General features: G+C 40.7%; 1 protein-coding gene across 1 annotated transcript; it reads right to left on the bottom strand.

The window, feature by feature from the left end:
* Positions 1 to 2,806: 2,806 nt before the first annotated feature.
* Positions 2,807 to 24,905, bottom strand: ZPLD1 (zona pellucida like domain containing 1). The gene is made up of 10 exons (XM_037377603.1): positions 24,800 to 24,905; positions 19,274 to 19,494; positions 16,020 to 16,201; positions 15,002 to 15,074; positions 11,656 to 11,753; positions 11,035 to 11,115; positions 10,027 to 10,198; positions 8,517 to 8,625; positions 5,427 to 5,456; positions 2,807 to 3,732 (listed from the first exon to the last, which is right to left on the bottom strand). Exons 1-10 carry the CDS (start codon positions 24,903 to 24,905, stop codon positions 3,557 to 3,559), a joined length of 1,248 nt encoding a protein of 415 aa, XP_037233500.1. The 3' UTR covers positions 2,807 to 3,556.
* Positions 24,906 to 72,089: the final 47,184 nt, after the last annotated feature.

A 72,089-nucleotide genomic window follows, 5' to 3' on the forward strand; every position in this document is an offset into this window, starting at 1 on the left:
GAGACCTAGAGCCGAAGCATGAGCCAGTTCAGGGCGCAAACAGAGGATGCGACGCCTGCTCAGGCCGGGATACTGTGTGTCTGTAACCACCCAGCCAGCCCAAAGCACCGGAGGTTTCCCCTTTTAGCAGGGGATTGCAAGCGAACTCGCAAAAATACTTGAGCTCTTGCAGAACGGCATTTCTTAGTTACAAGGGCTGGCGTGCATCCTGCTTGGGCACAAAGCACCACTCACGCTGCACACAAAGCCCAGGAGCAGAGGCCGCAGAGGCAGCAGCCGCCTGCGCAGCCTGGCTGGCCGGCACCCAGCCACCACCAGCAGCATCAGTTTGCCTTCTTCACAATGTAACTCACCTGGACAACTTTTCCACCTTATATTTTCGATTTCACTGTCTCAGGGATGGGCTTCCTAATTGTACAAACATTCTTTGAAAGACTAGGGAAGAGTTAATTAACTAGTGAATAACAGAAAAGTTACCAAAACTTTTCAAAAGAGACATTATGGCAAAAGAGCCGTGATACAACCCTGAAACCACCAGCGCACCAAACACGCAGTCCAGCCACCAACAGCTCTGCAGAGCTACTCTCCACTGCCTCTTCCACCTCCACCTCACCCCCTTCTTCCCAAAAAGCATGGGAAAGGTCAAAGAGGTACTGAAATAAAACCCAGGAGTAACCTGAGGAAGGACCAATTTCCCACACTTGGAACGTGTCCTAGTTTTATCATGACACTCCTGACTATATCTCCTCCAGATGAAGAGATGCCGAGCTTAACAGGGCATGGCTGCTTCTTCTGGCATAGTTGTGGAGTCTACGAGATATCAGAGTAAGAAATACTTCCTGCCAAATGAAGTAGAAAGTGTGATTTACGCCCAGGTTCCCATGCCAAGGCCTGTCTCCCAGATATCAGCTGAATTCATCCCAAGCACTGGTGTACATAGCTCCCGTTATGTGCCATTTATTTCTTCCAAATATGGGAACCCAGGAAGCATTTTCACCGCTGTATAGATTTATTAAGTTCTATTGGATTTAGACCTAAGGTTAAACTCTCACCCAGTTTCGTTCTTGCCTGCCCCCTAATGCAGGTCACAGACCTGAGACCGTTCCACCGCACTGTGCTCACCTGCGGAGCCCTGACCCCCGTTCACAACCGGCATTTAGGCTCATGTAACGGGCACCCCTAAGGGAAACTATTTTACTTGCAGAGCCGCTATCGGTTTAGTAATTCAGTTTCACTTAACACCTGTGAGACCCCCACTACATACTCAGCCAGAGTTCCTTCGCCTAAAGTACCGAGCGTCTTAGTAATTCCCTGCTCCATTCAAAACTCGGAATCTCGAGTGCCAGCAGTCCCTGCCCACTGAATGTAATCCCTGTTTTCAGTCCGTTACCCCTTCCCTCTCACCTAACATCACGCCCCTCAAAAAGCAGGATGTAGCCTTCCTGCGCATCCACCCAGCTTCTACCTAGCCTGGTTCCAGAAGACCAAGGTCACACGTTATGGCCTCCACGTGCTCTTAAATGGCTGCATAATTCTTTCGGACAAAGCGGGATGGGGATGGTTTTTTACAAAAACAGTCAGCCTTCTCCCTGCTAGAAATATGTGGGCAGCCTGACTCAAGTTTTAACGTCCCCCAAAAGCCTTTCATAGAGAGCATTCCCATGTCAGATCTGCAGACGAAGCAGCCAGGGTTTAGATGTCATCTTCCACCTGTGACCGTCCATATTCCTTGACCAAGGAGGAACAGGTATTTCCCTATGGAATGAATGACGCAGACAAAGCCACCCAGTCCACAGCAAGCTCAGCAATGACTCCTACAGACAACTGTGGGAACTCTGTTCACTAACCTAGCTGGTATAGGATCACCCTTCAGTACCTAGTAACTTTCACATGAGGAAAAGCTACACAAAGAACATCATCTTATCTGCCTCCTCACAAAAACAAACCGCTCCAGAAACTTCAACTAACATAAGGAAAACATTTTGCGTGTTACATTACTGGGTAACAGCTCCATTTTTGTAATAGGCTACCCAAGCCTTAAAAAGTTTGGTCAACCAAGTCTGTTTTAATTACTGTAAATTACTTTTCTCTATATAAGCAGCAAACTGTCTTCCCAGAAATACACAAAAACTGAAATAGGACAAGTATGATACCAGCAACTTTTGGTTTTCTTTTTTTAATTATTTGTTTCTGCAACACTATTCACTATTTCTTTTTCCTGTGGTCTTAAGCAAACTATGTGAGATTTGGGTTAGAAAGTGTGTGTCTCAGTCTAGCAGACAAAGGCACAACAGTCTCTAGCAGCTGGCAAGTTAAGCTGGGCACATTCATATTAGAAACTCTTTTAAAAAGTACTGAAGACAGTAACTGACTGTTGGAACAACTTACTGAAGATGGTAATGGCTTTCTCCATCACTGGAAACTTTCAGCTAAAGCTGCTGGTTATGAAGCAGTAATTACATTAATGGAATTTCTGTGGTTGCCTGTATGAGTAAGTTAAAATAGATTATCTGTATTTATCCCCAGACTGGGATATAAATCTCCAGAGTTTATCACCCTCCTGTAAAGGCCAGTAAAGCTATACTTATATTAATTTATCCTATATATTGAAAGCTTTCACCAAACCGGCTTAAAATAGAATGTCCAGTTTTCATCTTTGTAGAACAAGGTCGTGAAAACACATACAAAACTGTAACGATTTGACAAGGGGAGGAAAACAGTTCAGACAAAGCATCCGCTCTGAAATGTTTCAAATAATTTTATTAAACAATCATGTTTTACATGTCATCAGACCTAACCCCTGAAGTGCAAAAATGTTTCTGAGGTATTAAGACTGGAGGAAAACAGGCACAATATTGGTTGTTAGGGATACCACACTACAGCACAGTGGACTTTGCGAACAACAGGCCTTTATACAGCATTTGCAGGATCAGAGAAAACTGAGAACAAGTCTCTATTTGTCTTTAGGCTTGAGCGCCAAAAAGGCCTGATCGTTAGCCAGTTGCATCACATCAATGAAAGCACAGACATGGTTAACACAGGATGATGATAAATATCAATGAGGTGTTATTTTTAACCAAGATGGACAGATGAAAACCAGTTCCTCCTGAGACATGACTTTTTTTTTCAAATTTGTCAAAAATACCATGACAAAACAGAAGCGATCCTTATCTTAGTAGGCATTTATGAACTTATGTTTCTGAATGTGTCAGGTTTTGTGTAAGAATGGCATACTCGGAAAGGTCCTCACCTTCAGCATCTTCAGCTTTAAGACCCTGCTGGGAAGCTGGAGACACGAGCTGTACTGTCGGCACACCCACGGGCATAATGTCATACAGGCTGATCACAAGCACAACTGAGATTCTCCTAATTTTCTAGGATTGTTACCTGTATCACTGCTGCTTACCTACACGTCATCTAGCAAATCTACAAATACAGAATAGCTGGCATAGAAGCTGGATACAGCTGGAGCGTTGCCGTAATATTTTTTAATGGAATCATATTTCACGGACCAGAAAGGCAACCCCAAAGAAAAAGTGCAAGTAAATCATCACTTTCAGTTGAAAACTGGGTTTCGAATGCCACTCAAGACCGAACTGCTGGGCCACTTTCTGCGCAGAAGAGTTAGGGAACATACAAAAAAGAAAATGCTTGTGATTCCTAGGACAACAATGCCCGAAATCAGTGCACCGGTGACTGAGTTCAGCTGGAAAGGAGGTCCATTTGGATGAGCTGCAAAGAGAACAAAAATGTGCAGGTAAGATCTGGTTACAGGCTCTCAGCAGTGCCAGCCACTGCTGTCTTTCCATTACAACACCCTAGATACAAAATAATTACAATGAATGGACTGAAACTGTACTTCAGAACGAGCACCTGTCCACGTGGATAAAGCTTATCTAAGTGCAGTTTGAAAACAGTTATTAGTTCTTTCAATATCCATCAGCTAGGGGATAAAGACAGTAAGGATACTTCTAAGGCGTAATCCCTCATGTGCTAGTGACAACCTTGACCTGTGTTATTTAAGGCAAGACTATCCTTATCCAAAAACTGTTAGAGCAGAAGTATAAAGATTTGTGGCCTAATCAAGTTAATGAAAGGATTTCTTCCCTGATATCATTATCCACATCTCAATTCAAAGGGTATATAAATCCTTAGCAGACATATCTGGCACCAGGTATCTGAGCTACTCTAAGCTCATCCGTACACCTTCACAGAAGGCTTCTTAAAGCGTTTATCAATTCTCAGGTAGAAAAGGTAACATATTTACTATTTAGTGTAGCTCAACAGGCTGTCTGTGGACCAGTTCCTCGATACTGGAACACACACAACCAGCCCATACCATCTTTCCCAGCAAGAGGGGAAAAAAAACCCACAACGAAACCCCACACATTTGAGTGGTAGGTGCGACCCAAAGCACCAATGTGCGTTTTCCCAAAAGCCACATTTGCCACTACCAGAGCTGGAGGGTGAGGTGGAACGACACCACAGCTCCTGTGTGGGAAACCAGACTGCTGCTCCCAGAAGCAGCCACCTGCCCTCAACATCATCAACCCCCCCGCTCCTCACCAAAGCTGGGGGGGGATAAAAAAACCAGCTCTGTTGATGAGGTTGCCCTCCCTTTCCCAACTCTGTGCTGCCTTCTGACCTTGCTTGTCTGCTCCCCACTACAGCAGTGATCCCACCTTGCTCTTCCTCTACACTCTCCACTGGGACAGCAACAGGCACAGGAAAGGCACCGCCACTCCTTACTACCGGCAGAGCGACCGGCTGACACCAGCCCTGCGAGTGCCCGGAGCAAAGCACCCCACAGCTCAGAGGCTTGCTGTCCCCCACAGCCCGTCTCCTCCGCTGCCCTAGCAGACCACCAGCTCCAGCCAAGCTTCTCCGTAGGCTCCCTGCGCGGTTAAACGCCAGGAGAGCAGGAACTGAAGCACAGCTCTGCTGACTTTTGTAGCACAGCTCTGCTGACTTTTGTAGCACAGCTCTGCTGACTTTGAGCTATGAACTGAAATAGATTGGAGCATAACAACCATTTTGCTGCTCTATTCCTGCGTGGTGTGAACAAATTTTACCATTTAGGTCTGATTTTGCATCTGGCAGTTGCAATGTTCCTTCACCCTCACATGTCCCAGCAGCAGATTTTCATGTCAATTCCATCACAGGAATGAGAACTTGCTATGTTGGTGGGGCTGAGTACACAAATTAAACTGAGCATTCCAGATTTACCAATTGCTTTCTTTACACCATGTCAGCATTAACTCATTCAAATGACAAAAAAAAAAACCAAAAACCAAAAAACAAAAAACAGCCAAAAAGGAAAAACATTCCAGCTTAGTGCACAGACCTCAATCAAAATGGTTCATGTCCTCAGTTATGTTTCACTCATAAACCCTCTTTTATGTTTCTTGGAATTCTGATTAACTTACCAAGTTGTGAATTGTTGGTTGGCGTCTCATCTGTAGAAAATAAAAATGGGATGCATTACATTTTACAAATACCTCTGCCCATCTCCTCCCCTCCTTACAACGCAAAAGCCAACAGTCCTAGCTTTATTTTCAAAACACATCAGCTACACTTGCAACACTGACTAGCAGCTTTTAGCATCTCTAATAGGATAAGGACAACAACATTAATTACATGATGCTACTTCATTTTTTAATGTGAGCACACAAATATGAAGTTACTCAGTACTCTGGGGAGAGGAAAAAAACCAAACCAACAACCACCAAACAACTTAATGCAGGAACCTTTTACCTGAAAAGGTGGCCAAGTTCTATTCTGTCCCTCAATAAAAGTACAACTATAAGCCCAATATTATACACAAGTCCCTTCACTGTTAATCATAGTATAAAAAGATCTGTGTAGGAAAAAGATTAACCTGAGTTTTTCAAGGCAAAATACATCAGTGACCATAAATGATTACAAAAATGCCTTTTCCCCACGCTCATTTTTCTCTTGACAGTTCCACAGTGGCATTATATTCAGGGAAACATTTGTATTTTGTCTTCAGTTTTTACTTACTTACCATTGTCCATCTCAGAATTACATTTCTTGTCACTATTTTTGCTTTTTTGTGCAACTTGTAAGCACAGCTCATGTATACATTTGTTTTGAGCAGCCGTCTTCTAAGTTTAAGTGAAACATCCATCAAAAACTACACAATTTCACCCTCACAAGTAGGTACCTGCTTTGTTTCTATATACAGATACTAAAACATTTTTTTCTGTGTATGTCTACTGTATTGACTTATTTTAGATTAACAAACAAAAATAAAGTTTCCCTGAAAAGAACAAAATGTTAGAAATAAGAGTTCAGAATTATACAGGAGAAGGACCATTGCTCATTTGCAGTAGCACTATTCAGTATCTTTATATACTGGTACATTATGTCAAGGTAACGGCATAAACAGCCCTAGTGCCCAGTTGTTCCCGTATTGGAGTAACAGGGAGACCTGGCCACCTCGAGGTGCCTCTGCAGACACTGATGTGCACAAGAGTGGCCCAGGACACAAGCAGCACCAGCCCAAATGAGGGGAGTGGGGGTGGCACATCCATGTGACCACAGAACTCGCACTGGCGTATGCACCACGGCGAGTCAGGAGCAGCAGGTTGGATGGGCTCTGCGCAAATGATCCAGCTGCATTGAGCGGGACCAGAGTTGGTCTCGAAAATAATGTAAGTACCTCCGCGCAGCACCGCAGCAAGGTAAGCCAGCGCTGCACGACGGCACTCCTCAGCCAAAACCAGACAGCTCTGTTCAAGTTCTGTCATGACCTTCCCCTCTTATTCTTTCCTCGACTGTAGTATTCATGAACCTCACATTCTCAGTGCACTTATTTTCACGATGGGTAGGGACAGCGGGAGGGAATGCTGGTCCTCTGTTTCTGCTCCAGGAGAAACAGGGAAGTGCGAGGCAGATCAAGGGACCCACCCAGTGCCACGCAGGAAATTCATGGCAGAGTTCAGAACCAAATCCCATTTTTTCCTGAGTACTTCCCATCAAACCATCCTTCTGTCAGCAGGAGTGGGATGCTCCAGAAGCATACTATGGCGATGCAGAAATATCTAATAATGTAATCTTATCTAACATCTAAAAAGCTACATAGCTCAAGTAGAAGACACCTAAAGAAATATTTTCCTTTCCAGCCTTATTCATGTTTTCATTTTAAAAACCTCAACAATCATAATGAAATTATAAAACTGTTTATCATTTCATCAGGGTCATTTAATACCCATGGACAGATCTTTGCTTGCTTGAAATTATGCAGTATTTAAATGTAATTGATGCATATCTTTTTTTTTTTAATTGTAAAAAAAGCATTCACAGCATTTGAACCATAAGCTATATTACCTAAAAACTTGGTTTATGACCAACACCTATATCTAGATCCCATTCCTTGCCTAAGGCAGCATTTCTCCAGCATACATGTTTGTCTGAGCAAAGCTGTCATTCCTTTCCCATGAAGTACTCATGCATGCAGCTTTAAAGTGAGTTCTTTTCACTTTTTCTTGACTAATCAGATAGCAGTGACTCAGTTGGGACTACACATAATGCACAATAAAATACTCATTTTCATTACAGAAACGTTGCTTATAACAGGGGCTATTTGTTCTAAAAATGGTCTCTTGCTAGATGGTTCCCTATTCTGGAGGGTCAGTTGTTGCCTTTGGATATGTGGGCACAACTGCTTTGCATGTAAAGAAGGATTTGATTAAGTGTTTTGATTATTTTTCCTAGACAGGATTCAGTCCTGCTCTCAGCTTCCTAACTCTAATGACTGCTGAAATCAGTTGCTTAACTGCAACTACTTATAAATATCAGTAAATAGAATTTTCTAAAATTTTTCAAATATTATATTTGCAGTCACACAAATTCTTTTCAGAGACTGCAGGTTGCATTTAGAGCTGCCTTCCCGCCCCCCCCCCCCTTTTTTTTTTTTTACTTTGGCAATAAAAATGGAAATTATGGCATTTCACCCTGGATTTAAAAATTTAAAATAGTCGATTTTGGTCCACTGTTTAGAATTTACAATGTGTTTGTCCTATTTCTTTCTTATAGCTGAAGGCTAAGCATAGCATGTATTAATTTTATGCAACACTTAAATAAAAACCAAGAGGTGAAGCTGGAAGGAATGGCGACTAGAAAGTGACAGTGAATATTCATTAGCTGCCTAAATTAGATGGCAACACTGAACACAGTACCTTAAATTCCATTATTTTCAGTGAAATCTGACAAAAAGAAAGAAGTCAGCCCACTGAATTTGGGCTTCTATAATACCCTTATATGCATAACAGTATCCCACAGTGATTCTACTGGGGTAGGGAGGAAGCATGAGTGCTGAACTGAAACGTTAGCTCAAAATTTCTACCGAACACTCCAAGAGCAGGGAAAAAAATACCCAACAAACTCATGGAGAATCCACCCGTTCTCAAAGTCACTGCAAAATTAAACTGCAAAACATTTCCCCAGGTTTCTGAAATTCCTGCAGCCCATAGAAAAAGTTTGCTCATTCCTACCACTCCTGGTAATGATGGGGCCAGCAGAGATTACAGCATTGCCAGAGGTGCTCTGAGGGCTCCAAGTTGTCCTCCCACCAGCGTCTCTTCTTTCTCTGTTACTGCAAATCTGAGTGGTTAATCAAAACAATCACCGTTTCAGAGTGGAATGGAATTGTTGCCCTTCCTGTGCTTCCTGCTTTAATGTAAACTCTTTTATAAGCAATACTACAACTTTGATTTTATTTCTTAGTATGTATTAAATTACTTTGCAATAAAAGCACCTGCGATATTCACTAGAAGTGTATCTTATAAATGCCTGGTTTCTCATTGTATTTTGCCTCACTTCGTTTACAGAACTACATTGCTGTTGTGTACAAGATCCATCTTATAGCATATTAAATTTTCAGTAGTTAATTTCCCAAAGCTTTGTTTACAGACATTTTTCCCCAACAAATGTGCTTCACTCGACTAGGGATAGAAAACAGGCTACAATCCCTATTCTAGGAAGCTTCTTGAGTTAAAAGTTTGCACGTTTTCCATGGAGTTCTAAACAGCAATGACCCACATTAAAAGAGCCCTCAACACTCTGTCACCTGGAATCCACCTTTAACATCTCTAATTTATAATCCACCTTAATCTTGGGTATCAAGTATCCTTCGACCAAGAGCATTTCCTTAATTTCAACTTCTTGTGAAAGGACTTTGAAAACCTCAGAACTTAAATTCAATAGAAACAATTAATTCAGTGTGACATAAAAGCATAAAATAATGCACAAAATGTCAGACATATACTGAACTGATAGCATTTTAAAATTCTAAATGCAAAGTCTTTCAGTAGGGGACAATACTGCATTCTGAAGACATCACAGGATGTTCTCTGTTTATACATTTATTTAAATAAGTTTCAAAAATATATTTGTTGAACCTGACATTCCTCAAATTGGATATTTTTTGAATTGACACAACTTCATGAACTTCAACAAAACAGCAGTTTCCAGACTGTAAGGGAGGTGGTAATAAACTATAGGGGAGGTAGTAGTTTGGGGTTTTTTCCTCTACTATCAGAAACTCTTTCAAATTTTCTGAGTCAGTAGAACGGCACTTACTATAGCTTTAAGTTTTCCCATAAACTCTATTCTAAGATACTTCCATTCATCAACTGTGACTGTGGATACCTTTTTTCTTAGATGCTATAGTAAGAATATGAGCTCTGGAGCCATCTCAGAAGCTGTAACTTTTAAAAAAGAATTAAAGGGCTAAAAGGCAAAGAGGTCATTTCTCACATGTTCAACCACCTGTGTTTTGCAGGTCTGGTATTATTCTAACTCTGGATGACAACGTTCATTGCCCTGTTCTTCATCAGTTGTTTTACATTCCTTCAGACACAAAAAACATTCTTACTTCAGACTCTACTAGTCATCTTAATTCTGCACCTTCCAAACTTCCATAGAATTTGCATGCAGAATAACTCCAGTGTACCTATTTTGTATCCAGATAATTAACAGCAGCTTCCATCCACTGAAACTTACTGGCACAAGAAAGGGACAGTCATCTGCTCTGCACAGCTTTGTCACGCAGTGAAGGAAGACCGTAGACATCTTCTGGTTCTTATGCTTCACAAAGCGAAACACCTCAAAGGAAAACCGTCCCATTTGGCTCTTGCCATTTTCAATTATAGTTGTCTGCGGGTCCTTGTCACAGCTAGTTTTTGTAGAGAAGATTAAAACTAGGATGAGCAGCTGTATTAGCATTGTGAGGCTCTTAGCTGAGAATAAGAGAACTTAGGTAGTAAGTTCAGTGCTCTAGCTCCTTGGAAAAGAGCGCAGTGCCCTCATGTGCAACACAGGAAGCCACAACCTGCCCGTTGGGCTGCACAGTCCTTTGCCAAAATGCATTCCTACAAAACCATCATGTTCTGTTTTGCAGCATCACAGCTATAACCAAGGTACCATTTCATTCCAGTGCCCAAAGAAACTTGAGACCTGAAGCAAAAAGTAATCAAGTATGCTAACCGGCACAGACAGGTAACTCCAAATGAAGACAGTGTCTCTCCAGCAACCATCACTGCTGAGATTTAATCTGAGATACTGCCAAGATGTTTTTCAAAGTTCCAATTCAAATAAATGTTTTTACTGGGAGTAGAAGCAGGAGCATCTATTTATCTATAATTATTTGCTTAACTGCTTTCCTGAACTGGAGTCTATGATGTTTTATATCACTGTCATTCACTACAAGGGTACCTTTGGCAAAATAAAGGCCAGCTTAGCCATTCAGTTTGGGTGTTTATGGTATCTCTAGTAGAGCCATTTTGGATATATGCTTCTTTGCCTTCATAATTCTTACAGCTTTGCACTTGCTTCTATGTTTATGTTCACAGACAAGAAAAGTCCTGCATGTTATCTGCAAGCCCAGCCCCTGGTCCTCCCTGCTAATATTGCTTAGACTTTCCAGGCAGTTTAGAACACCACTATCGGAGAGATTTATAACTGTTTTTTAAAGGGAGGACTCACAAAACAGTGGGTTTGCACAGGACCTACCTGAAAAAAAGATCATATCGAAGATCATCGCTAGGATTACCAGATGGCGTGGTGTAACAGTAGTCCATCAAAACATTCCACCTGCACAGGGAGCAAAATGATAGATGAGGGAAACTGGCAACATTAAGAGTAGGGGTGGAGAGAGTGAGATAAGATTAAAATATAGTACAGGCAAGCATGCAAACTGATAAGGCAGGCTGCTACATTGAAACCCAGTAACTATATTTAACAGGTCACATACAAGTCATCCTGCATTCTCAATATATCACCTGTTTCTTCCCACTACTTACAAAGCTAAACAGCACAGCATAGCAGCAGAATTGTATAAATCAAAGAATTTTGGTTTGTGCAAGTCAATCACCACACCAACACACACTGTATACCTCCTCTCAGAAGTCACGGCCACATAGGACTAGAAATCTAAGCCATCCCACTTTTAAAAGCCCTGGAGATTCTCACTTGACCTTTCTTAAATAACAGCAATATAGGATTTAAAGTGTAATTCAGGAAAACTTTCATACAAAAGGCTAGGAGGAACAACAGTTTCTTCTAAATCAGAAAAATTTGCAATACCAAGAGTTGAATAGCAAGCGAGACAAGAAATAACATCCTTTACGGTACCTGCCATCAAGGTTGGTTGCTCTTACAGCTGCATATATTTTGGTTTTCAAAGGTAAACCTGTACTTGGAATAAGGAGCTGCTGGCTGTAGGTTGAATCCTGAAAAATAAACGTTGCCTCAGTGTACCAGAAACCCCACTGTAACCACCCATCTGTCTCCAGACTGAACTCCCATCTACATTTTCTAACCTTTCTATGTAGGACAGACATTTACTTTGTCCTCTGTAAGGGAAGAAGCAAAAAGCAGTGCCGGAGCATTTGCCTATAGGCTCGTCTAGAAAGATTGACAGTAGTTGACTGGCCGTATCGGCCTTATCCCATGCAACTATTTTGGGGAATCTATTTATGATTTTATGAAGTGGTTGGGTTGGTGATGAAAGAAAAGGCATCATTCACTAACATCTCAGTAAGTCTCCCAGCACCTACTGTAGCAGCTACTGTGGTTTTCGGAAGGAGGAGCTGAACTGGGCTTTCCCAGGAAAGCTTGGTATTTGATTCAGTGGAGACAGCAATGTCACCAGGTTTTATATATCTTAAGATGTAGTCTGGGAGAACAGACACATTCTGTTATGCAAAATGTAGTTTCTGTGGAAGCTGGCTTGTTGAAGACTATGAGTAGCAAACATTTTCATTTAAATTTAGGGTTTTTTTAAAAAAGCTGTTTTAAGCAAGCTGTACGTAACATAAAAGTTGGGAATTCTCCATATACTGCTGCATAGATATAGATGTTTTAATGGTTTCTTCTTCAAAGGCTGAACCACTAGCGTCACTTTAGCAACAAAACCACGAAACAGATCTGAGTGGCCGATGTTAATTCAGCATATCAAAGTGCACTTACTGGTAAGGCCACCTACATCTAATAGGTTGCTAACCCAGAAAGCACAGGGATTAGCATGTTGAGACCTCTTGTGAGAGATCAAAATGCTCAATACATAAGAAAAATTCTGTTAAACAGAACTTTGACCAGGTTCAGTGTGGCAGGGAAGACCAAGAGCAGCAGCTGACAGCAACAAGAAGGATTAAGCACAAAAACTGAGTACTTCTTCAAAGAGAACAATGCCAAAATTGACAGCATGCCCACCGTTGGGTCTGCAGCGCCGGAGGCCCCGGGAGGCACCACGCGTACACGCAGCAGCTTGGTGGCACACACAGCAACTCCTCCAGGATCCATTCAAGTAACATCAGGTAAGTTTGCCTGCTTTAAAATTAATTCTACATTTCTCCAGTATGTAGCTCTGTCACATCTTGCAACTGATTACAAAGTCTACAGCAAGTCCCTCACTATTACATGCCATAATTGAACTTTTTTTCTTAAAGAGCAGTTTTTATTAATTTAGGCAGACATTTACAGGAAGGCCTAAAAGCACATAGCCACTTGGGCTCTGTGAAAGCCCGTTAAACATTTTGCTATTAAACTCTGAGTAGATCATAGTCACTGCTCTCATCTTTCCTAATGATTACATGTGCTAACGCCACAAAGTAAATGTTTACATCGCCCGGTGAAGGAAGATGGAGGCGAGCTGCAAAGACGATGAGTCAGTGTTAGGAAATACTACAGCTGAAGTTTGAAAGTATGGCTGCTCGGTCAGGAGTCATGTCTGTGCACAATCCCCCAGCAGCACTGAGGGTGGACAGGAGCCTCGAGGCCGCTCCCAGCGCCAGGACTTTCCAAGGGGACCCAGTGAGCCCACAGAGCCCAAGCCCACCAGCCCACGGGTGCCCCAGAGGTGCTCCCAACCACAGCCTGAGCCCACCAGCCCACGGGTGCCCCAGAGGTGCTCCCAACCACAGCCTGAGCCCACCAGCCCACGGGTGCCCCAGAGGTGCTCCCAGCCAGAGCGCAGCCGCGCACCAGCCGGCTCCCTACCCCCAGCCCCAGGGCGTGACAGAAGGACATATCCACCCCTCAGCCTGCCAGCCTGAGTGGCATCACTCATGCCAGTGCTGCTCCCTGGAGTAATGCAGCTGGAATCAAAGGATGAGACCTTCCCGTTCATGGTCAGCTTGGAAACTCACGGGGGGAGGGAGGATGAAAGCCCACCTTGGCATGTGGTATTTGAGAAAAGTGTGCTGAGTGCAAGCATCAACAGCATTTGTACCTGACCGTTTGCAGAACTGAGCCCTGAAAGGCAGCAAACGTGGTGGTCAGCGCTTGTCCTGAGACTTCTGGCTACACCTCCACCCTGCCCCTTTTTGGTCACAGGTTTATTTAAAAATGAGAGAAGTATAATCTTCATTTTAACAGATTATAGTTTGTTATTTAGAGCTCTGCTCTGTCAAACAAACATGATTTTTCTTTTTTTTTAGGCATGCTGTTGGAAAATGTCCTGTTACAATATTTATAGCTCATTATGTTCAAAGCATAAAGCACTGACTTTTAAATCAGTTGCATGAATTATAACTCAGCATCATGATGGCATGAATAATAATGCAAAAAATCAGATTCATAATTTACCAAAATGATGCTTGATAGATTGAAAAATTGATATTTAAATCAGGTATTTAAAATGTATGAATAAAAATTTTAATCAACACGGAAGTATCATTTCAGGGATTAATGTTAAGTAGAGGTCCGTGCATTTTTAATGTTTTGCTGTCACCATCCATATTTACGTAGTAAAAGCTTTTACAACAATGCACATTCAAGTTAAATTATCTAAAACATATGGAAGTGTTAGCTGAAAGCTGCTAAAATTATTAACCCTTAAAATCTTGAAAGTCCACACAAGGAGGCATCAAGTGCAGTGGGCTATAGATTTGTAACAAATCCCACATCCCTCACTACAATTAACAGATGATCAAAGCACTCTGATGAGGCTTGAACATAAAAATACCCCTGCAAAAGCACTGCAGTTTATTGCTAAGGGAATAGGTCTGAAATATTTTATATCTGGAATATTCTATAGAGTACTCTCTGTATCAGCACAATGTACCTATACACATATACACACACAAATAGCAGTAAGTACACACACATGCACATAAACATAGTCAGTGATAACACAGCGTGTACTCCTGAGTATGATTGTTATTACACCTGATTAGTGACGTGGCACTACAACCTGACGGCCAGAGCTGTGCTTTCAGGAACAGCATACATACAGGACAAAGACTGTGTGTCCTCAAAGACCAGCCACACACATACGAGACAACAGGTGGATGTAAACAAGGACAAGGGAACTCAGGGATGGAAGGTGCCCAGATGGACGGCCTGGCTCACGGGAGGAGTGGGAAAGGAACAGCAAATAATGAAAACGAGTCTACACTTTGCTCTGCTAATCCAGCTTGTACCCGCATAGTGCAGAGATCAGTTTAGTCCAGGTCATACTACTGTGTTTTATACTCACATTGTAAAGCAACAAATTCAAAGTGCTGATAAATGTACCATTGTTCTCTCTTACAGAAATAGCAGCTGATGACCTACAACAGAACCAGAAATCAAAAACCATCATGAAGAAGGATATCTTATTTTTGTGTTTACATACTTCAGGTTTTTATCATTAAAAACTCAATGAGGCATGTCAGAAGGAGTTAATTTATGCATTTGGGTTATAAACTTCAGAAATTGGAATTTATAGTAGAAACACTGACAGAACCTCAACTATGCAGAAAGTAATGGATATTGTTGAAAACATCAATCAGAAAAATAATTAGCAGAGAGGCGAAGTGACAAAAAGGGAACTACTTCTCATGATGTACAAGGTTTACTCGTGGAAATAATTTTCTCTTGCACTCTATACTCAGAGAATCACAGAATGGTTTGGGTTTGAAGGGATCTTAAAGATCATCTTGTTCCAACGCCCCTCCCATGGGCAGGGACCCCTTCCAGTAGCCCAGACTGGCAGTGGTGTTGATACAGCAGTGTGCTGTTAGCAGTTCTTGGTGAGCCCATTACATACCACGCCGCACTGGAGCACTGCAGTGGACTGAACTGTGCAGCCTTCTTGGCACAGAAGCACCAGTATCTAACCCAAGCAGTGTTTATCTTGTCAAATTAGAAACTGAATAGCTGCCAGCGAGGACAGCAAAGGCAAATGAAGAATTTCTTTTTTCTTTTTTTTTTTCCTGCTATCATTTTGTCATCAGAACACCTGAATTTTAAGGGAAGCTTTTTTTACATTATCTAGGGCTCTCTTCATAAACTATGTTATCTCATACAATGATGCTGCAGAATTTTCTTTTCCTTTGCATCCCTTCTTCTTTCAGTGCTTTTTCCATCTCCCCATACTTTCTTGCACAGCTGAAAATTACTGTTGACAGTACTGCTAGGATATGCATATATTTAGGTGTGCATGCATATACACACATACATAATGGGCTTACACAAACATGGGAATGAAACACAGAAATGAAAAGCACACTTACGAAGCAAGCTGGGTGTTGTTAACCAAGTACTCCAGCGGATAGCTACAGCTAAATTTGTACAAAAGCCCAGGCAAATAGCTGATAATCGTTGGTGGGTCTGGCGTATCAATATAGCCTGACACGTTACCTATCTGTACCACTGAGGTATTTCCATAGGCATTGACACCTCGAGCTGAGGATACCTATTGAGGGAGACAGAAAAGGACTATTACCAGAAAGTTAACTATAGAAGAAAAAAAAAATGCTTAAGGACATAATTTACCCAGAAATATCTTCAGAAAACCCTTTAAAAATTAATTTCATTTAATACCATGTTCCCTGTGTTCTGTTTTTCATCTCCCCAGAATCATGCATCTAGAGTTCACAAGCAATATCCCTGTTCTCAAAATACAGACTTGAACAACATCTAATAAAAAATGATGAATCCTGGATGCTTTTTTTTTTTTTTTTTTTTTTTTGGTAGGTACTTTTTTTCTAAGCATTCTCGATGAATTCACATGACTTACTGGGAAAAGCTGAAGGAACTTTTCTATTACAGCTAAAAAAATACTAGCTTAAAATGAGCTTCCATATGCAATAATAAAGCCAATACACAGGCAATTTCATTAACAGAAACAATATTCTATCACTCTTGAGCTTTGTTTTTTGACACATCAAAACCGATGTATTTTATAAGCAGATACAAGCCAAATAGCTGAGTTCTGTGTCTGTGGTTTTGTTCACATTACACATCTTTAAACCTGAATTATAAATTATGTGGAAAGAAACACTGTCAGAAACACAAAAGCTGAAAAGTAATACAATCTTAATGCCAATGCAACCTTAATTCAGTCCCTGGACACATGCTATCCTGTGCTGCTCAGGCTCACAGAGTGTGCAGAGGCAGCAATAACAAGCAGCTTTCCAGAAAACCGAAGGACACTCTTTCCTCCTGGTAGTATCCCAGCCCCACTCCATCTGTAGCTACTGATCTGATTAAGGGGGTGGTTTGAAAACAGCAGATAAATGTCACAAATGACTGTCTCAGTAGGCACACACAGAGTAAGGCAAATTAACACGGCACTGGACTTCCACTGACGCATTTCTTTCCTATAACTGTATTAGCAAAACAGATGGTTTCAATAGCTTTAGAATATACAGCTTCTTAAAAAGGCTTTTCATTACAGAAGAATCATCCTGAGGTGCACATGAGTTGTAACATTTTGCATTAAGTAGCACGGAATAGACAGCAGGTATTTTGATTTCTTCGGCTACAGAAAAACAGCTAGAAGACAAATGCAGCCATGCCCTTTGCCAGTACTATAGCTAATCACTTGCTAAAGAGCAGGAAAATTATGAAAATCAAATTTTCTAGGATCTACTGCTTGCCTAAAAAACTTAGGCTAGAGCACTAAGGTGTAATAGCCAGCTACAGTTCTGTTCAGCTTCCTCACCACCCCACCACCAAAAAATAAAAAGTGGCATCAGTCGCCTTACGGACAGAACTGGGTTTCACCAGAGCTCTGCCGGAACGGTTGCCTTTCCTTTTATTGAAAATGAGTTTGAATGTCTTTGTTGTGAAACACAGCCAAGAAATGCACGGGATTGTACTACTCCAGTGTGGGGAACACAAGAAATGCTCTCTGCTACTTTATCCTCTTTGTTGGTGGCACAGCATGTGTAAACCAAGAGGGGGTGAGGGCAATTTTGGGTTATATTTTTAGCAGATGCTACTTTGTCTTTGTATCCTGTGCAGCCTTGTAGGGGGCTTCATGGGGAGCTCAAATTATTTGGACTTACCAGGCTGGTTTGGGGGTTTTTTTTATTAAAAAACATCAAGCTTTTACAGTTACAATCAAATAGCAAGGTCAGGGAGTTTACAATGTGACCGACTCCACAGGAACAGGAAAAAGTTGCTTCCTGGCAAATTCTACTGCAAGTCACTGAGGTGCTACGGCTTTTCATGGAAAATAGGAAAAGAGAATCTTGAACTTGGACTTTTTTGTTGAAATTTTAAAAGAAAGCTCAGCCTGAGGCAAATAGGTCAGAGAGCATATCAAATATTTCAGCCCAGTTTTGCAAAATTATTAGCAACAAAACAATGTGTTTGTTATAAAAACTGACAGGTATCATGAAGCGCAAGTACAAATTGCAGATAGAATATAAGCCTCAAAAATAAAAAAAACCCCAAGTGTAAAAACGTATTAAGTTATTTGTAGATAAGTCATCGATCGCTGTTTGTACAACGTAACATACACACAACCTGTACCATTCTTCTTCCTTGGTTTAGGAGGTTTGAGACCTGACTTCCCTCTCTCCCCATTCAGACTGGGATAGCTTCATTGACAAAAATGAAATTATACTGGCACAAATCAGCTGCTGGATCAGATTCTGGTTCCAAAAACTCACCCACAGCTAAGGATTAGAATTAGTCACTAGCCGTACAAAAACATGCACTACACATGCCTGAAACAGCAACATAAAATGTAGACACTAAAGTCACACCATCAGGCAAAACTGCAAAAAAATTGCAGAGTGGCCGTGCAGTAAGTGATCAGAGATGAACATGCCAATCTGAACTCCAGTCCCACAACTTGACTTTTTCACCAAGAATTGAGTGCATAGGTTAAACAGCCATTCTTTCCTTTTTTTGGGTCTCTCAAACATTCAAAATTTGCTTGAAAACTTCAGTTTGTTGCCAGGCAGTCCCATACGGAGCAGAGATCTTCCAAGAAGGTGCAACAGCTCACAGCAGAGCTCGCAGAGGTGTTTACTGTGGCTTGGGCCCTGTGACATCCAGCCTGAAGACACTGCCTTATCACAGAACATGTAGGATCGGTCAGCAAGCCCCTCTCATGAAAGCACAGAAGTAGGTACCCAGACTAACTCTCCCGCTATCTAACCCACTCTTAAAAATATTTTACTTTCATTTTCCAAGTGGGTATTTGAAAAGTTTCAGCAAAATTTAAGGCATGTTCAGCAAAAGTTTTGAAAATGGTCTGGAATAAAATCCCTCATTTTTCTACTGAAAAAAATTAAAGTTAAAAATATACATTCTAATCAGAGGACAAATGTGTGTCCCACCACGTTTTCTCATTAGTAATCAAGATTATAAATTACCAGCCTTCCCTGGTTTTCTTTGAAATATGTAATGTATTGCTAACTGGGGAAGACAAAGCAAACATTATTTGTAAAAGACATAATGCTGTCAAGGCCATTCACTTCATCCCATGCATAAAAAGCCACGCTCCAATTTCACTTTGACTTCGTCTTACCACTAAAGTGTTTCCACAGGATTCCAAAGTACTCAGATTGATGATGAAAATGACCACTGCTGGAAAGGTGTTGTTATTGATGAAACCCCTGCAGTGGGCATCCCCATGTTTCCCATTCAATGCCAGATCTGTCTCAGAATAACCAGAGAAAAGAACTGTGCAAAAATTTATCTTCATAGTAATTGTCTGTACGCCACAGAAAACATTGATATCTCGTTCAGCTGCAAGAAAAATATAGGGCAAGACATAGTAAGAAGATGTATTTTAACTAATCACCATATAATTACTGTACCAGTTAGACTAGTGTTGTAACTTCTGATCAAATCAATTTTTAGACCCTAGTCACTGCAAAATATTGGAATACAAAGGTCAGAATTGCATTGTACTTGAAGAACAGGCTTGACTCCACAACTTCAGTGAGGAAAAAACGAGAATTAATATAGTAATGTAGTCTACCATGCAGCAAAACCACTGTTCTAAAATTCCCCATTTAGTAGCACATTCATAAACCAAAGCATTGCAACCAATTGGAAACCAGCAAAGGGTTAAGTGTTTGGAGCCTGACTAAAGAACCCCCTTACGGAACAGAAATTTCCAGCAATTTTGAGAAACTCAGGAGGCGAGCTGTGCCTTCCAGCCACTCCGGCCTGGAAGTCAGGTGCATTTCTCTGAGGATGTCCGAGTCCAGTTGGTATGAGACCACAGCCTCAGCCTGTGCGGACTTTGAAGTACAATCAACAGCCAAGAAAAGCAATTTATTATGGTATTTTTAAAGCTGGGTTGGTTGGGGGTTTTTTGTTGGCTTTTTTTTTTTTCCCCTCCAAAACCCATCAACTTTAGCTTTAATGAAAAATCAGTTGGCTCTTGAAAGACAATGATCAATACTACAAAGTGTCTTGCAATCTTTCATTCTGTACATTATGACAATACAAAAGACCCAGAAAACAGCAAATTGTTACAACTGATCAATTTTTGCACACCAAAAAAAACCTTCTTGGATGAATTTGACCTTTTATTCGAGAGTTCTGAAGATTTTTATGTACTTGAATGGAAAAGCATCGGGTTAGGATATAGGCACAAGCAACAGCTTGTTTCGCTTTGGAGCGATAATATAGCTTTTCTATAAGCTCTTCTCTGCCTGTAGATGACTGGGGGGATATTTTGGCCTTTTTCCCCCCTAGTACTTTACAAAAAGACATACTGCATCGTGTTAAACATAGACATTACTCCTTTATATAACAACTCATTTGTTACATCTACTTAAAGATTAAGTACTATTAAAAATTGCAGAACAACTTCAGTCAATACTATACCATTAAGCCTGCTGAAATGAATTGTTTCACTGCATTGTCACAACAGAGAGGAAATGAAATCTCCATTACAATGAACTAGCTCTTCCCCGGTGGTACAGGAGCACAAGCAGTTTAATTTAGACAGCTTTAATGGTGGCTTTAAAGCCAAAACAATCAAGTGCAGGAAATAACAGGCTAAACTCAGTCCTGAGATAATGCAGTGATAAGTGCTACTCACCGGGTGTAAATTTGGGCAGAAAGGTACTGGAGGCAAGACCAGAGTTTAAGTGATTTGGCATGAAATTCTCCCGGTTTGTACATACACATAATTCCACTACTATAATGTACAGAGATCGAGAAGAAGCATGCCTTGTTTTTCCCTACTTGAGGACTGTTATGATCCATTTAATGGCTATACTAAGGTAGAGGGAACAGTACAAAAAGGCAAATGGCAGAGTGTGCCTTTACATTTACTTGGACCAATGCACAAACAGTTAGATTGTAACAAATTGCAGGATGTAATATAAAGTAGCTCAGTTAATTTTATAACTCACTTCAAGCCTTTTAAAACGCAGGATATTACTTTACCTGTTAAGGTACCATTACCGCTTGCAAAATTCTCATTTGACACTAAGGAAAATGAGGCCATACAGTACAAAAACAACCTTTGTGCTATGCAGGAAGGTAAACAACCTTTCCAGAGCGAACCTCTTCTGCCCACTACTTTACAAGGAAGTATTGGTGCCAAATTAGTCTATTCTGGAATTAAAACAACATTATTTGTTCAGAAATTAAGCTGAAACCACATGCAAACAGATCTAATGCCCCTTTAGACACTAAACATCTAGCTCATTTCTTGTCAATTTAAAAAGGTAAACATTATTCCTATATAAGTTTAAACAAAAAAAAAAAAAAACAAAAAAAACCACAACAACAACACAAAAAAGATATTTGCATTCCTGCAGTAAAAGCTTCTGGTTTTCTGCGTAAGAGAGGAGCAATGGTTTGAAGGTTACGTCACCCACTGATGGGGCATTAAATACAATGCGCTCTGCCACAGAGCTCCTATCCAGGCAAGCCACGTGGCTTCTGACTCAGGTCACACAAGCGACCCACAGTCAGCAGTACTCACAGGGGGTCACACCCCAGAGTACAGCTCAACAAGTACAGAGGTACTACAGTAACAGAGACTGTCCTGAATCAAGGACAGACTCCTGGCAACTAGAGCCAAACGCCGACAGCTCCACTGCCCAGTTCTGCTCCGGTACCTTCCACAGCTGCCCAGACCCACCCAGGGCAGGCAGTGAAAAGCCGGCCGAGGACCAGGGTTTGCCACCAGGCACTGTTCACAAAAGTCATTCCACCAGAAGAGGCGTGCAAAGACACTTACGGTTCAAAACCAGGTTCTCTGCAATGAGCCTCCTCTTTGATCAAATCGCTGCTTTGATAGTGAATTAAAATGCATAGTGTCTGTGAAAAAGCTGCGATATTTTCTTAGCTTTCAAGCTCCCAGTATGCACTTACAGCAAGAGCCCCCTGAATCAACACCGTGTTTCCCATCTGTAGAGAGCCAGACTGCTATGGCTCCCTCCCCCAAAAGCCTTCTAAAAGCTGTGCTTTACTGCAATGCAGAACCAAAGCTTTTCCTCCTCCAGGTAACTGAAGGATGGCAGGATCTAGCCTTATTACATGCTCTCTTGAATATGTCTAGCTTTCGGTATAAAGAGTCACAGAATTTTCAATCTACCAAATATGGTTCTTTTTTTCCTTCATCGTTGCTGACTATTGCAATCCTACGCTCTAAAACAAACCTGCAAACTGCAGGAAAAATAAAGTCCTCCCTGATTATTTATCACCCTATTTATGCAGCACCATCCCTATGCAAGAAGGCACCTAAGCAATGAATGATAAGAGCACAAACAAATGAAAAATGGATGAACTCCAAGGTTCCTTTAGGAAGGCTTAATTTCTTGTCTTTGCTGAAGATGACTTCTGCTCTCCACAACGTTTAAAGAAAAAAAGCAGACAATTTCAAAACCCAACAGCTTCTCTGACATGCACTCCACAGACCTCCACAACAAAGTCCATTCTTGCCCCATGTTTGGAATTTCAGCTGACAACAACGAAGATCTCTTCTGTGGAATGAATAAGGAACAAGAAGAAAGCGTGTCCATAACCAGGCTCTGTGAGCAGGATCTCAGCCTGGAGAGAGACTTGGTTTGAAACGTTCTCCTTTTTTTTTGACCTCCCACCACTCTCTTTATGCTTGAACTCTGAAGACAGTGAAGCCAGCACCCTCAAAACCACAGCCTGAGCCAAGTGCTGGGGAAGCAAGTGTGCCGAGAGCGAGCCCCTTCTCCAGGCAGAGGCTCTTCACCCCCTTCTTCTGGGGCTCTTGAACCCAGCAAACTGAGCCCCATCAGCCCCCCTCGGCCCCACCGCCCCCCCTTGGCCCCAGCCCGTTACACAGTGCTCTCTTCTGCATTACTGAAAATAGCGCATGTCAAATTTGGGGACAAAAGGGTTTTCTGGTTTTTACCTCCATCTCAAATGCACAACTAACAAGCAGAATCATTTTTCTTTCCCAGCTCTCAAACTCAGCACTAAAACTGTTGATTAAATTCCAACCTTTGAATCTTTACTGCCCAAGATCACAAACAAGAAAGAGCAGGACTCTACTCTCAGCTCCTACAGGCAGTGAGGAGTGATTAGCGTCTACTTTTGAAAAAAAAAAATAAATCTGTTTACTTGTAATCTAAACAGATTTTCTCCTGAGTCCCTGAGTTTTGGCAGACATAGAATCTGAGATGACCCTTTTTTTATGAGGCAGAACTGCAAGAGGCCCCTAAATACCCACAGTAAGAACTGGATTCAATTCACAGGTATTGCATTGCAAATATAAAACCTTGGCAAAGGGCTGGTGCAAAAAATGACCACAGAAAAATTTAAAAAGCACAGGAATAGGAATCTAAACTTCCCTGCAGCTGTTGCAATCTTGCCAAGAAGCCTGAAACAGAAAACAATTACATGAAAAACTACAAAAGGTAGATCTGAGGCAGGTGGGCACAACTCACCCACACTAGACAAGGCTGTAAAACTTTTACCTAAGAAGGGGAAAATCAAGTACTTTGTGAAATACTCGGTTATACGGTGATTTTTTCAGGGATGGAGACAACGAGTTTGTTTATCTTTGCAGGTCTTATTTCTCTGCTCTTCATATTCACATTGCTTAAGTGGACAAGGATCAACCCCACTGTTGGTTTTTATGTCAAGAAAGTGCCTAGCAGCGTGGTGGTAACACAGGAAACTACACAGGCTGTAGCCTTTCTGCTGACTTAAGTTTAATAAAAGAGTTGATCCTTCCTGAAAAAAATCAAAACTATTTTTATTCAGAAAGCAACAACACTGAAAGATATTACAGCATAATAGCATACCAAGAGTTCATCACAATACCGCTAAATTCAATTGCTACCTCAGAAACAGATGTGAGCAAGCCAGTATTCACAGCATTTTTTATTATTATTCTAAGAAACAACTGAGGCAGGAAGGATAACCAATGTAACAGAGACTAAAAGCATTCTTTAGCCGAGTACACCCTGATACACATGACACTAAGACTGAAGTTTCGTTTCTATTTCTCATTGTATTAACAGCTCCAGACATCTGATTGTCCCCAAAACAACAACTCCCATTTCCTCAGAGGCACAAATGTACATCATACATACATACAAGCCATTGCTTCACCTGTCCCTAACCAAGCACTTAATGTTGAAGTGAGGCACTAAATTTTGCCATCAACGTCATCTTGCTCAGAAATAGATATATATTTATTTCACTAAAAGGACATAATTATAAATCTCTTATCCAGATAAAACATGAAAGAAAACCCAGTCAGAAGTTTCAGACTCTCAAATCTGTGGAGAACATTTACAACATGACCACTGGTGAATTCCTTGGACAGGATAGAGCTCTGGCAAAAGCAGGTCAAACCCCACTGATGCTAGGGGAGCTGTGTTCATTACTACGCTGAATTTGACCCATTGTGCAATTAAAAAGAAAGTAAAGTGCAACATTAGAGGAGTTTCATTGTCACCGAGATTGTTAACACTCACTTAATGTGGAGTCCTACCCCCAGGCTTTAAGCAGATTTAAAGCTCTGTATTTAAAAATAAGCACTGCTTTGATCCAAGACAATAAAGAAGCCATTAGAAAAAAAAGTCTATTAAATACTTACCAGGAAACCTGCTATGGAGGTTAGCATCACAGTTGTATCCATTGAACTGAGCAGTCACTGAGAGCACTTTAATCGTCAGCAGGAGCAGTAACCATACCTGTTCCATTGCAAAACCTAGCAAAACATTAGGTAGTTATTACACACATCTGTTCATGGCATTAAAGATGCTTACTGCAGACATTTAACTGCTCAGGAGGTGACAGTCTCCAGCAAAGGAACTGGGGATAAAGCTCACAAGCTTATGGGAAAGAGGCCACAGGCAGCAGGGCCCGTTTCTCTGCTTCTGAGTAATGTGTAATTTCTACTAACTTCTACAGTTTTTAATCATAACTTGTGGCAAAAAAGGTACTCAAGAATGAATAAAAAAAAAGAAAAAAAAATCCCTAAATATACCAATAGATTAGGATTGCTTTAGATATTTTAACCCCAACACCTTTTTTGACATTTCAGTGTAAAAATTCTTTGAGACAGGCATCTTTGAACTATGGTTTTGTTTTAGCCAAGTCCTTGAAAACCATACAGGAAAATGACTGGCTAAGCAATTCTAGGGCTCAAGGTCCTAGAACAAATATCAGTTCATATCTATTTACCAAAAATACGTTCTTTGAAGCATGCATGCAGTTGCATTGAGCTTACGTACAGATCTGGCACAGATGCTTGCATCTACTTGAATTGTATCTGCCAACCAGACCAAGAGATCAGAGCACATGCATTTCTAGTGCCTTGAGTGATTATTCCTCCTGGGAGAAAAGCAAAAAAAAAAAAAACAAACCATCTTATTCATGTTTTTGTCAAAAGTATCCCAAAATAATGATATCTTTGTTCATGAATCCATGTGTTACTGATACTTTTTATTTATAGGATTTTGTAATCTTATATCTCTGCTGATGTGGACCTTAAATGGGGCAATGCTTTCCATTTGCCTAGACAGAAACAGAGCAATTCTAAGAATTAGGAGGCTTGCTTTGTCCAAGACTATAGAAATGCTGACCATCACCTTTCTCCAAATGGACATCAAAGAACATTTGTAAACTCCACAGAGGCAGCACACCTAAATGCAGCCACATCTGGCATGGCAAGTGGCCGTCACGCATTGCTGAGAAGAGCTGGCAATAGCACCTGACAAGAACATTTGAGACAAAGCCTCACTCAGCTGGGTCCTCCGCGGCTCCACAGGGTCTGAGCCAAAGTCTGCTCAAACTAATAGAAAGGCTTCCACTAGTTTTCAAACCAGGCTCACCACAAACTGGGATTTAAAGCCTTGTGTTGAAAGACAGGCCCACAGAGGAGACTCCCAAGTGCTCTTTGTCAGCAAAGAACCCAACTACAAGAAAACAGTGAGCTAGACCCTACCAAAGTCAAAGGCATGTCCAAATGTCTGGCCATTCACTCCTGTGTAATTCTGCTTGGAAGTAGATGGAACAAAAATGGAGAATTAGGAAACACCATTTTCCCGCTCAGCAGGCATGTTTTGTAAGTCAGGTATAACTTTTGCTGTCACACCCAAAAGCAGTTTTGCTAGCAAGTTCTGCACAACTTCCTCCAAGTCTGACCTGTAACAACGATGCAACCTCCTTTTAGTTTCAGGTGGATACAAAACTCTAAATGAAAGCACTGTTTGACCCTCCACTTCTTTTCCATTAGATCCCTGTGGAGGCTGACAGTGCTCGCAGCTATCACTGATGAAGAACTGTAAAAACATAGGAAAGAAAACAAAATTTCTGACTGGGTTGCTATGAAACCTCTGTATTTTTGTGATCTCCTCACCCTCTCCATTACTCTCAGATGGAGAAGTAAGGTGGTGCTTTGTTTGTTTGTTTACTATGAAAACTCACACTTTAAAATATTTTTTTTCCTTTGGGAAATTGGCATTTCTCCAGCATACTGGAGCCTTACCTCTGCTTGTACAACAGTTACATCAATAAAGTGGCTATTACTGTTCTGTTGTGTATGAGCTGGTTTCTGATGTCCGTTACAATGGTATAAATCAAGGGCAATTTACCAAGATCTAAATCTGACTTCAATTTTCTAACTGCCACAGTATTTTTTGCTACCAAAAAAAAAGTTTGAAGAGAATTTAATGAAAGATGACACTGACAAAGCTGTAGCTATTATTTTAGATGAAAAGCAGTACTTACAATAAATTCTAAAATTTTAATTATTAAACTTAACTTCTGCTGCTGTGTTTCAGAGAAAGGAGAGATGATTGCCAGGGAACGAAGCTGAATTAAGACATTAGGTATTTATAGCATTAGTTCTCTATCTGTATTCAGAACAAGTCAGATAATGTCCTACTTGCTTTCTGGCTATTGACTTAACTGCATATGGATCAACATGCAGATCCACATTACCAGCTGAGCTGACTACTGCTGATTTCAGTTAAATAAGTTAGGAACATGCATTATTTTTCGTTTCTTAAGAAAATTACAGTGCTAAGAAGCACCCTGAGAGGGCACTCTCACCTATCTGCCCACCCCAGCAAGAATCAAGCAGACATTCCTGCTTTTCCAGCCTTTTCTTAAAAGCCTCTGGCAATTTATTTGTCAACAGAAATTCCTAAAACTTCAGTCCCCCAACTGTATAAGGCATCCTAACCAAAAGATTTACCTAAACTGATATTGCTGAACACTGCATCCAATTAAAGAAGCATAAAACTTTTATCAAAATAGTAACAAAAACATCATAATCTTATTCACTGTACATGAATATGAAGTGAAAATTCCATGTACAAAAAAGGAAGGTAGCATGCAAGTGTCAGGAGTAGGGTGATTTATAATCCAGGAACTAACAAATTCATGTGGAAGATATCTATTTTTTTCTTCAACTTAGTATGCAATCCTTTAAGCCCTTTCAAGGAATACAGCATTCTGTGCTTTCCAAAAAAAGTGCTTTGTTGGTCTAGCAGCAAACATACATGGCTTTCCTGATTCCAAAGATGCCAACACATACTGCAAGGGAAACGTGATCCCTTCTATCCATGAAAGTCTTAACTGACAAACTCATACCAGGTTTCACTGATGTTCTGAGAGTTTTATGTTCTTCAGACATCTGCAGTTTTCTCGGCTGAGCATCTTCAAGGCTCTTAATGTTTGTATCATTTACCATGTTTTGTTGCTGGCATTCAGTGTAGTGCTTAGTCTCACTGAAATGCCCAAATCGCCTCAAAAAATTCCTGTCGTAGTCACTTAAATAGTTTTAATTCCAAACGTTCCTGCCTCCACCTGGCCACCTAAGGATCTCTCCCAAACAAGGTCTGGTATCTTCTATTTAGCAAGGAAATTGTTCTTTCCCTTGACTTGGGGGTGAAGGTAAAAATCCGTGTGCAGGACTTCCATTAACACAAGAAGTTCACGTGACAACTCTGAAGCATTACTGGAACGAAAAGGCTTTAAAGGCCAGGTACAGTCAAAGAGATGGCCAGGGATTTAAAGACCTACCAAACATGGTTAGTTACATCATTGCAAACCCATGGTTCACCTAGATTTCTAAAACCATCAGTCCAAAGGAAAAACAGCCCAACATATCCAGGTTTCAATGTGAAAAACAGAGTAAACTTCCAGAATGCTGAAATAGTCAGGGTATGAATCCCTGCTGAACCAGAGCTGTCTACGTATTCAGCACCGAGCCACAACTGCAGGTCCTGCTGCTCCATGCTGCCTGTCACCGAGCGTACAAAGCGGTAAGGGCTGCGACATGCCGCCCTCGACTTGTTACCATTTTACAAAGTCCTTATCCCTGCTTTAATAAACCTCACCATGTCAGAAAACCCACACAAAATTTCAAGGTAAAGATGTTTTTATGGTGTAACGATTTAAAGAAAAGCCATTTTGCAGTCAGTTTAGGAATTTAGTTTCATGAAGAAGCAGTGGTTTGGACCCATCTAGATTCCCTCTTCTTTCTTCTTACCACCTGACATTCATTTCTCTTCTTCACCCATCCTCTCCAAAAAAGATCTTCAATTTGCCATTGTGAACAGCATTCACTGATTCAGTCCTACATTTTTATTGAAAGTAATTTGTGAGACATTTCTGACTTCTAAGTCTATTACTTATTTCAAATATTCGTTCTGCATTTTATGAGAAAATCTATAATCTACTGCTTGTTCTCTATTTTTCATTCACAGGGTGTGGCAGTTCTGCAAAATATGGTGATTGTTATGCCTTCTGACCGGATAATTCTTTCAGAAAACCAGTTAATAGTAAATGAAACCTTCTGAAAGAAAATTATAGATGTGATAAGCACATAATACAGCTGGTGGAACATTTTTAAGTGTTTCCATACATACCTAGTAACTGCCTAAATGCTCTCTAGCACTTGTACATTAGCTCTCTACAAGTAATGGAACAGAAACATTACCACATTTACTCATAGAAATATTTTCAAATTATCATTTCATAGTTCAACGAGTACTTCTCAGTCATCTCATGACAAAGTAGTTCCTCTTTTTGGTTTACATCCATTTTACTGCCACACTTGCTTCCACATCTGCACTCAAGTTGTGAATCGTTGGGAGGTATGTATGTTAACTGTGCCGCTGCCAGCTCTTCCAGAGCTGCTGTGCTTCTAGATGTGCACTACATGATTTGCCATCACTTCAAAGTAAACCAGTGAACAAAAGCAGAAGGATATGTCTCTACATCAAGTTCTTCAGTGGAATTTTCCCTTTTAACTTGTACATCCCATTGTAAGGAATTATCCAGATCACATTTTCACTACTGTCTTCCACTTTACCTCCTTAGCTCTTCTGATGCAGATAAAAATAGGACATGAATCTTTACAGTATCTGCCTACCAGTGTTAATTGCCTTTTTTTCAAAAAGATTACTACAAAAAAAAGGGCATCTGAGACGCAAAGAATGTCAAGACACATTTCAACTACAAAATTTCCCTCTGCTTGTGGATAATCTTTGGAGCTGAAACTTTGAAACACAGTATTACTCTTCTTACAGGTTTCTCTGATTTCAGAATCCATAGTACCATCTCATTTCTGACACCAAGCAAAATCTGCAAAGCTGACTATATATATATATATATATGGAGACATGCATACACATATGTATAGACAACAAATACGTACACAGAGGCACACATATGTATCTTGAAGGTCAGCAGCTTCCTAAATAGAGAAGTAAAGCTGATGACAGAGCTAAACCTGTGAACAGGCTGTATGTTCCCAAAATCATAGTATTTGAGGGCACACAGCAGAGAAATACAACAAATGAAATAACATATGAGGAAATAATAAAACTAAGAACATCAGAGATCAGTGCACCCTAGAAGATGCAAAACCAGCTATTTTTTTCCCCATAAAATGGGAAAATAATTTTGTTTTGAAAAGGCAACATAATCTCTCTCATAGCTATTCAGAACACAAAGATCAGTTGCAGACTACACAAGAAACACCACGCAATAAACATTTACATAGGCAGGCACAGAGTTGCCTTCAGCATCAATTATTTGGTCCTAGACTGACCTGTGTTTATTTGCTAGTCATACATTTCCACTCAGTTCTTGAGATTTAAAAACAAGAGTCCTGAATTAGTTCCATACTACATTCAGCTTTGTAATTAAATGTTGGGTCAAAGCTTGGAGCCCCTCCTTAATCAAACTTCCACCAGAACCAAACAGGAGCTTTACCTGATGAAGACTAATTCATAGCTAAAGTCTCAAATGCCAGGATGTTTTGTACTCAAGCAGGTGCCTGCAATGTCCAAGGAAAACAAGACTGGGGAACAAATTTTTGCACAGTATTTAAAAACAATATATAAAGATTTTGCTTTGGTTCTACATTTGAAAAAAAAAAAACTTTTTCTAGTCCTTTTTCAATATCATCTTTCACAGGATAAAGAAGCCAAAGGGACTGAGAAAGAGACATTAATTTTCCACAAAAGAAAGCCACACCAAAATCACTAGACTTGAAAGACTTCAAATTTTGACCAACACACTACATGGAAAACAGAAATTCAAGACCATAAAAAATATTTATATGGAAGCAATACATAACTTACTTATGAACTGAAACGAAATAACTATTCTAAATCTTGCTGAACACCAAAAGGCTAAAAACCTGTATCTGGTTCCCAAAGACACAGCGTTTTGTGAGTTTATTACTGGTAGTGAGAATTAAATGTGCATGTTGAGTAAAAAATAGCAGCCTTACAGCCATGCAGTGCTCTTCAACCTATAAAATCAGCAAAAGGTGTGCTTAAGGAGTTACACACTAGCATAGGTCCATCTGGAGCTTCATCTCGTAGCCTTGGACAGGCAAAATTCCAGATGAGACTGGCTTTTTTGCCTTCTTAAAGACTAGGGAAATTTAATCAGCGTACCATACTGCCAAGAAGCTGTAAAAAAAAGATATCTGCATTTTAACACTTAAAAACATTCATAATAACCTTTTAAACACTGTACATTAGTATATGTCTGTTCATTGTTACAACAAATCCTTGGATGCACTGATTTTTTCAGTCTGGTCTGAAAAGAAACTAAGGTAACCGCATATTTACAAGGTAAGGAGAGAAACAGTGATCAAATGAAGAATGACTGTATGAAATATTTCCAAATAATTTATACAAAGTAGCATAATACCCCATAATACCTCCTCCCAAGGAGACAGACTACTAGGGAAATACAGTTAAAGCATAAAAAACCTGAACAACTATTTCTTGAACAAGCCAGAGATCTTGACTTACTAGTGCTAAACTTATTCACCCAAGACTGTTGAAGTCATGAAGTCAACAGTTTACCTGCTATTCTGTGCTAAATATCAGAGCTATTCTAGTTCTTCCTACATCTACTAGTGAAATACCAATATTCTTCAAACATGCTACATTGCCCCCGACCCTGTTCCATATTAATTTTGCTGTAGTTACACTTAGTGATGAACGGTTGGATTTTACTTTAAATTTTGCCAGAATACTTGATTCACTGTCCCACAAAGATAACTTCAATGGGATACTTAGATCCTTCTTCCTGCATTTCATAGAAAATATAGCCAAAACTCTTCCAGACATTTAACAACTTAAGGAAATGCTAGTGTTTTCCAAATCATGCCCATCATATTGTACAACCAAAGTACCTAAATATGTATCTGATAGATACGCTAAAAATGTTTAAGTCTGTCTGTAATGATGTTTCCAACTCCATGGTTTGCAGATACCTCAATAAAATGTGAAAACACAAATCAGCTTAACGTTCCAGATATAAAAATGCACACAATCACATCTCCTGAGCCTCACGGGAAAGACTGATTTCTATTCTGTTCTTCCAACCTGCACGAATTAACTACTGTTTCCCACCGCACATACATGCAGATATGAAGTGCAGAATGTTGCCAGTGAGAAGCAATTTGAGAGGAAAATGGGTCTGAAGGAAGTGACTTATTGTCAAAGCTTTGGACCTGAATTAAAAAATTTTGGACAAATTATCCTTTCCTCTCACTTTCACACTCTTCATATTGTCTACTGCATCAGAAAAACTTTGACATCAGCAAGAGACCTGAGAAAAAAAAAAGGAAATTCATTGTAAGATTGGAAGACTGTTGCAGTGATCTGAAAATATAATTTTAGCTCAAATTTGGAGGTTCTTAACAAAGAAAGTCCTCCTCCTTTTAATCATTAAAATCCACATAATTTGAGGTTTTGTGCTTAGCTCTGCATTTCTCTAATCTTGTGTGTTACAAGTTAGATTTCGTGCAACTTTTGTGGATTCAACATGAAATGCCAAGAATATAAAGCTACGAAAACAGATTTCATATTAAAGACACTGTATATCTTACCCACAGCACAAAACAGAAATAAAAATAATTTTGGATTTTCTACTTCTCGCTGAAGCTACAAAATATTATAAACAAGAAAAAATTCTATAGTTGGCAGTTAAAATTGCCCAATTACAAGGACCATCAGGTAACCACCAGCCGTGTCGCACACACCTACAGACTGGCTATCACATATAGAAGTAGCCGTAATGAATGCTACCAGAGTGTTTTTAAGACATTGGCTAATCAACCCAATACTGCGAAAAAACAAGCTGATTTTGCTCCATTGTAGCTGCTCTACATTGTGTTCCTCTTTCACTTTTAGTGGAGACATTGCAATCTGAAAATCGCCGAGAATAAAGAGAGTCCAGGATCATCTTGTACTGAAACAAAAGCAACAGTTGCATCGGGTCCCCTGTATGGGGAGCGTACCGACAGCGTCCCTAAATCCTGCAATGAAGACGTTGTTCCTAGGCTGGAACACATTCTCAACACATGCACATGCAGTCTACAGATTTCCTTCTCAGACCACTGATCATTATGGGGGTTCCATCAGCTAGCAAATTTACAGAAACTATCAAATCATTTGATATAGGCCACCGAAGAGTCATCACACGATAATGGCCTTCAGTTGCCTCTAACCACGGTCTGGATTCAGACACACTGATCTAGCGATGAGTCGCTCTTAATCCTATCGCCTGCCCCCAGAGCCCTGCAGCCACATGGGCAGATAAAGATCTAAATGAGTATCATTCTACTTAATTACTCTTTTTATGCTTTTGAAGAGAGCAATATAAATATAAATCTTCAGTAAATAATGCTTGATGTCACCAGCAAGTAGATTATACTGCAGCCATCTGTTTGTAGCTTGAAAAGTTACCAGTAAAATAAGACTTCTCTGACAAAAAGCAGCAACATTTTATGCCATCATGACGACTTCAATTTCCTTACTTTTAGAAACAGAAATTAAGCAGTAAAGTTGTAGAATACTGCTGCAGTACAGTATAGCCTTATCCAATCCTTAAAAGTTAAACAAATTTGCATTAAATAAGGCTGATAAAATCTTGGTCTAAGACAGTACAAAATACCACAGATTTCATAAACACTGTGAATTCAGACGGAACACTTACACCGTTCCTAGATCTGTATTTTAAAAGGAAAAGAAAAAATATTTTTATTATGAAATCGAAAAAGTTCGGTTATGGTTCAATATTTCTTTCACTGTGTTTCAAGTCCTCCTCATAGCCATTTCGGACTTAAAACAAGGTTTGAAGCCATTTTCAAGCCAACCTCTAAAACAAGCTTGAGAGGTTCTGCTCAAGACCTAGCTGAAAGAAAACAAAATATCATGCACCGGTAAAAACATCCTTTGCTCAAGAGCATGCAAGCAGGGCCAATGCCCCTATCTTCTGCTGCTCTTAGACCACGATAAAGTTTTTCATACACAAAGGTTTTTGGTACACAAAGCAATTATAGAAGCTATCTCAATTTGGACTGTATCAGTTCATCAGCTTAACTGAAGACCTGATTTCAAACCCCCACTATCCTTTACTCAAGCATACGTTGTTGTTATTATTACTTTAAAAATAAACAAAACTGGTGCAATTATCATGTCCAGTCACTTTTGTGACCAGAGACAACATAATTTCCAATCAGCAAACTCATGCCATTTGATTGCAGTGAAGCCAGATAAGAAGTCTCAGTTATCAAAATTTTTCCCCATTAATGCAGTGATTGTGGGAACAGGCTGACTGACACCACAAGTTGGATAACATTGTCTCCTTCAAGCAATTGATTGTTTCCCTCCTGAAAGCCACATGAGCAGGTTTGACATACATTGATAGCCTCAGCACTGCAAGGGGTTTGTAACCTTCCTCCTGTCACATTAATAGCATGAGTCTGGCTTGGGTAACTTTAGGTAAAAGCTAAGTTGTGAAAAAAAATATTGCTTCTCTTCACAGTTGGATGCTAATTTGCCTTCATGTTTTCATTAGCCATTTACTGCACACTTCTTCCCCGACAAACTCCCACTGAGATTTCCCAGTGAGGTTAAATTTGTCTGACAGGTGATAAAGTAAGAATTTCTTTAAAAATTAACAAATAATTTGACATTTACCAGTACTTCAGTAAGTTCTAGTTGGCTGACATGGTGGGCACTTACCCAGATCCCCTGTAGCTGTTGAGTCAGCTGTACTCCATCTATCCTGTGCTCCTGCATGTGATCAACTGTTCAACTCCTCTGCCCTGCAGAACTTTTTCAGAAAATACTCTGAGCCTGTGGATGGGGGAAAAGAGACACTCATTATGAAAATTCTTTTTAAAATAGGTCTGGATTTTAGATGGGAAAATTTGACAGGTCTCAGAATACTTTACAAGCCTGTTCATCATCAGGCTGAAACCTGAGCAGGATCTTTATGGTGGTTTTTTTCAGTCCTCTGCCTTTTTTTCTTGCAGCCTTTTGATCTGCTTCTCTCCAGTTGTATGAAGATCTCCAGAGGACCATGTGGGGCAAACAATCAACCTGGAGAAATTATTCTGTCAACAGCTTGTTGAGGGAAAACCTTGTTTGCTTAAAAAGAGGGGTGGGAGGAAGGAGAGACATGGAAGCACTGAGACAGGATCAGTAACTAAGCTGCAAGGTTATCAATGTCCCATTGTGTGTTGTGAGAAGTGTCTATTTTTTTCAATTCTGGGCTAAATTCATAGTACTAAACAAAACAAAAGCAAAAAGAGCGACATTTCACGCTGTGATGAAAATGTGATATAGGGGTGTCATCATGAAAACAGGTGTCAACAGAATGATAATTACCAACAGAACATCAATGCACACAAAGCCAAGTGCGCACAAAGGCAAAGATCAAGCTGCTAGAAACTAAACCTGCTTCACAATATCTACTTCCCCATCTCTGGGATTTGGAGGGGGGTGCGGGGAGGTGTTTTACTCCCTTTTGTTGCATTAGGTTTTTTCTTCCTCCTGCCTCCTTTTGCCCCCTCTCTTCAGTTTCTATTGCAACCATCTATGCCTGGAAGCTTTCGTTACACCTTTGCCAGGGAAAACAGTAGTTTATAGGCTTAGGCACCATAGAGAGGGCTTTGAGATGCCTGGATTTCTTGGGGCTTAGGGCAGTTTTTAGAACAGAAAAGCCCTGCCTCTGCTTTGCCTTCACTTCGGCCAGCTCCTCTTAAACATCAAAGTGCTGCAGAGCACACTGTGCGATTGACGGTAACCCCGGCAGGCCCCAAAGAGCAGCCATGGCAGAGCCAGCAGCAACATGATGCACTGACCCCCTCCCCCTCATGGTCCTACCGTGGCAGGGCACTGACAGAAGAAAGCAGATCCTCCCTCTGACACTGAAGCATCAGGCCTTAGTGAAGGAGATCCCTGAGGAACCCCACAGGGCTCACGGGTCTGCTTGTCCCCTGCCTGCTCTGTTTCTCCAGAGGCAGCGGGATGCTCCTGCCATCTCCCCAGGCTAGTCACCTCCACGCGTGGGAGACGGCACACAGCTCCAGCAGAGCCGAGGAAGATCCACTTCACCTTCCAGTGCTGAAAGGGAGTAGCCCCTGCACGCAAACCTCATGCTCTGCACCAGGGAACAGCAGACCCCACCTAGCACTCCAGACCCACCAAGGAGAGCCCAGCACTGACCCCTCACTCAGGGTATCCAGAGCTTTTGCTGTTCCCAGCGGGAGTTTTGCTCTAGAAAAGATCCACTCCATAAGAGTTACACCTTGAAGTCATCAGGCACCAGAGGGCTCCTTACCTCTGCAGATTTCTAGTCCTTTATCCAGGCACATATCCTATAGTATAAATGCTGCTTTGGCTGGGTAAGGACTCAAAAAATAAATCCAACTTTATAACATGAATAATGTCATACAGTCTGGACGAGGGTAGCCTTGAACTAATAAAAAGATAAACCGAGAGATATGCAGCAATGACACATTCCAGTCTTTCACCTCATCTTAAGTGTTCAGACAGGTTTGATACCTTGTCACACAAATGCACAATGGAACAACTCAGCGTAATACCAGCTTCACAAACAAGAGTCCTTAAACAAGCGATTAAAGCAAGGTGTCATGATTTCAGCTGGGACAGAATTAATTTTCTTCCTACTAGCTGGTACAGCACTGTGTTTTGGATTTAGTATGAGAATAATGTTGATAACTCAATGTTTTTTTCAGTTATCACTAAGCAGTGCTCACCCGAAGTCAGGGACCCTTGGGCTGCCCAGGCTCTGCTGGGAGCGGGGGCACACGGAGCCGGGAGGGAGCAGAGCCAGCACAGCTGCCCCGCACCAGCCGAAGGGCTGGTCCATACCAGGGCACCTCGTGCCCAGTATATAACCTGGGGGGAGCTGGGCGGGGGCTGCCGATGGCTGCTGGGGGGCTGGCTGGGCATCGGTCAGCCGGGGGTGAGCCCTTGTGTTGTGCATCCCTTGTTTCTCTTGGGTTTTATTTCTCTCTCTTTTTGTTACCTCCTTGTTCACTACTATTATTTACTTTATTTCAATTATTAAACTGTTCTCATCCCAACTCACAGGTTTTACCTTTTTCCAGTTCTCCTCCCCATCCCACTGGGGGGAGGATGGGGAAGTAAGCAAGCAGCTGCATGGTACTTAACTGCCAACTGGGGTTAAACCACGACACAGTCTACCTTTGAGTAGGTTTCAAAAATAGGAACCTAGATTTATTTTATTATTTAAAAAAATTATAATATCAAAAGTAATCCCTTGCCTTTCGGTCTTCAGATGAGAATATTAAAAACATCAAATCATCTTAAGACACTGTGTGCAATTTCTCACCTTTTCCACTGATGGCAAATACAGGTTCTGCAACATCTGGGTTCCTTCCCTCCATAGGGATCTGCACTCAATGAAATCCTAGCCCAGCATTACAGCTGTCATCCCATCCTTCTCTTGCTGCAGACTATGCTGTTCAGTAAATAAAGGAGAAAAAGCGCCAGGCTGCAAGACAGGTCCTAATAACCTGAGACTCACTCAAGATGCTGGCCACCTCAGCAGCTACGCACCCAGGAGAGGTGGCTGCGCACTTTCAGGAGACGTGGCTCTCCCAACAAGCTGTAGGAGCAGCTTGGCTGCGACGAACACCCTTCCACCTGCACACCCATGAGCAGAAGCAGGTTAAAAGCTGCAGCACAGCTCTCAGCAGCTGCGTCTCAGCCCTCAGTAGCCAGCAAGAGCAGCCTTCATGCCAGCAGGTCACATCATGTACCCCTATGAAAATCACGGCTGACATACCCCTTTCTTATCATATGCTTCTCAGGGAAAGAGCGTTTAGCTCGATGCTCCCAAACTCAAACAGCTTTCACAGCCTGGGAGTGCAGTGGTTCCCCCCTCAATCTATTAAAGCCCCATAGGTGAGGGGGAAAACAGCCCCAACACATTCTGTCAGTAACTAACTGCTTTTATTTATAGAAAGCAATCAACAAACCTCTGTACTTAGTAGGAACAGGCACTTCACTGCTATCACAGTGTCCTTAGAAGTGATCTGAAGGATATGCCGCAGGCAACCAAGAAATCCAAGGTTCTGTTTCAAGTTCTCTATAAATAATAAAGAATTCAGTAATTCCACTGCTATATAATGTGTTATTTATCTACTCTTTACATTTAAAGTGAAAAGAAATCCCTGAATTCATTAACATGGAAACATAAACCAAACCTGAGTATTTCACCATTAATCCTTGAAGGAATGTGCCCCCAGCTATTTGATTCTCTAATCTTACACAGTTTATTCATAAAGAAATTATTTGCACTCTGTATAATAATATTCAATAGTTTTGGAATCTTTCAGTATGGTTTCAAACCATTATTCTGGCCAGAACAAATATAAGACCACAATGCTACAAACTGATCACATAAAGAGCTTTCCAAATGTACCTCATTAGGACAAAAAGACACCTTGCTCATTTCCAAATTCAAATTCTGTCTCCACCCCACAAATCCCTCTGCCTGTCTCACAATGTTGTGTATTATTTGAGATCAGACAAACTGAGTCTTCTAAACACTAATTTTAGAGTTTTGGACACAGTCTGATTACAAGTTTTAGCAATTGGCACCTAAAGAGCTTTCTCTTTTCATATAGAAAGACACAATGTATAAGCAAAACCATTTATCCTCCCCTTTCCTCCCAGACTTGGAAAACCCTCGCTCGCCCACTATTTGCTGCTGACACCTAAATACCTGTGAGGAGACAAAGTGGCTGCAAGAGGATAGGAAAACTCACTAGAAAAGACCAAATTCCAGGTAAAAGGGCAAGTCCAAGATTAATAATCAGTTCATACACCAGCCAAATTCTACTGCTGATTTGCCCATGATATAAATTCAGTTTACCAGATTCACATTTTTCTTAATCAAAAAAATAGATAGACATTATCATTAACCAGGAAAAAAGATCTTTATGTTTTTATCACTATTATCTTCTTGTATAGAGCTCTTGAGACATCCTAGACTTGCTTTTACCAAATTTAAGCTGATATCTGAACCCTACCATTAGTGTGAAACTCTGCAAAGCTTAGCTAGGTTGCTGGCCTTTTTAAGCACAGAGGAGAAACAAAGCTATTTCAAAACAAAACATTCTTCAGTTTCTTAAGTCGTATGAAATTCCCATGCTCAGTTCAGCAGTGAAATGCTTTGCTCTCTTAAGAGGGACTCTGCCATTTTGGGAATGAGTTCTGAAGGTACACAGTGATTGCCAGAGGGTCCGTGAAATGAATTCTGCAGCCTGAACAGCCATCTAAGGGAACAATTCAACAAAGCACGTTTCCATTGTTTAGGGACAGAGGAAGCCTTATACGCAATTAGGCCAGTAGCTTATCGAGCTGTATACCTTGTCTAGAATATAATTCTACATGAAATGTTCCAAAAAAGTTCAGGGGGGGGGAAAGGAATGCTTAAAAGCACAACCTCCATTGACAAAATACAAACATGCAAATCATTCCCACAAAATAACCTGACAGAAGTCTGCTTATATTTGGGACATATATTGGCATATATAGGCTTATATTTGGGAGGGATCTCATGGATCTCTCCCTAGGCATTATTGTCATATATACAGCTATTATGTCCCTTCTTACCTGCCTCTTTTCCAACCAGACTTAACTAGTACTTTCAGTTCTTCTTACAAAAAAATTTTGGAAGTCTCCAAACACTCCCCAGCCCTCTCCGGTTGCTTTGTGTTTCCCATATCTATATTTATCTGCATTTGAAAACCCCCACACTTTTGCTTCTCTAGCCATTTCTCAGCATTAAGCCCACATTAAGCCCCTTGGTATAAAGAATTCATACTACTACCCAGGTTTCTTTTCTGAAAGATCAGATTTGATTCAGAACCCAGCTAATGTAGATTAACAACTTACATTATTCTTACTACCTAGTCAACATTTGCTGTAGCCACAAGGAAAAAACAAATCTAAAAAAAAAAAAAAAAAAATCAGTGCTGCATGAGAAATTCCTCCCTAGTTATAATCAAATATACTGAGACAAACACATGACTTAAAAATTGTCATGGCTATTTACATTATTGGCATCTAGAGAGAGTGTGTACCAGTTTTAAATAACTGAACAGTATTCAACCTCAGAACCAACTAGTTCACTTTCTATCTTGCCAAAGCAATTATAATTTAAATCCCTCTAATGCAAACTGTTAGCAGAACATGGAGTACTAGTGAGAAAAATTATCATGAAATTATACTTACACTGAAACATCACACAGAACCCAAATCCAGTTCATGCAGAGTTTTACCAAAGGCAAAAGCGTGACCTGAACAGATTGTAAACAACCCCGGCATCAGTTTCATCTGGGTATAGACCATAGAACTGGGATATATATATAAATCCCTGTTAGTCATACTAGCATACAACAGCATACACCAAAGGACCAACACGTTTCAGTATTAGCAGTGGTAAACTTGAATGAGAAATGGATGTGGTGTAAATTGTGAACTGGTTTCAAAAATACACACAAGACTCCTTCAGCTTCTCTGGTTTTATGGAAACCTGCTTGCTCAGCAGCAACAAATATATTCTTCCCAGTGCTTTAGAGCAGCATGAAAAACAGCTGATATCTTGTGTTAAAATTCCTCTTTGTTTCACAATTTGTCTGCTTTTGGGGTTTAGATGTTTAAGCCCTTACCGGCAGAATCTACATCTAGTATTACAGATGGGCTTCAGCTCACCTGGAGGTGTCTTGAAAAAGTTTTCGTGTTGACCATAAAAAAAATTATAATCTACCATGAAAACAAATCTGGAATTAAACTTCCTCTTGGATTACAAGTTTTTATTTCCTCCCAAATTTAAAAAAGTAAAAAAAAATAATATCCCTTTGTTACCCCTTGCTATCTTCAGTCATAGAAAGTTACACTGTCTAAACACAAGATGTGAAGTTTGTTGAGACCACTATTTCATAAATATACCTACACTTTAGTAGCATTAGATGGATCCTAAACATTACACGCTCCTACATATAACTGAGACACGCTCCTTTCTGAACCCATTCCCTCCTCCTAGCCAAACCCACAGTCCTTATTCCTTTAACAACTAGATTATACTTAATCTTTCAGTACTTCAAGCATTTTTCTTCTACCAAGGCCTGCAGGTTTTCAGATGAGAAAGAGAGGATATTTTTGACCTGAAAGGAACATTAATCTGGTCCTCTTGCTTTACGGCATAGCCTTTCCTTGTCTCCCTCTGCCATTAGCTTCTTCAGCTAAATGCAGATGTCACCAGCCTTTCTGTAGCAAAGGGAAATAAGTGTCCCATTAAGTACTTAGAGGAGTGGACAGATTCTCCCATTCAGCTGATTCCCTACACACTTGCTGGTGCTGAACAGCAAATCTTGTATTTCTGAGAAAGGGCCATCACAGAGAGGTTATTTTCCCCTAAGTGGTTTCCTTATTTCACCTGTTCTCAAGTTTAGTGTTAAGTTGCTGAAAGATTACCTCATTCATATGATTGGGAGCCTGTTAGCCTCCAGAGTGTAGGGTGAGTGAGGCAATAATTATTTGTTTGAAAAATACAGGTAGTTTAGCTTGCATCGCAAAGAAATATGCCTGAATTTGCCATTATTCCAGGGACAAATCCCGAAGCCTTTATTTCCTTTTCAGAGACTCAGGCCCTGCTCACAGTGCTGAAAAATCGCACGCAGGTAGCATAGTCCCACGGCCGCGCAGCAGGAGCCTGAGGTGAGCGGCAGCAAAGGGGCTGCCCGAGCAAGTGCTGCTGCAGCCCACACGTGCACCCACACCCTGGGGCTTCTCCAAGGAGGAAAGTGACCTCTGCGGAAGGTAGGATGCAAGTTTAACGTACTTTAATACACCAGTGAAGTTCCCCAAGCCAACTGGGCTCCCCCACTCCTTTGGTGTAAGAGAGTTTTCCAGTTATAGAGCTTGGTCTGCATTGCGCTAGACGCTTCTTTTGGGGGTGGTCTTTGTGGCATTTGCAGGGATTTTGGGAGCTACTTTTATTCAAGAAAAAAAAACAAAAACAAAAAAACAAGTGCAGAGCCAGTGCAATAAATGCAGAGCTTCCCACACTTATTCAGGCCACAGACAGATTTCTAAGACCACTTTCCATGAGCTTTTTCCTAGGTAAATGCAGCTGCTGTTTTGGATACTACGACGATTTTCTGTAATTTAATGTGAGATTAAAACTTCAAAACACTAAGACCATTAGGTGTCAGGAAACTCTAATCAAGGAGAGAGAACAAGTGTAGAGATCAGAAAGATTTTCCCACAAAAAAGCCTTGACCTATTCCTCCTAGGTTGTACCTACTATCAGAATACAAAACCAGCAGACTGCATCTAGGAAGAAAAAAGCTCACTACAAAACCTCTGTGAACTGGATTTAAGATGTGTGTTCATTATTTTGCAGAAGGATTGTTCAGCAGGATCAATGTGCCATCAAGATAAAAGAAGAGTATAAATTGTCCTGAGAGTTGGTCAGAATTTTCTTTACTGTCAGCTAGGGAATTAAAAACAGAGCAGGAGGCATATTAAAATTGTGCTTTTATAAGCTTAATCACTAGGCTGGAAAATGAGTTTCACAAAGAGATAATGAGCTCCAAATCATAATTTGCCAAAGGTGCATCAATTTTCACTGGTCTTCAGATCATTTATGAGCATCCAGCACAACACCTTTCCGCCCCAGGCCCCCACCAAGCAGAGCATGTGCCAGAACAGGCTCCACCTGCACAAGGAGGAGTTACCAGTTTAATGGTTGCGTGAGCTAAAAAGGTCATGAGTTTGCTTCCACTCAAGGTAGGTATTTCACGGTCATTAAAGCTGAGAAGGAAAGTGTTTTCATGCCCTGGTGAGTAAACATTTTGCTTCCCCTCTTGGCCATCTTCAGAGATAGCAAAAGGCTAATCATAATGCTTGATCACAAAATCGGTTGTGCTGCCACCACTGTGGCTTTACCAACCCCACAGTCATTGTCCTCGCTACCCTCCATGCCCAGCAACTAGTAGGGCATTTATCTGGTGCATGGGAGAGCAGACTGAAGGTCCCTCTTCCAGCTCAAGGGAGTACATCTCCCCTTGGGGACCACTCCATCAGGTCAAAAGATGGAACCTACTCCCAGGTTAGCAACAACAGGTTTTGTCCCCTGAACTGTTTATACAAAGACTCCAATATCAATTAAGACAAGAGAGAGAATAATCCAGTTTAGTGTAGGCTCTAGATCAGTGTCTAAAGCAGTGTCCTGAAAAGCAGGACAAAGTTGAAATAAAGTCTTCAGAGCAGAGAAGCATTAAACCTGGGTCTTGGTCAAGTACCCAGATCGCTGGACTAACAGAGAGGAGCTCCTACAGAGGCAGGTTTCCATCAGGGTACCCAGAACTCGTTACACAGTACATCACAAGAGTGACATCGCAGAAGATTAACAAATGGTCTTTCCATTCAAGTTTTTTTTTTTCTTTTTTGATGGCACACAAGCCACATATACACATCTACGTTATTACTACAGCAAACCAGGCTTGGTTTCCCCTCCCACCCAACAGCACTAATGCACAACTACCTTATGCTGAAAGGGCTGGCTGGATTTTTTCAGAAGGAGAAAGGCTGGAATCTGAGGGAACAGTCCCACCATCTGACACCTCTATGCATGATGTGCTTTTCATTCCTCTACGCACATCTTATTTAGATTTTTCACTGAAACATACAAAGCTCAATGTTAAACTGTTCTCACTCGTTTCACCCTTTAGTGCTTTCATCCTATTTGGTTGCACCTTGCTCTTGTCAGCGGAGTTAGACTGACTGGCTACTAATTTTCTGATGTTCTGTTATCTCACTTCTTTACTGTGTAGTAGGTACAGTTTTCTCTCATTAAGAGTTATCCTTATCCCAGGATGTAGTTGCATTCCAAGTGAGCTATTTTGTTTGCCAGGGCAAAATTCAATAAAAAATGTTGTTTATCCTCAGGAGTTATTATCTTCTGCTCGGGAGTAGAGTAATTAACAAATGGTATCGCTTGGGGCAGCTGAACAGGTTGGGAGGTTGTGGCCATTTTTGTTTTAATTTTGTGTTTCACTCAAAAGTTCACTATCACTGAAAAAAAACCCACCTTTTTCTCTAGCAAAAGGTACAGACTTATAAGAGTGGGAGCTCTGGTCTTCCCACATACCTTTTCTCTCCCATCTCAGCAGAAGTCAGACGTTCTCTAAGTTGCTTATTTCAGGGGAGAATGAGGATGAGGACCCTGGCCTTCGTAGCTGGGAAAATAAGGCTAGATATTGAGGACGACATGACTGGGGAAAAAAAACAAACCTGCATTCAATCCTGTTTCTCACTTTCTTGTATTGTTTGAACATGTATTTTTAATAGCACCGTTTATCACACACAACAAGAAACAGCCTACTCCAAGCTCTGCACCGAGACAACTGATGAGCTGTAGCTTTCTTCCTTTGCTCATTAGCTGAACATGTCCATCCACAGATCTTAGCAGATGTACCTGAACTGGTATGACTGCCTCTCCCTTTGAACTGCCATTCTCAGAAATACTCTGATTTTGTCCCATCTGTGGTGTTATGAGTGTCTGCAGAGCAATATCTCAGGCTTGATAATGAAAACATACTGGTGATACAGCAGTGAAGACCTTAATTTTTATCTTTTACCATACAAAACCAGTGCAAAAAGCTATGAAGCTGAAGTTCTGAACCTCATGCTCACTTTCTGGAAAAAACACGGAGGAAATGAATGCTTGCAAATCTTCATTAGTCTGTACATTATGGAAAGATACTGTAGGCTAAATATCAGAATTGCCTGTTAAGCACAACAGCAACAGATCAAAGTAAATGCTACTATACTAAATGAAAACATTACAAAAAACCATTGTGATTAGAGCTACTTCTTTTAAATAATCCATAAAATCAAAAAGTGAGAAAAACCTATCCTCTCAAGAATTGCAGCCCCACTTGATCTATTTCTTTCTTCACTATTAAGTTCACTGCATTATTTATTATTTCAAGTGTTTTAATCAAGATACCCACTCAGAAGTCATTTGATTTTAAAAAATGCAGTGTTAAATGTAGCAGTAACAGATCACAGCAATTCACAGCCCACGGTGATGTACTGAGCACAAAAAACTAGCTGTATTGAGGACTTGTACAATGGTTACAGCTGAGAAAGTCATCCTGTGGTGTAAAGGGGAGATTTTTAATTTTTATTTTTTTTAAGCAAAGAAATACTGTTGTGAGAGACAGCCCTCCCCTTTATGCTCTACCCCAGACCGCACCAACCCCGCTGTACCACCAGCCATAGCCTGCAGGTTTATTCTGCAAGATGAGACACTGTTTAACTTTGGCATGTTTCAAGCACGCAGCCCGACCTGTGGGGAGCCAGGCTGCAGCAGCAGGGGACTCCAAGCATTTTGAAAAGCCTGTCAGAGAATCGGGTAAATAAGTGGCATATCAATATTGGGCAAAACACCACTCTGCTGTGGCCACACACTTTGCACAAGTGCTGTCATGCTTGTGAGCACAGAGCGGCGGTGGCTGACACATGCGGGGCCAGCTACAGACTCACACCCATTACCAGCCACACAAGGGTAACAATTCCTCCCAAAACAACGCTTTTTAGGTAAACGCTTGGATTTGTGATGAGCCTGGACATTACAAGGAAGAGTAGTATTATATTCCTTATAAAATATTATATTCCTTATAAAACTTCTCCGAGTTAAATGCTGCACGTTATTATAAAGCGCACAATGAATGCTATATACTCAAGTAACTTGTCAGAAGTAGTGAGGTTACACACACTGTTTGAAATAGTCTTGACAGGCTGAAATACAGTCAACGACAGGCTATTTCATCACATGGAAAGCTTATCAAGACTTTTTAAAACTATTCAGCTAAAGAAACATCGCCAGGTTAAGTGGTTTTGTTGCATTTTTCAAGCCATTTTGAGCTTTATTCAAAACTTAAATCTAAATCAAAAGAAGTGTTGGTAAAGCCACGTTTAACAGAAGTTTTCTTTCTTCCTCTACATGTTCTCACTTTGTGGCTGGAAATCCTCCTGTACTTTATATCTGAAGGTACCTATTCTTTTGTCTCCACATTTTTGAGCAGTGAAAACAAAATCAGATTAAAAGGGACCAAAACATTAATATGTTGGTCATTGACAGTATCTCAAATAAAACGTTAAATCATTGAAAGGACATCAGGGTTTGTTGGATTTTTTAGCTTGATATATCTGAAAGATTTCTGCAGAACCTGAATTCCCCAGAAAATTTTGAACTTAATTTCCATCTCAAATTGGGCTGCTGGAGAAATAAAGCAGTCATTTTCCTAAAATAAGGGTGGTGGGTTTTTTTCTCCTCTGAAATGGAGAAATCTATTTCTCAGCCAGCTGGCTCCATTAGACCTCTCAAATCAAGCTACTAAGAGATATTAAAACTTCTAAGTAACACAAAAAGGAATACATTGAACACTCCAACTAAATTGGAATACAGACAGGTTTAAAATTAGAACAGAGAAAAGAACGTACAAATAAGAATGGGTCACAAAACAGACAAGCAGCAAGAACTTTAGCAATATTATTCATGAATAAAATACAAATGACAGCTTCAAGAGCTTCCTTGTAACAAAGGAGAGCTGCAGACCTATGATGAACTTAAAAGAAACACTGGGGACAGCTAGAAAGCTCGTATCAGATTGCAGAGCCACAGAAACTGAAGATCGTGTTTTAGAAATGCATTAGACATACATAAAAGCTCTCTCAAATAAAACTTTAGCCTTGTATAATAAATCTTTTTATACATAAAACATACTATTCTTCCTTCAACAGGACCTGTGTACAACATCGGAGACAGTCGCCTAAGAGAAAGAATCACAGCAGCAACATCACCAATAGTAAAAGAAGGAAATCCTAAGAAAGTAGATGAAAACTAGCTATAACAAAGTACAGCTCTAATCACTAATGATTATAATAGCTTTTAACAAGTGCATCAGGATGTGATCTTGTGTCTGGTTTAAGACAGTATGTCCATAGACTACAACTACACTCATGGTTTAAGCTAGCACACAGGAAGATCATAAAAAAGGCATACTGTTTTTACACTTCGTGCAAGAAAAACCTTTTTCCACAGTCCAAATCACTTTCATCTTTACTTCCAAGCAAGAGCAATTACCACTGCTTTTCATTATTTTATGCAAAGAGCTCCTCTTTCTAGATGAAGGCACGCTACTTGCAACATAAATACATTTGGGAAAACAATTGTGCTTTGGAGACTTTACTGTCTAGTTTAATACCAAATACTATAAGCATGGATAAAAATAATATAAGGAGGAATATACAACGTTATGCACAAGTTTTTTTTAAAAAAAGCACAAGCTTAAATTCACATTTCTTATATAAATAACAATCTTTCCAACTCTTCCACCTTTGTATTTCTGTTTCCTTTCAGCTAAAGCTCTAGTTAAAAGAGTTTTATCTAGTTAAAGCTCTCTATATGAAATCCATTGATTATTATATACTGTTTCTATTGTAATAATGCTACATTTGTGCCAGACCGCAGTAAAAACACCAATGTGATAGTATCTGTCCCAAAGACTTTGTCATTACATTTGCAGTGCACAAGAACACGGGGGTACAGGCAGGACAGCCAGTTAAACGGCAAGAGCCCACTAGCCAGCGTGAGCCTTTGGTTGTGGCTCCTCAGGCCCTTCCCTTGGGGTAGTGGGGGAAATAAGCCAGTTTCGTTCCTTCCCTAGCCCTAGCTCCTTGCTCCCAGCCTTCCTGTGCTCCTTATCATCATACCAATGCATCTCTTCCAGGAATGGCAGAGAAATGCCTTAGCCCGTGAACACTCCAGCCAAGATTTGTGCAGGCATTAAGGCAAAGAACAGTTAATAGGGAGAGGAACAGGGAAGTAGATTTAGACATTTGCTAGGATTTCTCCCCTGGCATGAGAGGAAGCAAAAGGACAAAGATACTTTTTAGAGATTTAACCAGGACACACCCCTGGTTACAGAGAGAAGGCAACATTCTCAGCACTGAATAAGGAAGGAGCTACAACAGCTAAAGCCAGGAAGGACCTTGGCAAAGAGCACAGACAAATCGGTGCAAAAGACAGCAGCAGCAAGTCAGCAAAGAAACAGGCAACACTGTATCCCCAGCCTGGCACTGCCAGCCAAAATCCTACTTCTAGCATCCTAGAGGAATACAAGGATAGCACGAGTACACTCAGCAAGCCTACAGAAAGTGATGCAGCCCCCACCTCTGGAACAAGACACTAAGCATAAGGACAAGAGCAGCCTCATCTGCTTGCATGGCTAGGAAAAGCCTAGATTTCACAGAAGGGATCTGCAGTACTTCCACACTGCCTGGAGATAATAGCATTAACTCAGATCAATACACCTGGGTATGTATATAAACGTTTTGAAGTAGTTACTCACAGAATTCACTTATTTCTACTTATACTCACATTGTTTCTATACACACAGTAAATTAAAGCATTTCATCACTTTCTTTCAAAAATCTACATTAGTACCAGACAAGGGCTCTCAGCTACTAAGTACCTCAGCTGCTCATATCGGGCTTAGACAAGGTTCCATAATGGTGTTATTCAGAAGAAAGAAAAAAAAGAAAAAAGAAAAAGAAAAAACCCACAACTATGAACTGTGTACAACAAGACAAGAACAAAACCAACTATCAGCATAAATACCTAGATCTGATTTATAAACCATAACTTTGCAAGGACAGCTGACCTTGTGGGCAGATGTTTTTACAGAAAAGATGTTTGTTCCAAGGATACACCATGCAATTAATGATGCAGACAGACTTAGCTTTCAATAACTGTTTCATGTGAGTTTATTTATAACTTCAGTTAACATAGTAAATTTATTAAAAGCTATTGGAGCTAATACACCTATAGGAGTAATAATTAGGCTACCCAGGTTTTGCATGCCCCAAAAAAAAAAAAGCCTACCAACCAACGCACTTCAGGTCATGTTTTGTGCCTAAATATTTATTCTAGGGAAAATTTAGGCAGAGACTCAGGTGAGACTTCAGTCTATTTTTATGCATGTATGTATTCATGATCTCCTAGTAACTGGTTGATGAAGCAACTCAGTAGCTCAACTAGATTACCTTATATCTACCAGATACCTTATATTTACACAGTATTTCATCACCTGTACCTTTAAGTTATTTATCTGGGAGAAAAATTCTCCCAACTTAGATCCAACCTAAGGCCCTTTAAGGACTAAGCAGGAACAGCACAGCAGGTTGGATATGCCCATATGCCAGTCTTGCATAGATTAAGACAGATGGATGGGTGTTTGACAGCAGGCGTAACAGGGACAAAAAAAAAAAATTGCATCTACAAGCAGTACTGGTACAGAGAAACTGGCAACATAATCCAGTACTCTGACACAGTAGGGAACCAGAAGGAATTGGGATATAGGCAATTAAACATTATCCTCAAAATTTACACTTCAACATTCTCCATAGAACTTGAAGACTCTCCTTTGGAAGATCAGATTTTACAAACACCTTGAAAGCATCTCAAAAAAACCTCTGACAAATGGAAGTCAGAATATACATCCTGCCAACAAATACCTGGTTTTAATTTATGTGAGAAAGTAAAACCCATGTGGTCACCTTTCTCAGTTACAGAGATTCAGAATCCTTCTAAATCCATGATGTACATCTACCTCTTTTTTAGTAATCACCCACTACTGTAGCCACTCAGCTGGATTTCCACAACTTTCAGTGCTGTTCCTGTCTATGACCAATTTGACAAATATGTAAACCAAGGTAGACCATCTTCCTTTGTTTTTGATGCACCAACTACCACCCGTCTCCCTGCTCTCCTAAGAAAACCAGGGCCAGCTCAGGTCACTACTGCTTCATATCCCCCAAACCCTCAATTTTAAGTCCTCCGCACACACCCCTTTTTTTCCAAACACTGCACCAGCCCTCTGCCTTTTAGTGTCAAATTTGTACCAAGTCTCAAACAGAAGCGTGAACTTCTGCACTGGGCGAATGGTTGTGTAAGACGCCCCCGAACTCTGAGCAGAGAAGCACTCACTTAAGGGTGCAGCCCAGGCCAACCTGCTCGATGTGAGACAGCAGCACTAGGTACTGCTGACTGACTCAATTAGTGCTCCCATCAGAACAAGGTGTCTTCCTTCTTCCACAAGACAACACAAACCAAAAAAAGAATCCACAAACTCTAAAGAACATACAGCTACGACTCAAGCTGAGCTGTTTGCAGCACATGCATTGTTTGTATGCCTTCCTGGTACTGTAAAAGCTTTTACCAGTTGACTTCCATCAATTTAGTTTCCTTTTTTCTGCACAACACTTCATGAAACCATTCCTCCTCTTCTCCGTACAGGAGACTTCAATGAAGCCTGAGATGTTGTGTTAACATGGGCAATGTGAATAAAATTAATTCCTAGAATTCCTCCCTAATTTTAAATTGCCATGGAAAAAGAAAACTAAAAAGCATGTCACCAGCTGAAACATTTTGCAAGATCATAGTTTCTCTGTGTTTTCATACACGCTGAGCAATTCCAAGCCATTCCCAGCCTCTTCCAGCACCTCCAAAACAGCGCTGCAGCATGATGATCTGAACCAAACCACTGCCTCTATAGCCAAGCTTTCACTCTGCCACCTTCTCTCCTCCTGTCGCAAAGGAGGGTATTGCATATGCTTTGTCGGTTTCCATACAGAGAACAGTTTCAGGTACCTTGCTGGTACCCAAATTCATTACATTGCACTAAGATTTGTAGCCAGATTTACCATACCACCAGCACATTCCAGGTTTATGAAGAAGCATCCAGTAATTGAAATCCCAGCTTCTTTTTCACAAGTGCTGCACATCTGTCAAAAGGAATAGTAGAAGCACACCACGTTTCAGACCCACCCGGCAGAAAACCACAGTAAATATATTGCTAATGATCTTAGGCCATCATGGCATTGGTTCATCATGCTCTGCCAGAGATCTCAAAGAGCTATTTTCTATCATGAGCTACCATAAGTACTAACTAACATTATTTCCCCTGTAGGGCTAATGCCCTAGATAAACAATTAGGCAAGTAAAAAACTGATTTCAAGACCTGATTCCTGAAAGCACCAACACGCACACACACACAGTATCTTCAGACACCTGAGTCACCCAGTGTTGGGGAGCAGCAAAGGGCCAGCTGCTCCCCAGGGCAGGGCAAGGCGAGCCAGGAGCCCTGGTGGCCCTCACCAGCAAGCACAGAGTCCGGGGCAACAAGCAGACCTTGGCCATGGGGTCCATCAGCAGTCCTGGACAAGGCAAGTAAGGAGCCAGCCCCAAAGCCTGTCTGGGGAGCCATAGGAGGGGCCACACAGGACCCATCCAGGGGACAGGGCCACCAGCAGGGCTGGAGACAAGCCACAGATGGCACCTGTGAGAGGGGCTGCCTGGCCAACAGGCAGGCCAGGGGATGAGCACTCTGCAGCCTTGCTGGGGCCCGCATCAACAGCCCTGGGGGGCTGAAGCGGGACCTCAACAGGGGCAGTCAGGGCTGCTGGCACCTTCGGGGCTAACACATTCAGAAATCTACACCATGTTGTGACAAAAGGCAAGCACTTGCTATCAAGCAGCTTTGTGGGACATCAGGTCTCTCCAGGAACTCTCTGTTGAGCTGGGAGCGATGCCACGCTGCTTGCCCAGCCAAGCAGAGGTGGAGCTGGGCTGTCATGGGTGGGACAGGGCATCAGTTTCCCCCCTGTCAACCACAGGTCTGGGCCTTCCTTTCCAGCAGCATCCAAAGAAATGAGACGGGCTTCCTGCTACCATTCACAGCAGCTGCCACCCACGTCTGCCCCAAAGGCAGCTGGCCTCACACACCCATGATGCCTGCCACTCACACACGGGAGATGCTGGAGCCCACCACCCCACAGACAGCACAGCACAGCAGCTGGCCTGCTCCCAGAATTAAGCTGCTTATTTCTTTCAGGAAGCAGGTATGTAAAAATGCACCACTTTGAGATTCTGATTAACATTTGGTTTCATCAATTCTCCAAAACTTTGGCTTAAGAATTAGCTACTCTTACTTTGATTTCTTAAGGCAGATTATTCAACAATCAGAAGTATCCTTACTTGTTTATAACCTTCTCATATAGAAGGAGGACATGTCAAAGCCAGGGACCCTTTGTCATGCTGATTAGTCGCCCTAGTCACCAGCCTCCAGATGAATTATCTAACCCATTATCCACTCATTTCCAGCTGCAAGGTACCCACGCCAGAGCCCTGGAAATGCACTCACAGGGACCAGTTAAAGAGGGACAATGTGCCATGTCTGTGTCAAGTGTCCCTGCCAAGAAGTCTCTTTGCTGGAGCAGTCACTAAGCACCTCCAGGAAAGACAGTCACCCCAGGTGAAGCAAAGGCACCGCAGAAGGGGGACCACAAAAATCTCATACATGGAAGCTGGTCTTGTTTAAAACCCTACAAAGTACCAAATGGCAGAACCAGCAAGGCAGTGGCAGACGAAAAACCCCAACTATCAGTTTTTACAAATGCCAGAACCAAAGTTCCGAGTTCTTTGTATCATGCTCCATAGCATGAATTCAGTTACCAGTACCTCCACCGCAATCAGAAATATTTGTATGTTCCCTCTTTGTGCTGCAATTCAGCCTCAGAACAGCATAAATCTTACTTCTAACTTCAAATCAATATTGAAGGCCAGAGGGACTTCTGTAATGTTCTAGCCTGACCCTCTGCAGGACAGACCAGAAAGCCTCCCCAACTCTTTCTATATCAGGCTCTAACTCCTGTGTGAGCAGTTGTTGGTTCGTGGGTTTTTTTGGGGGGGTTGGTTTGGTTGTTGTTGTTTTAAAGAATCCTATCTGCTTAGTCATACCTTATTAGTGGTGTAAGTACACCTCTGGTAACAGCACCAAAGCAGCAGAGAAGCTACGCGTTAACAGAAGATACTGAAGCAGTAGAACACAGCACATTTGATCACAGGAAAAATCCACATTTTAGAGGGACTGAACATGACACTGGCTGCCAATAAATAAATAAAATCATTCGCAGTCAAGAGGGGGACAGAAGCATATAATGTAAAGCAGTGGGAGATTTTTTTATTTCAAGAAAAAAGTTAGTGCAACAAAGCTCAGACTTTAGTAACAAGTACAACTCCAAAATGCCACGTCCTGTCTGGATCAGCCTTCCTTTGAGAAAGGGAGAGGCTTAAGCAGGAATCTCTCACTACATTATTCATTTCTGCCCTTAGAATGTGAGGCTAACTCAGAAGCATTACAAAAGCATTTAATGTACAGCTTTATTTAAATTTACTCTGCAAACCACAGCATCAAATTTTCAACAGTTGAAGAACTGATTATACAACTGATCAGTTTTTGCAGTAATAAAACAGGCCTCAAACATTATCTGCTGGAACTAGCAGCAGCCACTAATTCCAAATTTTTTTCAGGCACCAGCTGTTAAGCACTTCAGCTCCATGAAGAAAAGAGTTCAAACACAAAAAGAAAGGAAATACAAAAGGAAAGTAAATTTAGGGTGCTTAAAGATCAAAGAGACAAGATTTAAAAATACGATTTAAAAAAAAAAACAAACAAACCTTCTACTTCATTTTGGAATGCCAAGACATTTGAGGCTCAGACAACCTAAATATATTATGAACAAACATCCTGAATTTTGTTAGACTTTATCTAGGAATAGGATTTGAAAAATTAACAAGAAAAATCTTTCTGTATTTGTTCCAGTTTAAATTCCATTAACATCTAGGAACAATTTTGCTCTCAACCAGGCAGGCTACACAGAAAGGATACACTACAAAATAGAAAGCAAAGCCTGCCCAAGCCTCAAAATTAATTGTGTAAACCCAAAAGCAGTTAGAGAACATGCCTAATTTACAATGCTATACTATTTGTCCATTCATAAAACTAGATTTAAAAGACTTCCATATGACAGAAATGCAGCAATTTGTACTAGTAACCTCACAAGAGAAGGTAGATACCTAATCCAGTTCCTTAAACCAGGATCTTCTAAACACCATTAGAGTTGCACGCACAATGCCATGTGCCATGAGCAGCATCACTTCCAAACAGAATTCCAACAGCTGCACTAGCTAGAAAGGTACTTTTATTTCAAATTCCTTGGACGAGAATCACCAGATTTTCAAGCAGCTGAGGTATTTTGAAGGCCAAGTTCTGCATATGCAGGTTACTTGCACAATATACTTTATTAAAAAAAACCCATCAAAACTATGGTCAGTAAAGCGTGCGTTTCTAAATGTACAATAATATAGTTGTAAATAGCTAATTACATAAGTGGGTTAGTCACATGTAATTACACAATGTAAGTACACATCAAGTAAAAATTGATATAAATAAATTTACACGCTAAATGGTTTCTCATGCATGGCAGCCATTGCTCACACACACTTGCCACTTTATATGGGCATTTCTTTCTGTTATTTCAATGAATAAGGAAGTATAGGATATCCAGAGAAGCACCAGCCTGCCAGAATCAGCTGACATAAGACTTCAAGCAAAAGAGAAAACACCGTTCAAGGAGTGAAATAAGCACAGAAACATATACCCAAGTTTTAAACTTCTGCTGAGTAGCAGAAGAGAGTGTGGTTCAGTAGTCTGATGCTCCTCTGAGCCCCACATCAAGAGGCTGGAGATTCATTCCTCATCTCTGCCTCTCCATACATTTCACAGCCTTAACACTTTTTTAGTGTAGTAGTTTGCTGGTGCTGTGACAAGCATGCATGCACTGAGCAAAAGATTCATATCCCAGGTGAGAGACAACTCGAGATTCCATTCCACTCTGTAATTACAGAACACATAAATGGAACAAAACATGAAGAAACTGCCCAGCCCACAAAAAAATGACAATCCTATGCCATCAAAATGTATTCAGGGAAACAAAGCACTAAATGGACTGAAGTACATTTCCATATGTCAATATGCTTACAATGCATTCTCAACAGGAGCTTCCACCATACTCCCCTAACAGCCTATGATTACTACGATTGTTATTATTATTGTTATTATTTCAGTACCTTTCTCCCAGCCTGGACAAGCAGCACAGGCACCAAGACCGATGAGACAACCCTATCCAAGCAGGAAAATGGCAGCTGTGCCACATGGCAGCAAGCAATGACACAGCCTTTTGGTAATCTAAAAATGCCTGCTGCCACAGCTACCTGCTGCAAGGTGTGAAGGCTGTACTATTGCATTTGCACTGCTAGGGGTCTTTTCCTCTCTTTCTCCCTTAGGAGTAAAACCAAAAACCCACAATAATGTTTGCCAGCAAGACAGACAGCACAAGGTGTTGATGTAAACACACCTCACCTGGGTGCTCAGCATTCCACTTAGCTGCATTTCCCCTACAACAGTCAGAGCAGTGAGCAGCTTCCTTCATCTCCTTTTTCCTGCTCCAAAACACAGAAGACAAAGCCAACTTTTACAAGGCCTTTCCCAAGGGCTATAAAAGCCTTGCTTTCTGCAAAAGATGCTTGCAAAAAGAGGACAGTGTTTCCTTCACAGAGCTCCGCCATGAGTAGGTTTTCACAGCTAATATCCCACTCTCCCTGCTGGTCTCACTGCAATTCAGTGCAAGTGGAGAGCTAGCCAAAGCAGATGCGGACAATATATTGCTTTCCTGTGAAGAGCCTGGCCCCAGAGAGAATCAGAACTGGGAAAGTAACTCCTGGGCTCACTCCTCTCAGCACTCAAGGCCCTGAATTAACGGGGCTGAGACCAGTGTCTAGTTTTGCATTAGCTAAACCTAGGCCAGATGCAGATCTTCAATCCACAGAGGCTCCCTGCAAAAGCCCTGTCAAGAAGCTAGCAAGACGGGCAAGCTCTCACGTGTCATAGGAAGAGTAAACAAATCAGCAATATTGTGTCTCCAAGTTGAATGTAGTACAGGCCCTGCAGGCAAGCCCCCACCACGTTTTCATTCCACTGCTGATTTTCAAGCCATACCCATGTTTGCCACTTGGTTAGGATGCGATGGTCAAGCTTCAGCCTGAAGCACATTACTCAGGTTCGCTCATTTCAGCAAACACTTGCAAAAAATATCTGCCTTCATGCCTACCAAGAGGGGCTTACATGAGCAACGTTTCAAAGCAAAATTGGACAAATACAAGTCATAGCATGTCTGCTATATACTTATTCCCTATTAAAAGTATTGTTCCATAAAACCTAGTTACATGGTGAAACATATATTTCATTAAATCTAATAATCAACAATTTTTGATTTGAAGGAATCCAGCACGTCGTTTGTCCCACCCATTCCCTGAACCAGTGCTGACTGCTGTATGCAATTCTTTGCCTAGCCCTGATTTTAACATGTCCCATGATTAACCTCCATATGTTTAGGCAGTCCCAATCTCTCTGCACAAGAAAAATACATTAATCACTGACATATTCTGCCTAAAGACAATATCAGTCTCCCCTGGCAAGCTAAATATTGATGCTCATCATTTGGCTACGTTTGGCCACTAAGAGCAGTGCTTTGGAATTTCTAGATGTTTCATTTGCTCCAAATTTTTTCTGCTGAGTAAAGTGTTGAAAAAAGCCAGAGTAAGCTAATTAAGAGCTAAATTCTGCCTGTGAGTACCTAGGCATGCCTCTGCTGAAGTCACCAAGAGCTTACTACTTAGGCACCAGCAGATCTAAGATTTAACTAATGTCAAACCAGGATGGGCATTCCTGAACCAGCAAGGTATCTGGGAAACAATAAGCCTCAAGACCAAATAGTTTCACTCACACAAAATCAAAGCCAACACATTTAAAAATCCAAACTGCAGAACTGATTCTAAAAGAAGTTTTGAGATTGGTTTAGTTTCTTTTACTCAGGGGAAGATCTGCAAGACCCCTCAACTTCCAAAATTAGGTTCTTAATCAGATGTGTAGAAGGTGCAACATTATCAACTATGAAGGAAGAAGGCGAGAGATGAATGAATGCTGGCCATAGGGCCTCATTTCTTTCTTTGCACTAGGATCTAGGCTTCACATGCTGTGCATGGCTATAATTCTTATAGGAAAAAAATCATATGCATAAAGACAAGGTGAATTCCCTTCACAAGCAAATGAGTGCTACGCAAGCCTACCTATATAACGTTAAACAAGTGTGGCAAGTTCTCATGGACTTCCTTTAAACGATTCCTATTTAATTGCTTAGAGAGCCCCAGACAAGATTAGAGATACAAAATAGGTAACAGTATGTCAGGACGTAAGTGCTCTACTGGGAATCAGAATGAACCCCAGATATTTCCATTTTACCCTTAGAATCACAGAATTGTTTAGGCTGGAAAAGGCATTTAAGATGATTGAATCCAACCGGTAACCTAACACTGCCAAGTCCACCACTAAACCATGTCCCTAAGCACCGCATCTACACGTCTTTTAAATACCTCCAGGGATGGTGACTAAGCCACATCCTTGGGCAGCCTGTTCCAATACTTGACAACCTTTCCAGTTAAGAAATATTTCATAATATTCAATCTAAGTCATATAGCAAGGAAGTCACAACTAGGAACTTGCAGATAGCTGGTATTCAGCTTAAATGTCACTAAAACTCCAGTTTTAGTAACTCCAGCAAATTAGAGCATAATTTAGGATCAGCATCATCTTAATTCTGAAGTACTCTGACAAGAAACAGCACTAGCTGAGCAGCAGGAGATTGAGTTCCTTCAACGTTCTCAATCTTTAACTACACTTCTAAAATGTAATTGAGGACACCAACACCATTTTAGTTAGGAATGTCAAGCTATTTGCAAAGCAAAAGGGAAGAATAAGAAAAGTTTTACAGATCATTCAAATTTGAATTAACACACAGAACAACTCTTGCAGTGCCTCTGGACTAATACAATTAAATACTTCGACAGCACTCATGTCCCCTTGACCAGTGAGAGCAGGTGCTGTGTGTCAAACTGGCAACTATCATGTAACCCATACAACTACAGAGTGGTCCCAGCACAGTGGTGCAGCCCATCTTCTTGCACAGCTGTAAGACATCAGCTTGAAGATCACAGGATTTTGTACTAAGGAAATGGGAAGACAGACAGATGCAGGACTTTTCTTCACAGCTTCACCCACTCATACAACCTTCTGTCACCACCACACACATGCATCACACACATCTGCACTCCGATCCTTTACATTGCCTGTACTCACATAGGCACATCCATGTCAGCCTCGACCTGCAGGAGCTCTGCTAAAGGATACATCTTTGTCAATGCTGTATCAAAAATAACACTGGACTACGTGACACATAACTGCACCCTGCTGTTCGACTGACAATTGACTTTGCAGGCATTCTTGTTCCTGTGCTTGTGATCCTCTGGTAGCATTGATGGGAATAACAATGCCAGAGAAAATATGAAGGTACAGAGCAGCATGTTCACTGCAGGGACAGGACAAGGTAGATAATACTTGTGTCTCCTTTGTAATACATTTGTTGCTCTTGCTGCTACATATGGTGGTCCATCCACTTGGCACAAAAAACCCTAATTAAAATAAATAGGTATTCCTAGAAACTCTGCATTATTGATGAAGAACATTCATTTAACAAGTTTCTTTGGGATTGTCAAAACTTATGACCGAAAGTAAAGTGCTCACTTCCGAGGCATTATATATTGATAAAAGCATAAACTCATAATACAATTTAGAGTGGATTTTCTTTACAATGCTATTTAATGACCCATGCTAATGCTTAAAAAGGTTATTTGAATTATTCTGATCTTACTTCTGGAAGGAGAAATGTCCATTTTTGGCAGCTCTTCTAGTTTGGAAAGGTGGGGAAGGAAGATAGGCAGGGAAAGAGACAGACAGAAATAGTCCTGGTCCATTTGTGGAAGTCCATTGGAAAAACCTATGTCAGTACAATATATGATTAAGTATACCTTTATATTGTCCATGTGGAGAGTAATTTCAGATTCAGACCACTTCTAGGAATCAGGGCGGTTCTCAAACAACTTTAAACAAAGAATGATCAGAACTAGGGAGGGGGATCTAAATCCTGTATCTATATGGGGAAAACTGTATCAGTATAGCTACAGCAACACTACACCAATGCAGTTCTGCCATCAAAATTCCACAGGAAGATAAAACTTCAGGTTACAATTTTCTAAAATGCCTAAAAGAATTCCAGTCCTTCCAAATTTCAATGGGAAGGTTAAACTTGCACAGGATGCTAAATTACAGTCTTCCAGGCACTGGGCAGCAGGAACAGAATATTGCAGTGAGCCAGGACTGTCAGAGCATCTTGGCCTAGTTTTTAAATCCTCAGCCACAACAAATACACAGATTCACTTAACTTAGCATATGCAAGTATAACATAGCCCAAACTTCAGGTTTCACATGGATATCCCCCAATGTGAAGTTCAGAACGTGATCTTTCTCTCAGTGATGTTCAGATCTGCCAGGAGACTCATTTAGGCATAAGCTTAAAACCAAAGCAATTCTGAACTACCCTGGTACAATTTGAATGAACTGATACATTTACAGTAGTCCAAAAGCAGTGGCTGTATTTTTGAAGGCCTGAGTCTGAGGGTCCTGAATTCAGTCTGGATTGCCCTACTGCTTCCACATTTGACTCATTCCCAATTTCCGTCACCCTCACAGAAATAAAAAAAAAAAAAGAAAAAAAAAAAAAAAAGTGTTTCTGAAGGAACCTCCTGTGTTTCCGTTCAAGCCTTCTTGTCCTGTCACTGGGCTCAACTGAAATGAGCTGGGTCTGTCTTCTTTGCACCATCCCTTCAGATATTTGTATACATTGATGATATGCCCCAGCCTTGGGGATGTTGATGGAGTTTTCAGCCCAGGTCTCAAATACCATGCCTCTGTTCAGAACGGAGATGTCCAGGATACTAGCAGAGAAGTGAAATTGTGCTTCCAAGTAGAAAGCTGGCCAAGTTACATGGGGTACCAGATAGGAAAAAGGCTCATTCATCATTTTTCTCTGCTCTGTGAGTCCATGCAGAAGTCAACTGTCCACTCATACGGCAAAACAACGACCATCAAAGCAACAATAGACAATATGGGGTATAAAAATAAAACTGAATTACTATTCTAAGTATAATAAGCAGTCTAACTTATTCGGTTCAAGAAACACATACCTGGTATTTTTGATCTCAAAAGAAACCAAATAGCAAGACATATCCTGATCACTGCATTTATTCCAAACAAATACCCTTTGTTCCCTCAGCCAGTGGCTAATTGCCAATTTGTTTCATGAACAAAACCTGACACAGAAAACAGAATCCGGTTCTTAAGTATAGAGGGTTACAAAAGAATGCAGGTAGTATTAAGCTTAAGACAGAAATTCTTTGCCAGCAAGCATCAATGTGCTAAGCACAATCCCACCTTCCCTATCTCCTGATCTGAATCTAACTTTTTTGCAGTAGATTATCTCCCTCAAGGGCAAATGTATTCCAAACATTTAAGGGCTCTTACAAAAGGCCAGCACTGATTTCTGTGCTTGAATAATATCCCAAATGGACCCTCATTGGTAACTCGATAACAAAATCAGTGTTTCAGTCAAAAGAGAAGAGTCTTTTTGCTCCTCTGTTCTTTTCTTTTTGTGCATTGATATAAAGATCAGAGTCATCTCCATGAATAAGATTTAGAATTCTGATGAAAACAATAAGAGATACTAAACACTTTCTGGCCCTCCCAAATTTGTATTCAACCTCTCCCTTTGTTAAAGCTGTAATCACACTCCCATAGGTATTCAAGGGATTTATGCAAACAAGGTCTCTTCTGTCAAAAATCATAGCAATTTAATGCAGTCACAGGCTGTTTGGTTGTGTCGATTACTGGCACCAAGGAAGATGCAACTTAGTATTCTGATGCATGTCAGCTCTCTATAATACAGATTAGATGGTTTTAGCAGTCTCATCTCAGCCGTTCTAGCATAAGATACTGTATCTATATATACAACCAAACCAGAAAAATATGTGAAAATAACAGAAGAGGGATGACTTGAAGCTACAGTCATAAGGAAATTTAAAAATTAAGCTAAAACTCAGCCTGTTGCTTAATTGTAAATATGGTGTCAGCTGAGTATCTTGTAAGTCTTCTCTCCATGCAATGTCACCAACTTGCATAAGGATGGACTTAAAAGAATAGAAGCCTGCTATCTTTACCTCTGTGGGAGTGCTAGCTACTGTCTGTGCACATTACACATCCGCTTTATACACCCAACACACAAAAGTCCATCACACAGCTCCCAGACAAAGGATTTAACTCTTTAGATCTAGCTGTAAAAATAAACACTTATAGTGGCTCTCTGGCTAACGCTCTCATAGGCAATATCTCAGCAGGTCTTCCATCACTCAGGGCCATATCCTGCCTCCTCTGGGAAAATCGTGCAGGTTTTTGGTGGGCAAAATTCAATCACTTCAAGTAAAATGAGCAAGATTTAGCCATGACCTAGCCCCTCCACATTGTCGACTATTTATAGACAAATCTGGCTGTGTTAGAGCAATTCTACCTGCACTTGCACAGGAGATTATGATGTCTGTGCTCACTGCCACCCTCTCAAGAATGAAGAATGGATCTGTCTTGATGGCTTAACACCTCTTTCCAAAACCAGTTTGATGCTGTGAGGAAAGGGAGAGAGAGAGGTGATTAAAAGCCGTGATGAAATGCATGCAATAGAGAGGAGTATCTGCAGTGCTCTGTCACCTCCACCCAGTTTCTCCCCAGGCAACCAACAGCACTTTACAGGAAAACCATTACATCACCAGGGCAGTCGCTAATTGGCTATATTCTGCATACAGTTTCTGACTCAAAATATATGGGTTAGATAAAAATATACCATTCCAGAAGTATGCTTTAATTGAGGCAGCACATTATGCAGCACCCTGCAGATGTGCAATAACTTCTGCAACTCGCCTTGAGCAAAACAAGGATGAGTTAAAATGTGACTGAATACTCTGTATAACTTTTTTCAATATATATATATGTGTCTTTAAGCCTAAAAATATGCAAAAGATTTGCTTTGACCACATGGACCACTTTTGCATTTACTTTGCAATATATTTATGCCACTGAGTTACAGTAGCAGAAGTGCTTGAAAAAGAATTTAAGGTGCTTATATGCTAAAAACAAGTGTTACACTTAAACACAGTTCTTGGTGACAAGGTGACTGTACAAACCTATTTAAGCTTCATGCACATCCATCCACATAAAAATAACACCAAATTACTTACCCCAAACACAACGCATCTTCCCAATTCAAACAGTACATAAATACCTACAGAACTGGGTTTATGTTCAATTTATTAATACAAAATATTTACTGAGTAACCACTACAAGAAATCAAGAGTTTCTCATGGATTTTCCACAAGCAGAAAAACCAGATGCTATTTTCAGGATATACCATTGATTGCGCATTATTTACTCAGCTCTAGTACTAGAATAGCTGGTTGCAAATAAGGACATTGAGGTATATACAGCACAGTGCCTTAGTATAAAGGGCTCATTCTGCCAAGTGAATTGGGGCCAAATACTTAACTTAATAAGGAAGTATTCAAATCTAATGGGACCAGAAGTAAATCAGGTTCTATTCCTTACTTCATTCCAGTCCGTATCTCCTTTCCCTATACACACAACATGCACAATACAAATACTATGGTATTCTGCAAAGATAACCCTCATTATGTATAAAAAGAGGCACATTAGGGAAATCCACAGAAGTGGATAAAAAAGGGGGCACTTGCTTTTGTCAGGTTGGCTTACAGCTCCTTAGAGCAATGATCACATTTGGGTTCTGTATCCACAGGCTACATATTACTGGTCCCCTCACTGGCTGCTCCATGCACTGACGTAACCTACATAAAATCAGCTAGTAAAACACCTCATGTAATGGTGGAGAACAGGGGCTGGTTGAAGTTCTGATGTCTCTGTCATGAGATGTTATTAGGCCTAACAATACAGAAATGGCTGCTTTAAAGAAAAATAGAAAGTTTGGCTGGTTTTGCCCTATTAAGTGCCTTATCTAGGATTATAAAACATGGAATCAAATCCTGCAAACTTGCATTCTCTTTGCAAGTGTTAAAAGAAGGTGGGAGCTCTGTCTTACAAGTGTTCTCATCACACTATCTCTATGCTGCCTTCATAGGACCCTGACACCTCAATACTCATCTACTTGACCTCAGTTTAGCTGCATAAGTTTTAGCTGCTTTTACAGTTCAGTCTTAATTAGGGAGACAAAAGCAGTTTCCTTAGATGCTTAAGCTAGCTTTGGTGGTGAATAAGATGTTAAAAGAGTAGGTGATGGACTCTAAAACAGCTTCTCTGATCTCCCTCACTCTACAGGCACTCCTTTCAAGTTCTTAGCTGGCCTGCCCCACTATTAACCTCCCTCCACACTGAGAATTAGCTATTTACTCTCAGCCTTTGTTCCCTCTCTCAAAGGGCTCCTCCTCTCATTCTTTACCCAAGAATCCTTAGTGGTCTTTCATGAATGGGGATAACAAAATCCTTTTGAAAGTCAAAATAAATTATTGCCACTTGTTGGAATACAGAGAGCTCCTATTTTGACCACTTACAGCACATTTTGAAAGTCTTCCAGCACGTTTTGAAAGTCTTCATGCAGATGCAATGCTGCTTACTGAAGTCTTATGACTTACGAGTGGTATTAGAAGCATCTCCAAGTGGACTCTACATGCCCAAATCTATCTCTAGTAAAGAGCAAGCTCTTTGCCCTTGTGGTATCCCAGCACAGCAACAATATGTAGCTAGATCTCCCTCCAATCTTTACCTTAATACATCCCAGCAAGTTATGTTTTAATTGAGAATTAGGTCCTGTTCCTCCTGTCCTGGGATCTCTGTCAAAGAGGTACAACAAGGAAAAATTATCATTCAAAACCCACTTAATATTATACTTCCTTAAAGCTACATGGAAATGTAGGAACCAGAAAAAGTTTACTGAAACCTCTAAAAATTGAAACCAGTAAATTGTGCACAAATCCAACAAAGTAACAAATTGCAATACAATCTTGGTTAAAATTGGCAACCTCCACATTTGTCACAACAGAAACTGCAAACTGCCTGAAGTGCCCCTACCTTCCACACTCATAGGGTGTACCTGCGAGGAATAAAACAAACTAGAAGCATGAGGCTTGGGTGTTCAGTAAACCAGGACTGAACTTCAATGGGTACAAAACAAATCTAACAGTTAACTAATTCAGTGCCTAAGGACAAAACCTCATTCCCAGCTCCTGCACATCATAAAATGTCACAACATTTGGCTGCCTCCTATCAAGCAAGAGCAAAATACCATGACTTCTCTCAGGGCAGTATTAAAGGACAGTGTCAGTGCTTCGTTAGAAAACTGGCAAATGTCTTTTCTTGTTTTGCCCAAAGTCACCCTGCCAAAGTAGCATGGTGGTAAGAGGTTGAATGGAAAAAACGGGCACAGGTGAAGGAAGAAACATATTCCATCTGCCTGGCAGTGTCTGATAAAAACTGATCTCCTTCTATTTCCTTTAGTCATTGTGATTTTCTAACAGAAAGATATAATACATTTAATACAGCAAAGCTCTTTGCCATCTTTATGCTCCATTAGAAAACGTTTCACTGATCATTAAAATGCAGCCACGGGACAATGTGATAATACCTGATGAAACCCTTACTTTAGCAAAAAACCAAACTGAAGTGAAACCACAGAATCCATTTTAAAGACTCAATATTTGGCCTGTGTCTCAGTAATACATCACATCTGAAAGTGGAAACTCCATCAAACCTTACAATACTTAGCACTACCCTCGGAGACTTCGGTTCAGTTTGGACTAGGTAGGAAATTATGGATTTGAGTTACCAGGACTTCTCCCTACCAAACATAAATCTCCTCCAGAGGTCTTCCACCCAGGCACTGACCAAGCACAGTCTGTCAGATGTGATGAGACAGGAAGCCACAGAAGTAGAACTGCTCAATCGGATCTGAGGGTAATCGGACTTCCTACAGCATAACACAGTGTTATGGTAAAGCAGTGCTGTGGAACATAGCATTCAGGCTCAGTAATCAAATAAAACTGTCATTCAAGACTTACTATACTCCTGCGTGTAGTTATCCATTAGCTGTAACAAAGCCTGAACTTATTAAATTACTTCACATTTTCAGTATTATGTTGTTGTTTATTATACAGCAATATGAAGGAATGCAGAAAGAGTAATTTTCTACTAATACTGAACAAGGAACATTATTAAGGACAGAACATTACCCTTGAAGCTTTTCTCTCAGCTTTGTGCCACTGCAGAACATCTAGTTACATGCTTCTCCCTGACTTCTCCTGCTGCAGATTTAAAGAACCCAGGCAAATCACTCCCATCACTCCACTAACACTGTGGGAGAGGCACAGAGAAGGAAATAATGTTAATTTTTGTAACAAACCAGAAAAGTACATTGGTGTCATATTCCTTCCATCTGCAGAGAACAAAAGGTCAGTTGGTTCCCACCACACATCTATAAGATGAGACAGGCAGAAATGTCCTATGATAAAAGGGCGTTTGCAAAAAAAGAAAGAGATGAAAATTGATACACATATAATAGCAGTAGCTAGGTAATGGACAGGAGGGAAAACATGTTTCCGACAAGGCCCCAGAATTCCCTTTTCAGCATTCAGAGACTATGCACAAGCATAGGGTGAGAAGGCACAATAGCCTGGGGCCCTTACTCCTCCCTTTCCAATCTCATATGAGCAGAAGCCCCAGGGGCAGGAGTTTAGTTGAGAGCATTTGCCTACAGGTTACTCTTCTAGTTAGTCTAGATAGTCTGTCGCTATCGCTAGTTAGCTCTTGCAAGAGTCAAGTGCAGAGCCACACAGCGCATGGACAGTAGTGCACAGACATTGCAGAAGCAGCTTTGCAGGGGATCTTACCTCCTTTACCTCCTACAGTCACACCAAGAGAGCAACAAGTCACGACACATAAATTCTCTGGTCCCCTCAGCTCAACACACTGAGGCAAATGGGAACAAAGCAGAAGAGGGGCAGACCAGCCCAACCAGATCCACTTACCAAGTGGGAGTCAGCAAGGTGATCTCAAGCCCTGCCAAACTCAATCCTCCTCTGGGAACTCTGTCCACAGCTTCACCACCAGGAAACAGTTCTGCATGCAGCTGCCAGAGATTTCCATTTAACCCCATCATTTGGCAATGCCCACATGCGAGGCTGTGGAAATAATCTTTTCACTCAGTGTTTCCATGTGTTACTGGCTTATTATTCAGAAGCTTGCTGGTCAGACAGAATTAGAAGTTACATCATTTGCCAACAGTATTTGGAGCGCTAAGCATCTGTGAAGAACAGATACAAGGTATAATCAAAATGCTAGAGAAATAAGGATTACTTTTCAACCTTAACTAAGCTTTTTCTGACTTCTGGCTACTTCATTTTACTGAACAATCAGGGAGTTCTGCAATGAAAACCTTCTACCAACCCCAAGGCCCTAATGAGGACTTCTTCAGCCTTATTCCAAGATCACGGATCAGGAGAAGGAAGGGGTACCCAGGTGAATGTTGTCTCAGGACAAACATAGACTTACGATGCTTTTCTCCATGGCCAGGGCAGACAGTAGACAGGAGGAAGCCACAAAGACAGCATACCAAAGGCAAAAATCCAATCAGCCTCTGATGTGGCTAACCTAAAAGAAATAAAGACTTGGATAACATTCTAGCCTGAGGTTGTGGCTTTTGTAGGCAGAACAGGAGGCTTTCTATGGTCAAAAGATCCACAGCCAGATTTAACACACACTATAAACACAGCCTAACACATGGGCAAGGTGTCTCACCAACTTTGGTACTGAGTGCTGCCACCAAAGTACGAGTGAGCTGAGTTCCCACAATAGGGCTCTTCTGAGACTGACCGTACCTCAGCCTGCCATCAGTCCCCAAAGCGAACTCAACAGCGAGGAAAGCCCATCCTTCTAAGCGACCTAAACAGAATAAAGCTATTTCTGGCTTTCATGCAAGAAAAGAAAAAGACCTTATGTTGTTTCAAAAGTTAAAACGAGGACAGGAGACAGGCGCAGAGATATCTACAGCTTCTGAATTAGTGTCACAAAGAACACAAGAAGGTGAAAACTGATAGGAACAGAGTCTCTGACAAATGGAAGCAAAATGAAATTGCTATGGATTGCTCAATGTAATGTGCAAGAAAAGAGATGGAGCATTCCAAAGCAACAGATAGAAAAAAGTGGAGAGACTTGTTGTATGTGCTATCAATACGCTGCAAACCCTAATAAAATATGGGCAACGTCTACTCTACTATCTTCTGGACTTTTCTGATTACACCATATGCTGGAAATGCACATCTGCTCTTTGCACAAAATGGATAGTGCATACTTTAAAAGCAAATTTGAGGAATCCATAGGGTAGAAGCTGATTAACATTGAGCTCAGCACATGAATTTGTTAGTCCAGTGCTGCATGTCTGACTCACACTGTCATACTGGTGCAACATTCTTTAGCTCCATTGCTGTGAGCCTGGAAATTGAACATCCATTTAGTGCTAACAGTAACAACATTTCCAGCAAGAAGCTCCTGGGACAAATGAACACTTTGCACTGAAATATTGGGCTTTTAGAAAAAGCACTTCTGCCCTTTTAGCAGGTTATTTGTATCTCAGTCTTATTTGTATTTAAGAAAGAAAGAAACCTGGATTGTGCAACAATCAAACAAAACCATGCTACTACCATTCTGCAGTGAAAGGTAAATGCGTGAATCCGTAATGGACTGCTGATCAATTTTTGACAAACTGATACTCTCATGACAGATTAACAGGTCATACATTTCACAATTTATAGTGCTGAAAGACACATGCAAATGCATACATAGCAATAAACACTTAGGGTAGAGTTTCCTGCCTAGGAAGCTCTTGTACAAAAGCCTTTGTAAATATTTTCTTGTCACTAGTATGTCTACCTCCTTAATGCAGGGTTGATCTAAAAGGGGATGTTTCAGCAGATCACCATTATGCTCAAGTTTTCCTTGCCTAACACACAAGTAATTTTAACTCTGAAAAGAGGAATTCTCCCAATCCTGTAAAAATTGTAACAGAGTTTATCATTATTACTGTTAAACAGGGATGTCAGGCAGCGGAAACCCTGCCACAACAGTAGAAACAATGCATACACATGTTTTTTTACATTTAGGGACATAATCCGATGACTACAGAGTGTGAGGAAATTACTTGAAAGAGCTCAATGCAAAGAAGTAATACCCTCCCTCTCAAAAAAAACCACTCAGCATCAGAATATTTTACAGAAGTATCATCCCTTCAAAATTTCCACAAAACACTGACTTGTTGAAACTCAAGGTTTAATAAAGCTAATCATAATTATGTGGTTTCTAATTTTCAGCTCTAGTAATCCTGGACAGAGAATGTTCAAGTCTTTCTTGTTTTCTAACCATCTATAGTTGTTTCTGACGTACATCTAGATAAACAGTAGCACCCTCTTTGCACTCCCCAATGTTGAGGGCATCATTTTCATTCGATGAAGCTCTCTGGGTTGAGACAGCATTGCCTTTGAGCCCTAACCAACTTCTGATGACAAGGCTGGGTTGAAAATAATCTCCCATGCAAGAAAACTACCTTGCAGTCTGGAGCTGAGCGTTCTAGGTAAGAAAATTAATTTGTAGACAATCATGGAAAACTATCTCTTGGTAGTCTGATACACATTTTGTGGAATTAACATAGAGGATCTGCAAGGTATTGCACAAAAATATTGGTTTAATGTTTAAAGAGCAAATAAAACAAGTTTTTCTAGCTAAAAGTTCTCTGTTGAAAAATCAGATTGCTAGAAATACAGAATAGGGTGGTAAAAAAGGGGCAGGAGGATCTACCAAAGCTTCCAATGGCTAGAACCATTGAATCACCATAGTAAACTAGTTTTATATTGATTTAATCCCATTTCTGTACCATGATAAACCCAAAATAATACCAAATGAGTTCCAAACTTGAAGCTAATTTGACTTTTCAAAGCATTTTTCTAGGATGTTATGCCTACACAAAGTCTATTTCAAGATGAACTGCAAAGGCAATTAACAGTGGAAAGCCATTAACTCCTTTTTTATTATCAACAGGCACTTTTTAAAATGTATTTTATACAATGACCTCAACATTTTGTTGTATGCATGCATATTTCTGAACACCAGCACCTGCAAAATATCAATATTCATATCATTTAAGTGTAGTATTCCTATTTTAAGAGTTGAATTAAAAAATGTTATGCAAATAGCAATCACAGCATGTGTGTATGTAGACTGGTTGGTAGATAAGTAGATGTTACCAGCTGTAAACAGTGGAGTTTTATGTATCTCTAAAAACATGTGAATTTTTAAAGTTACATATTATCCTAAGGGAGAACAAGAGTCAGTCCAATTACTTTTTGTGAGTAAATGGTCTGGTGATTTCAAATCTATTTTTTCTTTGTGAGTCATTCACAAACCAAACCTATTCTTTCCCAATGTATTTGCTGTTTGCAAATTATTCACTGCATAATTTATATGAAGGAAATTCACCCTAAGGGTTTGTCTGCAAGCTTGTTTGCTTTTACTGTTCCCTACCTATTATCCAATATGTTTGAGCAGGCTCCCAAGTCACACAACATTATTTCTGCTCCCTAAGTGAATGAATGAAACTTTAAGCTGCTATATCCATACTAAAGGAATAACAAATCATGAATCAGGAACAGCCAATTTTGTTTCCCAGTGAAAAGCGATCTTTGCCTAGCTGTTTAGGAGCTGACAATACTCCCTCAGAAAGCACATCAAGGAGTGTGACCAAACTCGCTAACCACAGCAGCAGGGCTAGCAGTGTGCTTCATCAAAAGGCAAATCCCATTTCAGACACATACAGCAGGAACAATGCTACATGAGCATCTCAAAATGGCTTTTCTTTCATTTCCAAAACCCAGAAGCACCTTCTGCACCACTGACCTCTCTATGGCAATGGCAAGACTACATACTTCACATACATTCATTAAGCAGTTATTTGACATCACCGTGACCCCATGGTGCTTTTGTGCTATATTACTGTGGTACTGTAAAAATCGTAACTCAGAAGAGCCCATCTGAAATAATGGTATCACATTCTCCAAAAGCTCATCACTGTTTTCAAAAGGCATTGCATTCAGAATGACACAATATTCATAAAGTAAGCTAGCTTCTAAGATTTCTACCCAAGCTGAGACAGAGGGTGATGAGAAGAACCGAGAAGAGGCCTCAAGAGGAACAAGCAGGGAGCAAGGTGACACAAAGAACATGCACTGTTCAGCTGGGATTCAATTAAAACGCAGGTAACTGTTTGGGAAGACTGACTGGGAGACACCGCACAGACGAGTTTACAGGCCCCCAAGCTTGGGAAGCAGCAAGCGCTTACTTATTCTGATGTGAGCAATGACAGCAACTCTGTCTGCTCCATTAGGACAACATTTAGCCCTTGGCAGGGTTATGCCCATCAGGTGGAAAAAAAAAAATCCTTGGACAGCACCATTTCCCTCTCAGCAGATCTCACAGCCTTCCTTTGTTTTTGATCCAAACCACTGCATCACAAGATAAAATTACTTTCAGAGTATTTTCACAAAAATAATCAACTTTTATTACTTAAATGCTACACACAGGGCCCAGTGAAACAGCTACATTACATTTTTGGTAGCTATTTTCCTCTTTTCCTTTGTGTGTGATATAATACAAATTCTTAGACTGGAATCGTGTAATAATACCAATATTGACTTCCTTTTCACTCTACAGAAAATTAACAGTCCCTTGAGGGTTATATTGACCCTGGCTTTGCTCTCACCAATACTTACCTCTCAGGTCAATGAATCTTGATGCTGAATACAACAAGTCAATACCTGCTTATTACAGTTAGAATAAGAATTACCAAGAAGGGTTATGAACACTAGGTTGGTGCCTGCCAACACTACCATAGTTACAGAGTCTGTCAAAGTTTTCATCATGTCTGTCTTCTCTCTATTTGCCATTTGAAAACTCAATTATTGAGTCTGTTCTTATAAAACAAGTTCTGACAAGCATATTTTAAAATTTAAGACATATGCAAGTATTTAGAAGTATATCAATTCAAGTGTGTAAGCCCAGACTTTATATCAGATCGCTTGTTTGTTTGGGGTTTTTTTGGGGGGGGGCAGAATTGGTGGGCGGGGGGGGGGGGTGTTTAATAGTTTCTGCAACTTTTAGGACTTAATTCAAGTCTCCTTGTATTTAATGTCAACAGGTGGTCCTCAAGGTAAGCAGTATATTTAGTCCTCTGTTCCTATTTAACTTTATTCTTGCAATAGACTAAAATATGAGCTCCAGAGCTCAGTTGTTCACAAGTTCCCAACTAGCAAGCCTAGAAGACTAGCAAGGTAACAACATCTTTACAGTCCTCAGAACACCAGAATCCACAAAATCTATCCATACATCCAAATCTTGAGGTAGGAGGAAACAAAACTTTAAGAGTATACTGTGGAGGGAAAGGAGCATAGCTCAGTAAACTGAGAAGAAAGGTGTGATAACATGCAGCTTTGACCAAATGGTGTCAAAGTAGCAGACATTCTCAGTTACACAGATCTGGGCTGTCCGTCCTTACTGCTCCTGCTAGCAAGATCTGTCCTCACAGTGCAGATAAAGCTCACTGACACATTTATACTTGTTTATGTTTTATTTCACTAGTAAGATATTCCAAGTGTCTTAAGCTTACGTTAGACAGCCTACTTCCATGCGTTGGTTGAATGCAAATTCAGACAAGCACTATCAAAATTCTTAAGCCTCTCCCACCTTACTTGTCCCAGAGGCACATTCATTTCCAGCACGTTCAGTAACACTTGCCTCTTTGCCCACTCTTTGTGTTAACCACTCTCCAACAAATGACTGAGAAATACCCTGGTTCACAGCTGAGCTTTCGTAAGCAGTAAAATGTGTAAGGCACTGAAGCTTTGAGCAAAAGTCAACAGCATAGCTTTAAGGGAACATTTCCAGTATCTTCCAGTTGCCTTAAAAATTTGAGAATCTATAGGGGAGGTTCAGTCTACACTTAGTCTTGAGACCCTCTGA

This window comes from Falco rusticolus, chromosome 2 (assembly GCF_015220075.1).
Source record: "Falco rusticolus isolate bFalRus1 chromosome 2, bFalRus1.pri, whole genome shotgun sequence".
Classification (NCBI taxonomy): Eukaryota; Metazoa; Chordata; class Aves; order Falconiformes; family Falconidae; genus Falco; species Falco rusticolus.

Bases quoted from the DNA above. Each gene is read 5' to 3' on its own strand.
- ZPLD1 (XM_037377603.1), bottom strand. From the start codon at position 24,905: ATGGAACAGGTATGGTTACTGCTCCTGCTGACGATTAAAGTGCTCTCA. The intron at 15,075-16,019 runs GTAAGTGTGCTT...GTTCTGTTGTAG, and splicing joins AACAACACCCAGCTTGCTTC to GTCATCAGCTGCTATTTCTG. The intron at 8,626-10,026 runs GTAAGTTTCAGT...TTAACCACTCAG, and splicing joins ACTGTCCCTTTCTTGTGCCA to ATTTGCAGTAACAGAGAAAG.